The sequence below is a fragment of the Meriones unguiculatus genome, chromosome 2, assembly GCF_030254825.1.
Source record: "Meriones unguiculatus strain TT.TT164.6M chromosome 2, Bangor_MerUng_6.1, whole genome shotgun sequence".
Lineage (NCBI taxonomy): Eukaryota > Metazoa > Chordata > Mammalia > Rodentia > Muridae > Meriones > Meriones unguiculatus.
In genome coordinates, this window is record NC_083350.1 from 90,817,571 (window position 1) to 90,889,659 (window position 72,089).

The window sequence follows — 72,089 nt, forward strand, 5'->3', positions numbered from 1 at the left end:
TTCATATCACCTCTACCAGGAAAGGATCCATTGCTATGTCGTGAGAAAAATCTCATGTGTACAGACCTCAGCTAAGACAGGTAGCATTTTCTCAAGGGCTTATTGGGAGATAGGCTCAATAGCCTTATATCAACAGTGAGTTGTGTACTATTATTCTCATTTAATAAGTAAAATAAATGTGCTTTAGAAAATGTAAAGAATTTTAAATCTGTTTAATGTCACGAAAAAGACTATAACCATAGTTTTACCCTGAAATGTAAATAAAATGGATTTGATCTCTTAGGCTCTTAAATATACTTTGTAAACTGAAGATACCTGATTTAGTAGCTGTGAAGATGCAAGAGCAAGATGCTCTCATGATCACATAGTTACATATGTAAAAAAGATGCCAGCATCAAGTACTTAATTTAGATCAACATTTTAAGAATAACATGTCTGAGCAGCGGCTCTAGGTTGTATCCATACATGGTCCTTGTTTGGAGAAATAGTCTCATAAGAGACCTCTGTGCCCAGATATATTTGGTCCTTCTGGAACTCCTGTCCTCTCCAGGTCGTATTAACTCCCCCATCCCACCCCACCTTTTTTTTTTATTCCATGCATTCTGCCAGAGGTTTGGTTATGAGTCTTAATATCTGATTTGATACACTGCTAGGTAGAGGCTTTCAGAGGCCCTCTGTGGTAGGCTCCTGTCCTGTTACTTGTTTGCTTCTACATCCAATGTCCATCCCATTTGTCTTTCTAAATGAGGATTGATCATTGTACCCTGGGTCCTCTTTCTTGTTTATCTTCTTTACGTGGATAGATTTCAGTATATTTATCCTATAGAGCCCCTGCTCAGATGTAGCCCTTGGTAGCTCAGTATCCAAGTGCATACCCTAATAAGGGGAACAGGGACTGTTTCTGACATGAACTCGATGGTGGGCTCTTTGATGCCTAACCCACCCCCATCCTTGCCCCAGGGAGGAGCAGCATTGCTGAGCCACAGAGGAGGACTTTGCAGCCAGTCCTGAAGACACCTGATAAACCAGTATCAGATGGAAGGGGAGGAGGTTTTCCCTTACTAGTGGACTTGGAAAGGGGCAGGGAGATGAGGGTGGGAAGGTGGGATTGGGAGGGAAAGAGGGAGTGGGATACAGCAGGGATACAAAGTTAACAAACTGTAACTAATATTAAAAAAATAAAAATTAAAAAAAGAATAACATGTCATCACTTACGAAAATGATGACATTGTCACACATAATTACATTTTTAACACAATTTCAAATACAAATTCCTAGCAGAAATAATGTGTATTTATAAGAGTTTTTACTCTGCTACTCTTCTCTTTAAAATTATATTTGTTCTACTTTATTGCTCAGCATACTTTCAACTCCAAATCCACAGAGAAAATCTCTACTTGTTTGTTCCATCCTTCCTCATCTAACCCCTCCAGGTTGTTTTTACATTAGAGACAGTCTGAGTAGGAAATAGTATTGTAACTGCCCAGTCTTGAAGGATTTACCTTAAGTTTTCCATTGTGTTGAAATATGAATCACTTACTAAGGTATTGGCTTTTGTCAAGAAAGAAAGTCGAATTTGGCTCCTCTCACACATAATTCTGAAAGCTGCAGCTTTGACCAATCATCATGTTTTCACTCACCTCTCACACAGCTACATGCATAGAACCACCTGAGCACTTTTCTAACAGACAGCCCTCCCTCTAAGAAATGAATTCTATATATGTCAAAAAGGGATGGAGACCAAATAAACACCTAATAGTACAAACACCAAGTCATCAAACCCACTTTTGAGAAGTCATCCTTTTCTGCCTTCAGGAATTAAAAATCAAAATCTTTTAGTTTACAGACATAAGCTAAATGCTATGTTATTAAACATTTGAAGAAAATTTTAATTATGCAGATTTTACATAGAAAATTTGTGAAAATGAATATATTGAAGAAACATGGCTAAGTTATCACCCCTCTTTAATATTTTTAATATATTAGCCCCACTGAAGAAAGACATTTTTGAAGAAATCACAATGCCTTTCTGAATGCCCCATTATAACTTTCTCATCTCTTGTGTTCTTTTGTGTGGTTACAAAAATGCATATTCTTGGAAATTTAAGAGCTAAAGAAATTTAGCACACTTCCTTTATAACCAATGCCAATAATTTTGTAAATTATAAAATCAGGCTTGAAACTTAGGCAAGTAAACTTAAGTTAATGTTTCCTTTTTACCAATAAGAAAAATCCATCCTGGAGTCATTCAGCCTTGCCCTCCAGCACAAACATTTACTGAAGAGCAGATCTCAAGACATAAATTCAATTCTCTTTAGTCTACATCTTGTTCTTAAATTGACTCCACAGAACCTTCTAAATATCAACTTACCTAAACAGTGTTAACCTTTCTTAGCACCATCTTTCAAATAAACCCTTAAGGACAATATTTCTTAATCTGAATCATGGAGTTGGAAGAAACAGAAAATTATTTCAGGAGCACTTGGGAATTTGAAATATGTTACATTCTCAGACTCCTCTGAGAACATTTCACTACTATTATCAAGAGAATTAAGCACAAGCTTATTTATTTTGTTAAATTAATTAACAACATACTATTGGTCCTCTTCTATGTCTCATGTGCCCTAAATATACTATTTAAGAAAAATGTACACTGATTCATGATTTAAGCTACTTTCACATTAATTATACAATGAGCCATATTATAAATGTAGTATTTACAGCTTTATCAAGGTTTATTTCACTTACTCAGGATTGTGTAAAGTAAGTTAGAGTTGTAATCCAATTTATTCTCTTTTATCGGTGTTATGCAATCTGTATATTTTTGTTTCTTTTAAATTAATTAATATATTTATTTACTGTACATCCCAACTACAGCCTTTCCTTTTTTCTCTCCTTCCAGTTTCTCCCTCTCACCACTCCTTCCTTTCTCCTCAGAAAAGGGGAGGGCTCCCATTAATATCAACTTGCCTTGGTATATCAAGTTGCAGTAAGACTAGGGCATCTCCTCCTACGGAGGCTAGAAAAGGCAGCTTAGCTAGGTGAAAGGGATCCAAAGGCAGACAACAGAGTCAAAGGCAGGCCCTGGTCCTGATGTTAGGAGTCCCACATGAAGACCAGGCTGTACAACTGCTACATATGTGCAGAGAGCTTAGGTCCACTCCATCCATTCTCTCTGGTTGGCGATTTAGACTTTGTCAGTCCCTATGGGCCCAGGCTAGTTGATTCTTTAGGATTTTTTGTGGTGTCTTTGACCTCTCTGCTTCCTTCAATCCTTCCTCCCCCTCTTCCATGTTATAAATAATGTCAGGACTGATCTTTCTCTCATGATGGGTCTCAAACTGAGCCACACATTGGTTGACCAGTCCCTCAGTTTATGTGCCATCTTTACCCATGCATAAATATTGTATGCAGGACAATTTGTGGGTCAAAGGTTTTGTGGCTTAGTTAATGTCCCAGTCCTTCCATTGGAAGCTTGTCCTGGTTGCAGAAGATGGCTGTGTTAGGTTCCCTAAACCCCTTTGCTGGATTCTTAGCCTGGGTCACCCTCAGATTCTTGGGAGTTTCCATTGCCCTAGGTTGCTAGCTCTCCCCAGAGATGTTCCCCTCCTGTGATTCTAGTTGTCTCAGTACTCTTCTTCCATCTTCACCCCACTTGAACACTCCTGTTCCCATCCCACCCCTTCCTTACCCAGTCTCATTGCTCCATCCATCTCACTATGAATATTCTATTTTTCCTTCTCGGTGATATTCAAGTGTCCCTCCTTATATCTTCCTTGTTACTTAGCTTCTTTGGGTCTGTGGATTGTAGTATGGTTATCCTGTACTTCATGGTTAATATCCACTTACAAGTGAGTACATACCATGCATGGTATTTATTAAGGGGGTTGGGTTACCTCACTCAGGATTGTTTTTTCTAGTTTCATCCATTTGACTACAAATTTCATAATGTCATTGTTTTTAATATTCCATTTTGTAAACGTGGCACATTTTCTTTATCTATTCTTTGGTTTAGGGACATCTAGGTTGTTTCCAGTTTCTGTGGCATGGTGGCGCATCCTTTTTAGTGGGGGAGAAGAGTGGTTAGATTTTGTTTACTTTTTCTGTCTTAATTTTTATTTATTCATATTACACCCCATTCATAGCCTCCTTCTTTCTTTCCTTCCAGTCCCACCCTCCCTCTCTGTGTGCCCTGTACCTTCTCCCTTACTCCTCAGAAGTGAGCCCCCCTACCCACCCACACCAGTATGCCAAGTTGCATCAGAGCTGAGCACACCTTCCCCTGAAGCCTGGCAAGGCAGCCCTGCCAGGGGAAAGTGATCAATAAGCAGGCAACAGAGTCAACCCCCATTCCCCATATGAGGACTGAGTTGCCCATTGGCTGCATCTGTGTAGGATGCCTTGGTGCAGTTCATTCATGGCCCTTGGTTGGAGCTTCAGTCTCCACAAATCCTCCTGGACCGTGGTTAACTGGCTCTGTTGGTCTTCTTGTAGAGCTCCTATCCTCTCTGGATCCTGCTATATTTCCTCTCTCTCTCTCTTCCACAAGGCTCACAGGGCTGCACCCAATGATTGGTTGTTGTGTTATACATCTGTTTCCATCATCCCCTGGGTGGAGCAACTTAGAGGAAAGCTATGCTAGGCTCATATATGTAAACATAGCACAGTATCATTAATGATGTCAGGAATTCGATGTCACCCATGGGATGAGAAAGCCTCAGGTTGGGCCCATCATTTATTGGACATTTCTTCAATCTTTTCTCTTTTTTTTTGTCCCTGAACATCTTGTAGGAAATGTTGGTTTAAAGTTTTTGTGGGTGGGTTGGTACTCTCCTCCCTTCACTAGCAGTCATGAGTAGTTAGAGAGTGACCTCTTCAGTCTCCATGACTCCTGTTACTAGTACTCTCAGCAAGAGTCATAGGAGCTTAACCTGTCGTAGGTCTTCATCTTGTCATGGAGAAGTCTCCACCCAAGGTTTCTCTTCTCTCTGCAAGCTGTCTGTCTTCCCACCCCTCTCTCCCCAGGTCTGATATTGACCCTCATTTCTCTCCACGCTCCCTCTTTTATCTTGTTCCCTCTCTTCAACCACTTCCACTCTCTATTCTTTTTCTCCTTCTAAGTGGGAGTTAAGCACCCTACCTTGAGCCCTTGTTACTTATCTTCTTTGAATATGTAAGTTGAAATTCGATTGTCCTGTATGTATGGCTAAAATCCACTTTTAAATGAGTATATGCCATGTGTTTCTTTCTGGGTCTGGGTTACCTCACTTGGGATGATATTTTCTGGTGACATCCATTTGTCTGCAAATTTCATGATTTTCTTGGGTTTTTTTTGTTTTGTTTTTTTGTTTTGTTTTGTTTTGTTTTATTGTTGTTGTTTTTTTCACCAAACCTATTTAGGGTTCTTTTTAAATTTTTATTAATTACACTTTAGTCACTTTGTATCCCCCCTGTAGTTCCCTCCGTCCCTCCCTCCCAGTTCCTCCCACTTCTCCACAAATGCCCCTCTCCAAGTCCATTGATAGAGGAGGTCCTCCACTCCTTCCTTCTGATCCTAGTCTATCAGATCTCGTCAAGACTGTCTGCATTGTCTTCCTCTGTGGCCTGGTAAGGCTGCTCCCTGCTCAGGGGGAAGTGGTAAAAGATCAGGCCAATCAGTTCATGTCAGAGACAGTTCCTGTTCCCATTACTATGGAACCCACTTGGACATAGAACTGTCATGTGCTACATCTGTATAGGTTATCTAGGTTATCTCAATGCATGGTTCTTGGTTGGAGTATCAGTCTCAGAAAAGACCTCTGTGCCCAGATTTTTTAGTTCTGTTGCTCTCCTTGTGGAACTCCTGTCCTCTTGAGGTCTTACTATTTCCCACTTCTTTCATAAGATTCCCTGCACTCTACCCAAGGGTTAGCCATAAGTTTCAGCATATGCTTTGATACCCTTCAGGACAGAGCCTTTCAGAGGCCTTCTGTGGCAGGCCCCTGACTTGTTTCCTTTTTTTTTCCTTTTTCTGATGTCCATCCTTTTTGCCTTTCTGAGTGGGGATTGGGCATTTTAGCCAGAGCCTTCCTTCTTGATTAGTTTCTTTAGGTGTACAGATTTTAGTAGTTTTATCCTATATTATATGTCTAATATCCTCTTATAAGTGAGTATATACCATGTGTGTCTTTCTGATTCTGGGATAGCTCACTCAGGATGATCTTTTCCAGTTCCCACCATTTACCAGCAAATTTCATGATTTTCTTGTTTTTTTATTGCTGAGTAATTAATATTCATTTGCTCAGCTATGTTCATAACTCCTTTATTAGTAATAGTCATAAAAAACCTAGATATCCCTCAACTGAAGAATAAATACAAAAATTGTGCTATATTTATGCAATGGAATACTACTCAGCTCTTAAAAAGAAGGAAATCAAGAAATTTGCAGACAAGTGGATAGAACTAGAAAAGATTATCTTGAATGAGGTATTACAGAAACAGAGATGCATGCCTTATATATACTTACTTGTAAGTGAATATTAGCCATATTATATATAATTAACATACTAAAATGTACAGACCTAAAGAAGCCAAACAACAAGAAAGACCCTAGGGAAGATGCTTAATTCGTATTCATAAGGGAAAGCAGGAGAGACACTGGAAGCTGAGAGGGAGTAGGACTGGAGCTTACCACAGGTGTCCTCTAAAAGACTCCAACCATCAGGGGATTGAAGCAGATTCAGAGACTCACCCAAACTTTGGACAGAACTCAGGGAGTCCTATTGAAGAAGGAGGATATAAAAAGAGCAGGAGGAGACAGGTGCCACACAAGGATACCAACAAAGCCAAAAAAAAAAAAAAAAAAAAAAAAAAGAGCGCTTGAGGGAGGAGAGTGAATAGACTGATGCATCAATCAAAGACCATAGACAGTTCAGTCTCCATGTGGGCTCCCTAGTAGAGGAGAAGAGAGAGTTTCTGACATGAACTATGTTGCTTGCTCCTTGATCACTTCTCTCTGGTGGGGCAACCTAACCAGTCTACAGAGGAAGAGAGCACAGGCAGTCCTGATTGGACCTGATAGGCTAGGTTCAGACAGTAGATGAGGAGAACCTCCCCTATAGTGGAGGGATTGGAGAAGAAGAGGAAGAGATGGTGGGACCAGGAGAAGATGAGGGAAGGGGCTACAACTGGGATACAAAATGAAAAATTGTAAATAATAATAATCCTAAATATTTATCAGTGGTATGATGTACAAATTTTAGTTTCCCAAATTCTGCAAAATTCCTGCCAAATTCCATTGTCTTGGTTTTCCTTAGGGTTATTCCCTGCAGACAATTGAATTTGATTATACAAAGAACAAATATAACTTTAAAAAAAATAATTTCTTTGGCTTGTTGCCAAGTAATGGAAAAATTCTCTTTAAAGCTTTACTGTTAACATGATGGTTAGTATAAAATTCCAAAATTTCCAGCACATTTACTATTAATAATTGTTCAGTCTCTTCATTTTTTTATTCCAATGGACCAGCCAATCTTGTATGAGACTGAATATGAGTGATGTATAATAGATAATTTCTATTTCAAATTGTCTGTTTCAGTTGTACAAATAATGATATTAATACTTAATAATCAGAAATAAACTCAGCAGTTTCTATATGTAATACAGTGCTCTCTGCATATTCTGATTCATTAATTATATTGTAGGTTCAGAAAAATCTAATAAAACCATAAAAATTGCAGATACCTCTGATTTTTTTAACTGAAGCATATGGGCTTGGAATCACTTTATTCATATTTTCTGATTTATAACCTGCCATTTCTGATTTATTTGCAGTGGTATAAAATGTAGACATTTCAGAAATTGGTGTCCTTTTTACTATATTGAGAGATAATCCAATTAGTTCTCTTTATGAACTAATTGGACTTATTTGCTTTCGGGATATTTGTTATTAAGTCTCCCAAATAATTGCTACAGTCTATTTGACATTCTTCATTAATTACGCATAAAGAGGTAATTTCAGGTAATATGAGGTACTATGATTTGTGCTGAGTCTGTCCCTGATAATTACCGTATTTTATTTTTCTTTTTCCAATTAGACCAGAAAACCTTTGAGGATAAGCTTTTCTAAAACTCTGTTCATGTGCTAAGAAGATCCATTCTAACATATTGTTTTCTTTCTGCATGAGTCCAGTAGGAGAATGAATAGAAGTCATTCTAGAATGTAGTTGTTTGGGATCTAGGTGTGCATCTTGCAATTTTTGCTCTCCCTGAGTCAATTCTTTCTCTGTTTTAGCGGGTAATTGTCTGGGGATGTTTAAGTTTGAATCACCTTGTAAAATTTGAAGCAAAAAACTCTTGAATAATTAAGCCAAGAGTAGGCCCATACCTAGTTAATATTTTCCAATAGTTTTGAAAGTCATTAAGGGTTTGTCAGTTAACCATTTTAAAGGAAAAGCTGTTGGTTTCCCTATACCTCCAGAATTTCCTGTTTTATCTATTACAGCTGCTGTGCCTTGATTGATGAGCTACATGTGTCTAAATCCAGGGAAGTGTTGCCTTCTGTAATATACGTTAGATCTACAATACCTAATTAAAAAATAACAGCAACAATAATAAAGGAATATTTTTTATTTTTTATTTATTTTTATTTTTATTAATTACAGTTTATTCACTTTGTATCCCGAATCTACCTCCCACCCTCCTCCCTTCCCAATCTCATCTTCCCTCTTTCCCACCCGTGTCCCTCTCCCAATCCACTGAAAAGGGAGGCCCTCCTCTCCTTCCCTCTAATCCTCGTCTATTAGGTCTCATCAGGAGTGGCAGCATTGTCTTCCTCTGTGGCCTGGTAAGGCTGTTCCCTGCCTGGGGGGGGGGGGAGTTGATCAAAGAGCAAGCCAATCAGTTCATGTCAGAGATAGTCCCTGTCCCCATTACTATGGAGGCCACTTGGATACTGAACTGCCATAGGCTACCTCTGTGCAGGGGTTCCAGGCCATCTCTATGAGCAGTCCTTGGCTAGAGTATCAGTTTCAGAAAAGACCCCTGTGCCCGTATTTTTAGGATCTGTCGCTGTCCTTGTGGAGCTCCTGTCCTCTCCCCAGGTCTTACTATCTCACACTTCTTTCATAAGATTCCCTGTACTCTGCCCAAAGTTGGCTATGAGTCTCAGTGTTCAACGTCCTTAGTCATCAGGAGAATGTAAATCAAAATGACCCTGAGATTTCACTTTACATCCATCAGAATGGCTAAGATGAATAACTCAAGTGACAACACATGCTGGAGAGGATGTGGAGAAAGGGGAACCTTCCTCCACTGCTGGTGGGAATGTAAACTTATACAACCACTTTGGACATCAATATGGCACTTTCTCAGACAAGTAGGAATAGCGCTTCCTCAAGATCCAGCTATACCACTCCTAGGCATATATCCAAAAGAGGCTCAAGTATACAACAAGAACATCTGCTCAACCATGTTTGTAGCAGCTTTATTTGTAATAGTCAGAAGCTGGAAACAACCCAGATGCCCCTCAGTTGAGGAATGGATACAGAAATTGTGGTATATCTACAGAATGGAATATTACTCAGCAATAAAAAAATAAGGAAATCATGAATTTTGTAGGTAAATGGTGGGAACTGGAAAAGATCACCCTGAGTGAGGTATCCCAGGAGCAGAAGGACACACAGGGTATATACTGACTCATAAGTGGATACTAGACATATAATATAGGATAAACATACTAAAATATGTACTCCTAAGGAAGCTAATCAGGACTCTGGCTAAGATGCTCAATCCCCATTCAGAAAGAAAGAGAATGGACATTGGAGGAAGGAGAAAACAGGGAACAGGACAGGAGCCCAACAGAGGATCTCTGAAAGGAGCTACCCTGCAGAGTATTGAGGCAGATGTTGAGACTCAAAGAAATATGTTTCACTATGATATTTAATGTTTTCATTTCCCAAGAGATAGGTGTCACATGGAAAACACTTGAGCTAATTCAAGCAATAGTATAGGGAAAGGAGGGAAACAAACCGTATCTTTTGGCTTCATTTGTTTATAGAGGAGACACAGAATATAGAACCGTTGGTGATTAGGAATAAAAACAATGAGTAAGATAGAAAAAGTAAATTCATATTTCCTGTACAACTGTAGAATGGCTATAATCCACAGAAATATTTCTATATTTTAAACTATTCAAAAGAATTTTAATGATCTAAACCAAAAGAAATTATAAATATTTATGATGATAGATGTGTCAATTTTGCTTTTGTTTCCAAAGGTAATATTGTGCCAGTTAAAATCATTTTAAAGTAACCCATAACATGATCTTAAATAAAGAATAAATGTTAGGGACAACTTAAGAACATGAACTGAGGTTTTCTGGGTCTGGTATTTATATCTATTTCCCATATGGAATAGCTGATATGCTCAGTAGAGTAAGTCAAATAAATGATACAGGATTTGGTTGCCTAAAAGAACTATATTGTTGCCTCAATTAGCTCCATTGTTTTCCAGGTGAAATCTTCCCTTTGGGAAATAAAAATGTTGAGTAAACTCAATGAAGGAAATCCTTCAACTCTTACGATTTTCTCCACAAAGACATACCCAAATAATAATGCCTCTGCTTGGGCAGCTATACTTTTCTGTATTTCTTTGAGAGCTTTGTTTATTTCTTCTTTATTAGCCTCCACTTGTGGGATTATTATTCTGAGAGATTTGCTCATTTCTTCTTTTTGTTCCTCTAATAACTGCATAAGCATAGCTTTAAAGTCATTTTCCTGCGTTTCCACTGAATTAAAATATCCATTGATTTTTGGGGTTGCTGGTGGAGCCATGATGTCCTGATTTTTGTTGGGTGTGTTTTTACGCTGACCTCTGGCCATTTGCTTATCTATAGCCTATACAGTTTGTTCCTGGAGTCAGTACTTCCAACTGGAACTTTTTTTCTCTGGTGTGTGGAGTATTCTTCAGGAAGATGAGAGAGGTCCACTGGTTTGAGAGTGTGAGTTGGTGCTTAAGCTATACCTGAGGGAGGAAAAGCTGCTGGCCTAGAATCCTTATTGTAGGGGAGCAAGCATGTGTTTGTGTTTGTGTGTGTGTGTGTGTGTGTGTGTGTGTGTGTGTGTGTGTGTGTGTGTATGTGGAAGTGTGTCTTGAAGGAGAGAGTGCTAGAGAGTGTAGGTGCTTGGGATATGGAGGATGGGAGCAAGCGCAGGGCGGGGATGTGGATGCTCACACTGTTTACAAGCACAGATTTTGGGCTCAATGTGCCTGTGAAGATTTCTTGAATACCCAGTGGTCTACAGTCTGAGGGGGGCTCTATGGGCTGGACTCTGAGCTTTGTGGCTGATGCTGCTGGCAGGACCTGTACACTGTTGTGGGTTCTGTGAGTCTGGCACTTCTCTGTGCTAGAAGTTGTGGGCACAGCAGGCTAGGCTCTGCTCTTTGAGTTGGAAAGTGTTGTGGGTTTCCTCTGCTGCCTCCGCCTCTGCCTCTGCCTCCCCCTCTGCCAAGGAGGGATGATGGAGGCCTGCTGTGGGGAAAATGTCGGGGGGTTGAGTGTTCTCCCTCTCAAATCTCAAGCAGGGAGATCTGTGCTTGGAGCAGCCAGAACTGTACTCTTTGCACAGAGCTGCATGCAATGTGGCCCACCCCCTCTCCCTCCTCTGCCTCCTCTGCCTCCTCTGCCTTCCCTACCTCCCCTGCCTCCTCTTCTGGCTGCAGTACCTCCGCTGCTGCCTCTGCTCATTATAGAAAAGTGCCTGGGAATTGAGTACCCAGGAGGAATCCACAGAGATGTCAACTGTTGACCTGTATCTTGGTCTCAGTTCAGGGTTTGTCGCCCTACTCCCTGGAAGCCTCAGTGCCATTACTTCAGGTTCTACTGCCCCTCCACTCACCAATTTCTGAGTTTCAGCTCCTCTTCCCCTCATATATGATGCATGCTGTTCACTGCCATCTTGGATCCCCCAGTGAGTTGTTTTCATTACTATGAAGATACAGAAGCAAAGATAGTAGCTCCCAGATGAATTCATATGATTTTCCAATTGTGAAAATCAGATTTGATTATTTTTTTATATATCTACATTGTTCATTTGGATTTTTTGTACAAGCCTTTGTATATGCTTATTTATCATTAATACTAAAACTTCAATATTATTTCTAATATTTTAATAAAAAATATTTTATTTTTTATTTTATACTTTATTCACTTTGTATCTCAGCTGTAGTCCCCACCCTCTTCCCCTTCCAATCCAGCCCTCCCTTCTTCTTCTCCTCTCATGCCCCTCCCCAATTCCTGATAGCAAAGGTTCTCCTCCCCTTCTGTCTGACCCTAATCTATCTGGTACTGGCTGCATTGTCTTGCTCTGTGGCCTGGTAAGGCTGCACCTCCCTTAGGGAGAGGAGTCTTTTCTGAGGCTGATACTCCAAACAAGGACCATTTATGGATATAACCTAGAACCCTGGCACAGATGTAGCCCATGGCAGCTCAGTGCCAAGTGGGTTCCTTAGTAATGGGAACAAGGACAGTCTCTGACATGAAATCAGTGGCCTGCTCTATTTAATATTAATATGCTAAGAAATTTTAACATAATTATATAAAAAGATCTCTTTCAAATACAAAATAAAATGTATATTTTAAATATTAGCATCTTATTAATAATGTGTAAGGGAAAGAGTCAAATCACTACATAGTATTTCTTTATTCTTGATAATAAGCTTTCTTAGCTCTCAAAAGCAATTAAATTTATTTTAATGACAAAAAATGTCATTAAGTAAAATAAATTTGCAATACTAAGTATAGCACATAAATCTTTAGTCTGTATAAAAAGAATTGTCACCCAGATTTAATGCATATTTTTCTACAAATTCTGAAAATCTTAAAAATACATCTTGTTCATTGGAAGAATTCACATACTAATTGTTTTCATTGTGTTTAGTTATTAACATTGAGAAACGTAGTGTGATAAATAATATTCTGTCAGGGTGACACTCCGTACAGAAGATTAACTTCCTTTCCAAACAGCCATCATTTTCTGGCCTATTTCTCTTTCACTTCATTTCCTTTTACTTGTCCAAAGTTTCCTCATGGCATTTTTCATCTTTGCATTTCTCAGAGTATATATGAGGGCATTTAACACTGGGGTGATAACAATGTAAAATACAGTCAATGACTTCTAAATAGGTAAATAGAAGGAAGTCTCACATACGTGTGTGTGTGTGTGTGTGTGTGTTTATACATTTTTTTAATGGCAGCTCAGTGTCCAAGACGCTTCCCCAGTAATAGGAACAGGGGCTGTCTCTGACATGAACTCATGGGCTGGCTCTTTGATCAACTCCACCTGATGAGGGAGCAGCCTTACCAATCCACAGAGGAAGGCAATGAAGCCAGTCCTGATGAGACCTGATAAACTAGGGTGAGATGAAAGGGGACGAGGACTTCCTCTATCATTGGACTGGGGAAGGGTCATAGGAGAAGAAGAGGGAGGGAGGGTAGGATTGGGAGAGGCTGGAGGAAGGGGCTACAGCTGAGATGCAAAGTGAATAAACTGTAATTAATAAAAATAAAGTTAAAATACAGGGAACAAAAAGAGGACTACCACAATGATGTGGAAGCTGCAGGTGGATAAGGCTTTGCACCTCCCTTCCTGACTGAGATTCTTCAGAGAGTGAAAAATGTCCCTATAAGAAGTTAGCAACAGCATAAAGATGACCACAGAGATTGACCCATCATTGGGAACAACTGTGAGACCAGTAACATAGGTATCTGTGCAGGCCAACTTTAATAAGTGGTACATGATGAAGTGGCCAGTGATGTTAGGACCACAGAAAAGAAGGTTATAAACAAACAAAAGTTGAACTACCACATACATGAAACCCCCCAACCCAGGCCAACTACAGTAGCAGATATACACACACATTGGTTCATGATGGTCAGATAATGCAAGGGTTTGCAAATGGCCACTGGTCATAGACCATAACAACTAAAAGTTAGATATAGCACCATCATACAAATGCCTTATGAAAAGCTGGGTCATTCATAACCAAACCTTCAGCAGAGTACAGGGAATCATGGGAAAGAAGGGGAGTTAGTATGATGTGGAAAGGATAGGAGCTCCACAAGGAGTCTCTTTTCTGAGACTGACACTCCACCAAAGACCATGAATGGATACAATCTAGAACCTCTGCTCAGATGTGGCCCGTGGTAGCTCAGTAACCAATTGGTTTCCCATAGTAAGGGGAACAAGGACTATTTCTAACAGGAACTCAATGGCAGGCTCTTTGACCTCCCCAACCACCACTCCCCAAAGGAGGAGCAGTACTGTTAGGCCACAGAGGAGGACTTTGCAGCCAGTCCTGAAGATACCTGATAAAACAGGGTCAGATGAAAGAGGAGGAGGTTCTCCCCAATCAGTGGACTTGGAAAGGGGCAGGGAGGAAATGAGAGAGGGAGGGTGGGATTGGGGAGGGAATCAGGGAGGGAGAGTGGGATTGGGGAGTGAATGAGGGAGCGGGATACAGCTGGGATACAGAGTTAACAAAATGTAACTAATAAGAAAAAAAAAGAAAGAAAAACTGGGTCATGCAAGTTTGAAAGGAAAAATTTTCTTCTCCTACCATAAGTATATAATCACATTTGGTGTAACTGTGGTTGTATAAGCAGTATCCACAAATGATAAGTAGCCAACAAAGAAGTAAATGGGGGCATCTAAACTTGAGATAACCACAACAGTCACAACAATGAGTAGATTTCCAACCAATGTCACAACACAGATGACCATGAACACAACAAATAATATTTGGACTGTGAATGAAGCCCAAGAGAACAAATTCAGTCAGTTATTTTTTTAGGTTATTCCATGTATCCTGTATATTTTTATGTCAATAGTAAAACAAAGTATTTGAAATGAGAATGGTGACTTCATGAAATTTTAAAATAGTGTTTATTCATTCTAGAAATAAAAAAATAAAGATCATGGCTGATTTTATTCCAGAACTTATAGATGACACAAATACGAGTCTCCAGATTCAGTGATATTACAGGTGAATTGAAAGGGAAGTAAATTAAAGAACTATAGGAAAAAGGCAGATTGTGAAATAAATTAACTGTCACAACTAGCTTTTACAATTACCTGGTAGGTAATGAAAATCAGACATAAGACTAGTACAATAAGCAAAAACAAAATAAAGAGATTAAATACATTAAATATATAATGTAAAATTAAAGTAAGTTGATTATAAAAGGAACAAAAACACAAAAATAATTAATAAAGAAATGGCATAGAGTAAATAAATATATCTGAAGGTTAAATTTAATAATTTTTAAATAAATAAAATGTAAGTTTAATATGAAAAGTAATTAAAAAATACAAACAACATGGATCAGTAAGATTAACATAGTGAAATGGCTATCCTAACAAAAGCAAGCTACAGATTCAAAGCAATTCCCATCAAAATACCAACACAATGTTTTACATACAGTGAAAGAACAATTCTCAATTTCATATGAAAAAAAAAAAAACAGAATAGCTAAAACAATCTTGTACAACACCAGATCTTCTGGAGGTATTCTCATCACAGATCTCAAGCTGTACTATAGGGCATCAATAATAAAAACCTCATGGTACTGACATAGAAACAGACTGGGAGATCAAAAGAATCAAACTGAAGATTCAGAAATAAACCTACACACGTATGGATACCTCAAGATCCAACTATTCATGATTTCCTTTTTTCTAATTGCTGAGTAGTATTCCATTATGTAAATGTACCACAACTTCTGCATTCATTCCTCCTTTGAGGGACGCCTGGGTTATTTCCAGATTCTGGCTATTAGGAATAAAGCTGCTAAGAACTTGGTTGAGCAAAAGTCCTTGTTGTATACTTGAGCATATTTTGGATATATGCATAGGAATGGTATATCTGGATCTTGAGGTAACACTATTCCTAATTTTCTGAGAAAGCACCAGATTGATTTCCAAAGTGGTTGAACAAGTTCACATTCCCACCAGCAATGGAGGAGGGTTCTATTTCTCCATATCCTCTCCAGCAACCAAATGATGGGAACTAGAAAAGATCAATCTGAGTGAGGTATCCTAGAAGCAGAAAGACACACACGGTATAGACTCACTTATAAGTGGATATTAGACATACTAAAATCTGAATACCTAAAGAAGTTAAGCAAAAAGGAGGATCCCGGTTAAGATGATCAATTCTCATTCAGAAAGACAAATGAGATGGACATTGGAAGAGGGAGAAAAGAGGGAACAGGACAGGAGCCTACCACAGAAGGCCTCTGAAAGACTCTACCCAGCAGTATATTAAAGCAGATGCTGAAACTTATAGCCAAACTTTGGGCAGAATGAAGGAAATCTTATAAAAGAAGAGAGAGATAGAAAGACCTGGGAGGACCAGGAACTCCACAAGGAGAGCAAGAGAACCAAAATATCTGGGTACAGGGGTCTTTTCTGAGACTGATACTCCAACCAAGAACCATGTCTGGAGATAACCTAGAACCCTTGCACAGATGTAGTTCATAGAAGCTCAGTGTCCAAGAGGATTCCCTAGTAAGGGGAACAGGGACTGATTCTGACATGAACTCAGTGACTGACTCTTTGATCACCTCCCCCTGAGGAGAGGAGCAGCCTTACCAGGCCACAGAGCAAGTCAATGCAGCCAGTCCTGATGAAACCTGATAGGCTAGGGACAGATGCGGGGGAAGACCACTATCAGTGAACTGGGGGAGGGGCATGGGAGGAGATGAGGAAGGAGGGTGGAATTGGGAGGGAATGAGAGAAGGGGCTACAGCTGGGATACAAAATGAATAAACTGTAATTAATAAAGAAAATAAAAATTTTTAAAAAGATTCAGCTATTCCACTCCTAGGCATATACCCAAAAGATGTCTCATATTCAGTAACAACATTTGCTCAGCCATGTTCATAGCAGCGCTATTCATAATAGACAGAATCTGGAAACAACCTAGATGTCCCTCAATGGAGGAATGGATACAGAAAGTGTCGTACCTTTACACAATGGAATACTACTCGGCAAGTAAAAACACGGAAATCATGAATTTTCAAACAAATGGTGGGAACTAGAAAATATCATCCTTAGTGAGGTAACCCAGGACGATATATACTCACTTATAAGTGGATATTATCTATATAATATAGGATAAACATACAAAACTCAAAAGCCTTAAAGAAGAGAACAATGCAGCCAGTCCTGATGAGACCTAATGGGCTAGGATTAGTTGGAAGAGGAGGAGGACCTTTGATATCAGTGGACTGGGGGAAGGACATGGAGGAGAAGTGAGAGGAAGGGTGAGATTGGGAGGGGAGGGGGATGTAGCTACAGCTAGGATAGAAAGTGAATAAATTGTAATAAATAAAATTTTAAAATAAAAAATAAGAAAATGAAGAAATAAAAAAATAAGCTAAAAAACAAGGAGGACTCTAGAAAAGATGCTTGATCCTAATTCAGAAGGGCAAACAGGATAGACATCAGAAGTAGAAGACAAGAAATAGGACAGTAACCTTCACAGAGAACCTCCAAATGACTCTACACACCAAGGATATCAAAGGAAGTACTGAGACTCATAGCCAAACTTTGGACAGAGTCCCAGAATCCTTATGGAAGAAGAGGGAGATAGAAATACATGGAAGGGACAAGAACGCCACAAGAAGAAAAACAGAGCCTTGTCTCAGGGATACCAGTAGAGACAGATACTCCAATGAAGGATCACACGTGGAGAGTATCTAGACCCTCTGTTCCAAGGAAGCTCATTGGCTACTCAGTTTCCAAGTGGGTTTCCTAGTAAGGGATACAAGGGCTGTCTCTGACATGAATTCAGTGGCCAGCTCTTTGATCATCTCCCCGTGGGGGTGCATCCATGCCAAACCATAGAGGAAAATGATGCTATGAGCCTTGATGAGGCCTGATAAGCTAAGATCAGATAGAAGGGGAGGAGGACCTCCCATATCAAGGGACTACGGACAGGGCATGCGGGGAGAAGAGGGATGGTCAATGGGACTAGAAGGAAACAAGGGAGGGGAAATACAAAGTGAATAAATTCTAATAAATCAATACATAAAAAATAGATAAAATTTTTAATTTTAATTTTAATTATTTTTATATTAATTATACTTTATTAACTTTGTATCCTCCCATAAGCCCCTCCTTCCTCCCCTCCCAGTCCCACCTTCCCTCCTCCTTCTCCACACATACCCCTCCCTGAGTCCACTGATAGGGGAGGACTTCCTCTCCTTCCTTCTGATCCTAGTCTATCAGATCTCATCAGGAGTGGCTGCACTGTCTTCCTCTGTGGCCTGATAAGGCTGCTCCCCCATCAAGGTAAGGTGATCAAAGAGCAGGCCAGTCAGTTCATGTCAGAGGCAGTCCCTGTTCCCATTACTATGGAACTCACTTGGACGTTGAACTGCCATGGGCTACATCTGTGCAGGGGTTCTAGGTTATCTCCATGCATGGTCCTTGGTTGGAGTATCAGTCTCAGGAAAGACCCCTGTGCTCAGATTTTTTGGTTCTATTACTCTCCTTGTGGAGCTCCTGTCCTCTCAAGGTCTTACTATTTCCCACTTCTTTCATAAGATTCCATGTACTCTGCCCAACAGTTGGCTATAAGTCTCAACATCTGCTTTGATAGTCTGCAGTGCAGAAACTTTCAGAGGCCCTCTGTGGCAGGCTCCTAACTTGTTTCCTGTTTTCTCCTTCTTCTGGTATCCATCCTCTTTGTCTTTTGGGATGGGGATGAGCGTTTTAGCCAGAGTCCTCCCTATTGATTAGTTTCTTTAGGTGTACATATTTTAGTAGGTTTATCCTATGTTATATGTCTATATGAGTGAGTATATACCGTGTGTGTCTTTCTGCTTCTGGGATAGCTCACTCAGGATGATCTTTTCCAGTTTCCACCATTTACCTGCAAATTTCATGATTTCCTTGTTTTTGTTTTTGTTTTTTATTGCTGAGTAATATTCCATTGTGTAGATGTACCAAAATTACTGTATCCATTCTTCCGTTGAGTGACATCTGGGTTGTTTCCAGCTTCTGGCTATTACAAATAAAGCTGCTACAAACACGGTTGAGCAAATGTTCTTATTGTGTACTTGAGCCTCTTTTGGATATATGCCTAGGAGTAGTATAGCTGGATCTTGAGGAAGCGCTATTCCTATTTGTCTGAGAAAGTGCCAGATTGATTTCCAGAGTGGTCGTACAAGATTACATTCTCACCAGCAATGGAGAAGTGTTCCCCTTTCTCCACAACCTCTCCAGTGTGTGTTGCCACTTGAGTTTTTTATCTTGGCCATTCTGACGGGTGTCAGGTGAAATTTCAGGCTCATTTTGATTTGCATTTCCCTAATGGCTAATGAGGTTGAGCATTTCTTTAAGTGTTTCTCTGCCATTCGATATTCCTCTATGGAGAATTTTCTGTTTTGCTCTGTTCCCCATTTTTTTTAATTGGATTACTCGATTTGTTGCTTTTCAACTTTTTTAGTTCTTTATATATACTGGATATTAGCCCTCTCTCAGATAGAGGGTTGGTGAAGATCCTTTCCCAGTTTGTAGGCATTCATTTTGTTATGATTACAGTGTCCTTTGTTTTACTGAAGCTTTTCAGTTTCATGAGGTCCCATTTATTTATTATTGCACTTAGATCCTGTGATGTTGGTGTTCTGTTCAGGAAGTTGTCTCCTTTGCCAATGAGTTAGAGGCTCTTCCCCACTTTTTCTTCTAACCAATTTAATGTGTCTAGTTTTATGTTGAGGTCTTTGATCCACTTGGACTTCAGTTTTGTGGTAAATATGGATATATTTTCATTTTTCTACATGTAGACATCCAGTTAGACCAGAACAATTTGTTGAAGAATCTATTTTTTTCCATTGTATGGTTTTGGCATCTTTGTCAAAAATCAGGTGTCCATAAATGTGTGGGTTTATTTCTGGGTCTTCTATTCAATTTGATTAATCCACCATTCTGTTTCTATGCCAGTACCATGCATGTTTTTTTTATTTATTTTAGTTTTTAAATTTTATTTTGAGAGAAGTACTCAAGTTAGTATCTGAAAATGTTTATCACAGAACTAATGATATCAATCAACAAAACTGGAATAGCGTAGAAATCCAGCACGAGAGACATCTATTGAAAAAATTAGTTACCATAACATTGTGGCATCTGGATTATGTGGAACATAGGATTTCACCAATTAAAAAGTCCGGTGATTTTTTTTTTTTAGATTCCATGTTTGAATTATTTATACACAGTCTGAAGTGTCCTGAATTTAAAAATCAGCACTGACTTTGTTAGATCTAGATCTCCCTCATCCCCAAAACTCGAAGACATCTCAGAAACTTTGAAAATCAGTAGTGAATAATTTGTGTTCAAAATCCATAAACAATATGACATTAACCATTGTACTTAGCATACAGTTAAATAAAGGGCATCTATTGTCACTGAGGGACTTAGAAATGTGGTTATTTTGAATATAATTCTATGTGTATATTATATATATTTTGCATTACATAATACGCATAACACATATGACATATGTTAAGTAAAATAAAGACTATATAGAATGGTACCATTTTGCAAAATATTATGTAGGCATGACAAATAGTCATGATATTCTGGAATGATATTCAAAGTTTAATGTGGTAGAGAAATTGCAAGTGATATAGCTTGCATTAATTACTTTTTAAATATTTCACACAAGTAAAATTCTATTTTATAGCAGTACAAAATACTTTCATTTAGAAGAAAGTCTGGGGAATAAATTTCTTCAGGGGCTGCAAATTTCCATATAAAAATTTATAACTACTTTGAATGGTAGTAAAAATTTTAGAATAATAAAGATATAGCACTGTAGAGCAAGCTATATTTTAGATATATTGAACACATTTATACACACCATACTGATTTACTTTTAAAAAGTCTAAACAAATATAACATTGATTTTTTTTTTGCTTCATGCATACCTTAATTATTGATCTCACATTAAAAGCTAGTGATGAAAAATGGTTTTATAAAAATAATCTATTAAATTTACCTTGGCTTTGAACGATCAGAGATCAGAAAACATATACCTTCACACTTAATTCAGCTAAATAGTGCCATTGGGACAATCACTACCTCTGTGAAAACTCATCTTTACCTGCTTCATCACTCAATCAGCAAGTCTGGATGAATTTGTTTCTCTTCAAAGTGCACAGCTGACCTTAGAGAGCAGGTGTAATCAGCAGGATTCTTCACAGCGCTGTGCTTTGATCCCGTCCTTCTGTTCTCTCAGCCAGAGCCCTCACTTCCTCACATATACCACCACACTTATTTCATATAGGTGTCCTTTGAAGTCCAAGGCAAAACAAGAGTTTGGAAAAATGACTTTCCAGCATCTGAATTTTGTTATAGAGACGTTTCCTCCAGTCTATGCTGTAGGGACTGAATATCTATCAGAGGGCAGGTTAGCCTTGTATCCCAGCAAACGTCTACCTAATAACAACCTCAAAAGTGATTCTTAAGATATTCCATGATGGAAAGATGGGGGTGGGTTGTTCCATCTGTCATCTATCTATCTATCTATCTATCTATCTATCTATCTATCTATCTATCTATCTATCTTTCATCTATTTATATGTATCTATCCATCCATCTACTGATCCATCCATCTATCCAACCATCTGTCTATCTATCATCTATCTACCTTTCTAGAAAAAAATTGCACATTTATCTTGGTGCTAATATTAAAAATGTGATGATGTAAATGCATGCACATTTTCTTTGTTTTCATGAGTTTTATTTTTGAGTTGTTTCTGAAAACACAATGGTCAAAGCAGAATGAAAATTGAAGTTACAAGTTATCTAATGAAAGCAAAGCTTTATGGCTGTATTTGCCCCCAAATTAACTGAAGTGACATTTCTTTGTAGAGGATAAAGAGCAGCCAGCATCTGCATACTCATTCTCTCTCCTCTGCCCATGTCCTAGCACATTTATTGTCTTCTAAGTTATGCTGGAACAACAGCCCAGCTTAGTCTTTGTTCAGAGCTCACATTTGTACTCTCAGAAGCCCTTAACTAAAAGGAAGCTTGATGGTGTTCAATCAGAGGATTGACCTCTTGCAGGAGCAAATTGATACCCTATGGCAAATCGCTCATGAAAGTATGCTGGACTTTGTGTCACTAGCATACAACATGAGAATTTTTCCTGTGCTGCAAATCTGTCTAAACAATTGTCGAGCTATATTTTAGGTAATTGGACTGGAGAATTCGATACTACGATGGAGCAGCTGAGAGTGGCCATTGTCACAGTAAATTCTACCAGAGTGGACGCAGGACTAGCCACAGGATTATCAACATGGATTGCTGCAGCCATGAATCATCTGAAGGAATGGGCGGGCATGGGAGTGTTAGCAGGCCTTCTGGTGTTGGTCTCCTTGGTTTGCCTGTGGTATATATGCAAGATTAGAGTCTCACAACAGTGTGATGCAGCCATGATCATTCAGGCCTTTACAGCCATTGAAGCAGGACATTCTCCCCAAGCATGGTTGGATACCATAAAAAGCTAAAATGATACGCTCAGGATGCGAGGCTAAGCACTGCACTCAGGGTCAGCCGCTTTGGACCCAGAGAAGAGCATGTCTGATTGCATGCGGGTTGATGCCCCAGGTCCCGCCTCTGAGAAAAAGGTATCGGACGGGTCTGATGCTCTTTGGGTGGATGACACCTAAATGAACATCTGTACAAAGTCCCAATTTATTTCTAATATCAGAGATCAGACCTCTACTCTTGCCTGATGTGTCTAAAACAAAAAGGGGGAACTGTAGAGAGCTGCGGAATGCTATGCCTTAAAGATGGAGCTGGTTTCTGCCTTCCACCTTCCGGATGGTGAGTGCTCTCTGTCACGAACAACTCCACATTTGGCTAAGGCCGAGGATCTGGCTTGCTTCCATGTATGTGGACCTATCTGCATTGCCCCCGTGGCACGCCTGGGTTGGCTACCCAGAGGCTATTTAAGCTGTGGGCTGGCTTTCCCCGGGGTCCGAGGATTGTTCAATGTTCCTGAATAAACTGCATTGAAAAAAAAAAGAAAAAAAAAAAAAAAAGAGGTTGGCCTGTGGGGATCTTTCACTAGAGACATTACTTGCATTTAAATTTCATCTGGAGGATATTTCCACCTGGAACAACAAACTGAATAGATTTTTCTGTCTCAGGCCGTTGACATTAAAAAGTAATTTATTTGACATTAAGAGCTTTTTTTTTTTCCTCAGAAAAAAATAAAAGCCCAAGAATTAAAACCACAGCAATTTTGTTCTTTCTTAAGCAAACAAAAGTTACTCACTGTGTTCTATATCTCAACTTGTTTTAAAAATATTTAACTATCCTGGCAAAGAATTTCTTATGAATTTTTTTCATTGTTGTTTGTTTCCAAAATGAAGTATGGTTTTACTTATTTTGTTTATTTTTTTATTACTTGTTTTACTTTTTTATTATTATTATTAATTTTTTATTAATTACACTTTATTCATTTTGTATCCCCCCCAAGAGCCCCTCCTTCCTCCCCTCCCGATCCCAACCTCCCTCCCCCTTCTTCACGCATGCCCCTCCTCAAGTCCATTGATAGGGGAGGTCCCCGTCTCCTTCCTTCTGATCTTAGTCTATCAGATCCCATCAGGAGTGGCTGCATTGTCATCTTCTGTGGCCTGGTAAGGCTGCTCCCCCATCAGGGGGAGGTTATCAAAGAGCAGGCCAATCAGATTATGGCAGAGGCAGTTTCTCTTCCCATTACTACGTAAGCCACTTGGACACTGAACTGTCATGTGCTACATCTGTGCAGGGGTTCTAGGTTATCTCCATGAATAGTCCTTGGTTGGAGTATAAGTGTCTGGGATGCTCCCTGTGTTCAAATTTTTTGGTTCTGTTGCTCTCCTTGTGTGGTTCCCGTCATCTCCAGCTCTTACTATTTCCCACTTCTTACATAAGATTCCATCCACTCTGCCCAACTGTTGGCAATAAGTCAAGTGTCTGCTTTGATAATCTGCAGAGCAGAGCTTTTCAGAGGCCCTCTGTCACAGGTTCCTAGGTTGTTTCCTGTTTTCTTCTTCTGATGTCCATCCTCTTTGCCTTTCAGGATGGGGATTGAGTGTTTTAGTCAGGGTCTCCTCTCCTGATTTGTTTCTTTAGATGTACATATTTTAGTAGGTTTATCTATGTTATATGTCTATATGAGTGAGTATATACCATGTGTGTCTTTCTGCTTCTGGGACATGTCCAGAAGATCTTTTATTGTAGAGGACTGTTTTAGCAATTTATTATTCCCTATGTAGTTGAGAATTTTTCTTTCAAGATCTGAAAAGAATTGTATTGGTAACTTGAAGGGAATTGCATTGAATCTGTAGATTGCTTTTGGTAAGATAGCCATTTTTACTATGTTAATCCTGCCAAGCCATAAGCATGGGAGATCTTTCCATCTTCTTATATCTTCTTCTAATTCTTTCTTCAGAGACTGGAAATTTCTTTCATACAAGTCTTTGATTTGCTTGGTTAGGTTCACCCCAAGGTACTTTATGTCCTTTGTGGCTATTGTGAAGGGTGTTGTTTCCCTAACTTCTTTCTCAGCCATTTTGTCTTTTGTATACAGGAAGAATACTGATTTTTTTGAGTTAATTTTGTATCCAGCCACATTACTGAAGGTGTTTATCAGCTGTAGGAGTTCCTGGTAGAATTTTTGGGGTCACTCAGATATACTATCATATCATCTGCAAATAGTGATACTTTGACACCCTCCTTTCCAATTTGTATCCCCTTGATCTCCTTAAATTGTCATATTGCACTATCAAGGACTTCAAGGACTTATGTTGAAGAGATATGGAGACAATGGACAGCCTTGCCTTGTCCCTGATTTCAGTGGGATTGCTTTAAATTTCACTCCATTTAGTCTGATGTTGGCTATAGGCTTGCTGAATATTGCTTTTACTATGTTTAGGTATGTGCCTTGTATAGCTGATCTCTCCAATACTCTAAACATGAATGGATGTTGGATTTTGTCAAATGCCTTTTCAGCATCTAAGGAGATTATCATGTGTTTTTTCTTTCTTTCAGTTTGTTAATATGGTGGATCGCATTGATGGATTTCCGTATATTGAACCAACCTGAATACCTGGGATGAATCCTACTTGGTCATATTGGATGATATCTTTGATGTGTTCTTGTATTTGGTTTGCAAGTATTTTGTTGAGTATTTTTGCATCAATGTTCATAAGAGACATTGGCCTGAAGTTCTCTTTTTTTGTTGGGACTTTGTGAGGTTTAGGTACCAAGGTGACTGCCTTCATAGAATGACTTTGGTAGTGTTTCTTCTGGTTCCATTTTGTGGAATAGTTTGAAGAGAATTGGCATTAGCTCTTCTTTGAAGGTCTGGTAGAATTCTGCACTGAAACCATCTGGTCCTGGGCTCTTTTTGGATGGGAGACTTTCGATGACCACTTCTATTTCCTTGGGGGATATAGGACTATTTAATTGATTTACCTGGTCCTAATTCAGCTTTGGTAAGTAGAATCGATCAAGAAAATTGTCCATTTCATTTAGATTTTCAAACTTTGTGGCATATAGACTTTTGAAGTAAGTCCTAATGATTGTTTGGATTTCCTCAGTGTCTGTAGTTATGTCCCCCTTTTCATTTCAGTTTTTGTTGATTTGGATGGTGTCTCTCTGCCTTTTAGTTAGTTTGGCTAAGGGTTTGTCTATCTTGTTGATTTTCTCAAAGAACCAGCTCTTGGTTTCATTGATTCTTTGAATAGTTTTATTTGTTTCTAATTTATTGATTTCAGCCCTGAGTTTATTTCCAGCTGTCTACTCCGTTTTGGTGTGTTTGCTTCTTTTTTTTTCCCCTAGGGCTTTTAGGTGAGCCATTAAGTTGCTTGAATGAGATGTCTCAAATTTCTTCTTGAAGGCACTTAGTGCTATGAACTTTCCTCTTAGCACTGCTTTCATTGTGTCCCATAAGTTTGGGTATGTTGTGTCTTCATTTTCATTGAATTCTAGGAAGACTTTAATTTCTTTCTTTTTTTCTTCCCTGGACCCAGCTATCATTTAGTAGTGAGTTGTTCAGTTTCCATATGTGTGTAGGCTTTTTCTATTTCTGTTGTTGTTGAGTTCCAGCTTTAGTCCATGGTAATCAGATAGGATACAAGGGATTATTTCAATCTTCTTTTATCTGTTGAGTCTCGCTTTGTGACCAAGTGTATGTTCTATTTTGGAGAAGGTTCCATGAAGTGCCGAGAAGGTAAATTCTTTTGTGTTTGGGTGTAAGGTTCTGTAAATGTCTGTTAGGTCCATTCAATTCATGGCATCTGTTAGAGAATTTTTTTTTAATTTTGTTTAATCTTTGTTTAATTTCTGTTTTGTTGACCTGTCCTTTGTTGAGAGTGGGGTGTTTAAGTTTCCCACTATTAATGTGTGGGGATCTATGCGTAGTTTAAGTTTCATCAATGTTTCTTTTACAAATGTGGGTGCCCTTGTATTTGGGGCATAGATGTTCAGAATTATGATGTCTTCCTGGTGGAATTTTCCCTTGGTGGTTATGAAGTGTCCTTCCCCATCTCTTTTTATTAATTTTGGTTGAAAGTCTATTTTATCAGATATTAGAATGGCTACTCCTGCTTCCTTCTTGGGTCCATATGCTTGGAAAACCGTCTTCGAGCCCTTTGCCCTCCGGTAATGTTTATGTTTGTGACTTAGGTGTGTTTCTTGTATGCAGAAGATTGATGGGTCTTGTTTATGCATCCATTCTGTTAGTCTGTGTCTTTTTATTGGAGAATTGAGTCCATTGTTGTTGAGAGAGATTAATGACCAGTGGCTGTTAGATCCTTTGATTTTGATGTTGGCTGTGGTCATAAGGTTGTGTGCTTGGTTGCTTTTTGTTTTACTGTAGTGAGGTTAATTATTTCCTGTGTTTTCTTGAAAGTAGCTAGTTTTCTTGGGTTGTACTTTACCTTCTAGTGTCTTCTGTAATGCTGGATTTGTGTGTAGATATTGTTGAAATTTCTTTTTGTTGTTGAATATCTGTTTTCTCAGTCTATGAGGACTGAGAGTTTTGCAGGGTATAGTAGCCTGGGCTGACATCTGTGTTCTCTAAGGGTCTGCATGATATCTGTCCAGGCCCTTCTGGCTTTCATAGTCTCTGTTGAAAAGTCAGGTGTGATTCTGATGGGTTTGCCATTATATGTTACTTGGCCTTTTTCCCTTGTAGCTTTAGTATTTTTTTCTTTGTTCTGTATACTTATTGTTTTGATTATTATGTGGTGCGGGGATTTTCTTTTCTGGTCTAATATATTGGGTGTTCTGTAGGCCTCTTTTATTTTTATTGGCCTCTCCTTTAAATTGGAGAAATTTTCTTCAATGATTCTGTTGAAAATATTTTCTGGGCCTTGGAGGAGAGAATCTTCTTTTTCCTCTATTCCTATTATTCTTAGGTTTTGTTGTTGTTGTTGCTGCTGTTGTTCATTTTTAGATTTTTGTCTTTTCATATTGTCTGTAATTTCTTGGACAGTCTGTGTCAGGAATTTTTTAGATTTAACATTTTCTTTGATGAATATATCGATTTCTTCCATTGTATCTTCCACACCTGAGATTCTTTCTTCCATCTCCATTCTTTCTTCCATTGGTTGTGCTTACCTCTGTAGTTCCTGTTTTCTTCCCTAAGTTCTTTCTCTCCACAATTTCCTCCATCTGTGTTTTCTTTAATTTTTCCAAATCTATCTTCAGATCTTGAGCTGTTTTGTTGATTTCCTTCATTTGACTGTATTTTCCTTTTTTTTTCATCAATTCCTTCAGCTGTTTGTTTGAACAATCTTCTGTTTCTTTTATTTCATTCAGTGATTTAAGCATTTCTTCTCCAAAGGCCACAAACTGTTTGGCTGCAACAGATGGCCATAATTTGTTTGAGTTTATCTTCCTCTAGGTCTTTATGCATTTTATTTGTTTTCTCTGTTATCCTCTTCATGAGCATAGATGTTAGGTCATCTTCTTGAATTTCAATTATGCTGGGGTGTCCAGGGCTACTTGCCCCTGGATAACTGGGTTCTGGAGATGCCATATTGCTCTGTCTTTTGTTGGATGAGCTTTTATGCTGGCCTCTACCCATTGGGCTATCTTAGTTGTTGGGTGTTAGTTTCTGGTGGTTTCTAGAATCCTGTGGTGGAGAGAATCTCCTTGGCAGGAAGATGGTTTTTCCTGAAGGAAGCCTTCTCAGCTTTTTGGGTATAGTCACTGGATTGCTGGTGTTTTTCAGGAGTTGCCACTGCTCGCCTCAGGCATAGAGACCTGAGTGGTAACTGTGGTCCTACTTAGTCAAGAGGGCTCTCCTCTTACCAGGAGAAGTCTTGAAGACAGCTGCCCTGCTTCTGGGTTTCTTGCTGTAAATTTAGTGATCTGCTACTGTAACCTGTGTGTCCCGTGGTTTTGTCAGTTTTGTTAGGGATAACTGGTCACCTCTTGAAGTAGTATCTGGGGGTTGATCTCGAGGATTCCAGGCTTTTGTAGATCTGAGGTTGGGGCTCTGTGCCCCAATACCCAAGCGGCAATCTGTGGTGGGTGGATACCGCTTTTCTGGTAACAGCAGGCTGTCTGTTACATAGCAGGTCCCTGGGTTGGGCTGGTCTTCTGGGCCTTTTCCAGGGATATACTGGGTGGCCCTTTGTTTCATTCCCTGTGAGGATTTCTCCCAACGTGAATCCCAGTCTCTGGTGCCCTGGGGTGCATAGCTCTGTGCCAGAGAGCTGGGTTCTCAGCAACTGTTTATGCTTGCAGCTGGAGCCTAGTTCAGTGATGGCGGCTCGCACCTGCTGGTCTGCGAGACTTTTTCCAGGGAAAGACTGGGTGATCCAAGTCAGTACTGTTTCCTTCCTTCCCTGTGGGGTTTTCTCGCCACTGGGACTCCCAGTCTCTTGTGTTTTTTTTGTGCCCAACGATCAGCCTGGGAAGGTGATGAGGACACACAGGCATGTGGCTCTGGTCTGGTGACCTAGTGCTTTCGTGACCTGAGATCTCTTCTGGGTTCTGGCTGGGTGACCTGAGAGTGGACCCAACTAATTTCCACACCATGGGAGTTTCCTCTCACCTGGGAAAAAAACGATCGCTGTTGTTTTAGGGCCCAGAGTTCAGTCTCTTGGTTGTTGTTGGAAAATGTTGTCCTGTTCCTCAGACGCAGTGTTCTCTTGGCGCCGCCATCTTGTCCCCTCCCCCCAAAAAAATTTTCTTTTAAGTTCTATAAAAAATTGTTTTGGTATTTTGATGGGAATTGCATTGAATCTTTAGATTGCTTTTGGCAGAATGGCCATTTTCACTATGTTAACCCTTCTGATCCATGAGCTCGGGAGATCTTTCCATCTTCTAATATTTTGACCATCAGTCTGTTTCTATGCCACCATGCCACTTTTATTACTGTTGCTCTACAATTCAGCTTGAGATCAGTGATGGAGATAACCTCCAGAAGATCTGTTATTATACAGGGTTGTTTTAACTATTTTTTTTTTTGGTGTTGTTGTTGTTGTTGAATCTGTAGATCTGAAGATTACTTTTGGTAGGATGGCCATTTTTACTATGTTAATTCTACTGACCTATGAGCATGGGAGATCTTTCTATCATCTGAAATATTTTTCAGTTTCTTTCTTCAGAGACTTGAAGTTATTATTTTTTTCATACAAGTCTTTCACTTGCTTGGTTTGAATTACACCAAGGTACTTTATGTTGTTTGTGGCTATTGTGAAGGGTGTTGTTTTCCTAATTTCATTCTCAGCACATTTGTCTTTTATATACAGTAATGCTACTGATTTTTTGAGTTAATTTTGTATCCACTTTGCTCAAGGTGTTTATCAGCTGCAGGAGTTTTGGAGGTCACTCATGTAAACTATCATTTCATCTGTGAACAGTAATACATTGATTTTTTCCTTTCTGATTTGTATCCCCTTGATCTCCTTTAGTTGTCCTATTGTTCTAGCTAGGACTTCAAATACTATGTTGAAGAGATATGTAGAGAGTGGACAGCCTTGCCTTGTTCCTGATTTCAGTGGAATTTATTTAAGTTTCTCTCTGTTTTGTTTGATGCTGGCTATACACTTGCTGTATATTGTCTTTACTATGTTTAGCTATGTGCCTTGTATCCCTGCTCTCTCTAAGAATTTAAAGAATTTAAACATGAATGGGTGTTGGATTTTCAAATGCTTTTTCAGCATCTAAGGAGGTGATCATGTGGTTTTTCTCCTTCAGCTTTTTTTTTACATGGTGGATTATACTGATGGATTTCTGTATATTGAACCACCCCTGCATACCTGGGATGGACCCTTCTTGGTCATGGTGGACCATATCATTGATGTGTTCTCGGACTTGGTTTGTGAATTTTTTACAGAGTACTTTTGCTTCAATGTTCATAAGAGAAATTGTTCCAAAATTCTCTTTTTTGGTTGGGTCTTTGTGTGATTTAGGTATCAAGGTGACTATAGCCTCATAGAATGAGTTTGGTAATGTTCCTTCTGTTTCTAGTTTGGGGAATAGTTTGAAGAGTATTGGTATTAGCTCTTTTTTTTTTTTTTTTTTTTTTGAAGGTCTGGTACAATTCTGTGATGAAACCATCTGGCCCTGGGCCTTTTTTGAATGGGAGACTTTTGGTGACTGCTTCTATTTCCTTAGAGGATATAGGACTATTTAATTTATTCACCTAATCTTGATTCAACTTTGGCAAGTAGACCCTATCTAGAAAATTGTCTTTCATTTACATTTTCAAATTTAGTGGCATATAGACTGACACTGTGCTTCTGGAACTCAGTTTTGTCTGGGCTCTGCCATCTTAGATCCATGTGATTCTGTTTTTCACAGGGTGACCAGCAGAACCATGACTTGGAGGCTGGCATGCTGTTTATGGAATGCTGATGCTGCCCTCAGGGGAGTGGGAGGGATCCAATATCTGCTATTAGAGAGGAGTGTGCCTGGATCTTCACTCAACAGAGCATGCTGAACGGGCAGTGGGCCCACAGCTACTGAACCTGGGAGATGGCCCCTTGCTCCTGGGTCAGATTGATTCTGGCATGTCCCTTCCAGTTTGGGAAGAATCAAAGTCAATGCTCTGGATCCACCTGCCTGTCTGCTCTCCCATCTTGAAGTCTCCAATCCCTTACTCCTCAGATACAGTGCAGAGTGGTCGCTGCCAGCTTGGACTTCTTTGAATATTATAATGTTAATGTCTTAAAGGTCATTCAGTCTCATAGGAAATATATAAATTTGGGATATTAAACAAAATCATATAAAATTACACATAGAAATCAGAATATGCATAGTATTTTTATTTGCCTTCTGTGGTCCAGAATCCAGAAAATTCACCATTGTGCTACTCTCTTTTAAAAAATATATCTGAGGTTATTTCATGATGTATTATGAATAATATAATCAGAGTCATTATTAGAGTAGTTCTCATATACCATTTATTAATGATTATTAACATTTTTAAAGAAGTACATATAACCTTAGAGACTGGTTATTTCAATGTAAAAAAAGCATCATGAAAACAGGTAGTTTTGAATTAATCATGCTACAGATTATGAAGCTAGAAAAACTTGTAAATTATGTTGTCTCATCTCTTTACCTTACAATGTGTAGTTGTGTTCATAATATGTTTAGTAAATGACCCATATCCATGCCTTCCCACACTAGTTATAAAGTTTTCTTTGAGTATTCTGTGTTTGGAGATTGGGACACTGAATTTCTATTTTAGCACCTTAGACCTAAGAAGCATCAAAATCACTGTTTCAGTTTCCATTTCTCCAGTCCCATCATCATCAACAAGAGTTCTGAAAAACAAAAGCCTCACTACTGGAGCAGTAGTCAGTAATAGCTGTGGTTGGCTCAGTTCAATTCAGGTAAAAGGACATGGGACAATTGTGGTACTTTCAAATGTGTTTAAAAACACTGAGAGACAGTGATAGATGGAATGGACATAATTGTAGCTCCTGAGAACCATGACAAGCAGAATCACATAAAATAATTGCTATAGATGGTACTGTGCAAAATAATGTTGGAGTTGAAAGCCAGTCTTTTTCTGATGTTTTTAAAAATTATTTTAATATTAATTACAGTTTATACACATTGTATCCCAGCTGTAGCCCCCTTCCACATTCCCTCCCAATCGCACCCTCCCTCCCTCATCTCCTCCCACACCCCTTTCCAAGTCCACTGATAGGGGAGGTCCTCCTCCCTTTCCATCTGACCCTAGCCTAGCAGGTCTCATCAGAACTGGCTGCATTGTCTTCCTCTGTGGCCTGGTAAGGATGCTCCCCCCTCAAGGGAATGTGATCAAAGAGCTAGCCTTTGAGTTCATGTCAGAGAGAGTGCCTTTTCCCCTTACTAGGGAAACTTGGACTGAGCTGCCATGGGCTACATCTGTGCAGAGGTTCTACATTATCTGCATTCATGGTCCTTGGTTAGAGTATCAGTCTCAGAAAAGACCCCTAAGCCCAGATGTTTTGATTCTGTTGCTCTCCTTGTGGAGCTCCTGTCCCCTTCAGGTATTTTTATCTCCCCCTTCTTTCATAAGATTCCATGCACTCTGCCCAAAGTTTGGTTATGAGTCTCAGCATCTCCGTTAATACCCTACTGGGTAGAGTCTTTTAGAGGCCCTCTGTGGTTGGCTTCTGTCCTGTTCCCTGTTTTCTCCCTCTTCTGATGTCTATCCCATTTGCCTTTCTGAATGAGGATTGATCATCTTATCCAGGGTCCTCCTTCTTGCTTAGCTTCTTTAGATGTACAGATTTTAGTATGTTTATCCTATATTATAGGTCTAGTATCTTCTTAAAAGTGAGTATATAGCATCTTTATCTTTCTGTCTCTGGGATACCTCACTCAGAATGCTCTTTTCTAGTTTCCACCATTTGCCTGAAAATTTCATGATTTCCTTGTTTTTAATTGTATAAATGTACCACAATTCCTGTATCCATTCCTCAGTTGAGGGATATTAGGGTTGTTTCCAGATTCTGGCTATTATAAATAAAGCTGCTGTGGACATGGTTAAAAAAAATGTCCTCATTGTATACTTGAGCACATTTTTTATATTTACCTGGGAGCGGTATAGCGGAATCTTGAGGTAACACTATTCTTAATTTTCTGAGAAAGCGCCAGATTGATTTCCAAAGTGGTCGTACAAGTTTAAATTCCCACCAGCAATGGAGGAGGGTTTCCCTTTCTCCACATCCTCTCCAGCATATATTGTCAACTGAATTTTTAATCTTGGCCATTCTGATGGGTGTAAGGTGAAAAATCTCAGGGTTGTTTTGACTTGCATCTCCCTGATGACTAAGGACCTTGAGCATTTCTTTAAGTGTTTCTCTGCCATTTGATATTCCTCTACAAGGAATTCTTTGTTTAGCTCTGTACCCCATTTTTTAAATTGGATTACTTAATTTGTTGCATTTTAACTTCTCGAGTTCTTTATATATTCTGGATATTAGCCCTCTGTCAGATATAGGGTTGGTGGAGATCCTTTCTCAGTCTGAGGCTATCATTTTGTTCTTTTCCACAGTATGGTTTGGGTTTCATTAATTCTTGGAATTGTTTTTGTTTTTTTCTTTTTCATTGTTTCTAGCTCTGAGTTTGATTATTTCCAATCTACTCCTTTTGGGTGTGTCTGTTTCTTTTTTTCCCCCCTAGGGCTTTTAGGTCTGCCATAACGTTGCTTTTAAGTTATATTTCAAACTTCTTTTTTTTTCCCTGAAGGGCGTGATATATTATTTAAAAAACAAAAACAACAAAACAAAACAACAGGAAAATGAAACAGTACCACACCAATCATCATGACCAGCATACACATAATGGCTTTTCTCTTGGGTAGGAACATTGCAGTATTTTCAGATACTGAAATGTTTCAATAGGACCAAGAACGTTAGAGAATAAGGATCTTGGATGAAAATGGACGCTAGTAAGTCTGGTGCTTTATCCCACAGGATTCATTTAAAGTCCCATGAATCAGTGGCATTATGCTCCGTGGTTAGATGAACAAAAGTTCTCTTAGAAGGAGTCAGCATGAAGTTTTACTTCTTTGTATTTTAATCTTTAGTTTTTATAATTTAAGCTGTGTCCACACTGGCTAGAGCCTACTCATATAAGACACCTCAGGTAATTTCTTTGATGCTATTGCACAAGTTTACTAATTTTACTTAAAAAAGAAAAAAAAAATCAAACCACCATCACAACAAAGAGGCAAATAAATGTGACTTTCAAATCATTTGAAAAGCAGTGACCTTGTTTGTTCAATACCAATTCAAACTTAAATTAAAAGCTATAATTATAACCTCCAAACTTCTGCAATAAAATTAATTTTTAAATATATATGGGCTTTCTTTATCTAACTGTACTTCACAATCAACAAGAGGAAGTTGCTTTTTCAGAGAACACGGTTTCTGGCGACAGTCCCACATGCCTGTGGAGACAGCGCCGTATGAGGCCAGCTCTGCCTCTAAGTTCTAAGGTACAAGGATTTGACCAGAGGTTGACATTATCATAATCTGTTCTTGGAAATTCAACCCATATGTGATTACTTCATATTACTTCATTATACATTGTTGAGTAATTGTCCCACTAGCCTTCCTGACTCTGATCTTCCTGCAAGCTGACCCTTTTGGGTAACTGTGGCTCACCCCCTTTGAATTTGGCCTCTGTACTCCCGTGTTACCGTGCCAGTACCAAAATTTCTGGGGTGGTGTAAATGTAGTTCACAGGGACAGCAGATACAGGTCCTTCAGCCTTCAGTGACAGCTTTTACATCTGTAAACTCAAGAATCACATTATTTAGCTCAGCAACTACAAAACACATTGAGGTTTGGGCATTTCACACAAGAACCTTTTTGTGCTTTATAAATGAAGCTGCTTGTGAATCTTTTTGGTATTTATCAGTCATCTGTAGTTCCCTTCTAATAATAAAAGGCTATATTTAAAATATTTTTTAAGGTTAAACGTTCTGAAGGGGGCTTTATCAATACCTAGTTTTTCTAAAATACAGTATAAATCAGTATTTCTTTTTTCCTTCAGTACTGGAATAGGAGAAATTATTTCTGGTCCCTCTTTAAATCAACCGACACCACTTCTCATCGCATGTAACACTGAAATTTACAGACATCCCTGAAATGTTTTGATTAAGTAAACGAACGAATCACAGTGGAGTCTCATTCAATTAACAGTGTAGATCCATTTAAGATCAAAACAAAACGCTGAACATTAAAAGAAAATTTCAGGCTAAAAAAAAAAAAAAAAGAAGAAGAAGAAGACAGGAGACCCTCCCCAAAACTAAGACAGAGTGTGTTGCCACTCGCTGTTTCTATAGCTTCTCCACACTCGGATTCCTCCCACGTGCGAAGGGCGTTGCTTGAAATCCTCAGGCCTGCTTGGGAGGCCGTGTACTCTGGGTATGTGGAACTATGGTGCACTGCCTTTTCCCCCATGAGACTCTGCCTCCGAAGATGACATCCCGTCTCACTCCTCTGTAACTGCAAGTATCTCAGCGGACAAGGATGCTTCCTGTGCAAAGTGATGACCACCATTTCTCCCACCTGCCCCCAGAGGTGTGAGGCTTTCACCAGTCTGCCACCAATGCACCGGCCTGTCACTCTTTCCATCAGAAAAGTTGGGGCTTAAACAGAGGTGGGACAGAAACGAAAACAACCAGTTTAAAGGCATAAAGTCGCATAACTGCTCTAGTTGGAGTCTGTAAACAGAGAACAGGTTGAATTTAGGTGATCTCGATCTATGAGACTAAAAAGGCATCCACAGCAGGCTTTTATCCAGCCAGCTTCTTTGAGACTCTTCGTGGGTTTTGAGGTCTACCAAATAGACACTAATATACCCATACTTCAAAAAGCAATAAGGCAAATAGTATAATCATTATCCAAAAGTTACAATGGTAGTGTAGGCATACATAGTATAATTTAGTTACAAAGTGTGGTACCATTTCTGCTACATAACCGTATTAACTGCTTCTTTCCTACATAATTATACATCCAGCCGGGTTTCAGCTGAACACAGGACCATCCTTGTACCACACCTACAGTTGGCAATAGCTCTTTGAAAGCAGTTTTTATCCTGCTGTAGAAATTATCCTTGAACTGAAAAAAAGTGCTCATTTCCAAGGCAGTCATTAAACACTGTCGTTTTTGTGAAGAGCTTCTTCCAACTTCTGGGTCACTTTTTGGAAAAATATTATTTGTTGTTGTAAAAAATGTTTAATCTGGGATTTAAAATCTCTCACTCTGATTTGATGGAAGTGATGAATCTCGGCCAGCGTGGCAAAAGAAATCGTGTTACAGCGGTCTTGAATGCCGTCTGCTTTTTGGATCTCCATCTTCCCTTCTTCCACATGCCGCCTACTCTCCTTTACTTTGGTAAGAGCTCCTTTCTGAATATGGATTATGTCCGGGAAGTTGGCCAGGTGCCCCTGATACAGTGCTAACAGGTCCATGACTGGGTCCAGGTCCTGCCTGCTGTTCAGCGAAGAGTTCACTTATGGCGTCGTAGGCATCTGCGGTGAAAACGATGGCCTGGTTCAGACCCACTGAGAAGGCCTGCTGGTCGAGCTCAAAGGCCTGGCTGTGGCCCCCCGAAGGACTGGCCCACCTTCTGATACTCCTTCTTGAAGCCAGTCACCTGCTTGCGGGCAAACTCGTTGGCAGTGTGGTTGAGCTACAGCGTGCTGTCATCCATTTTCTTGGTGAAGCACTTGAAGCCATCGATCTTGCTCCCCACCTCCTGCAGGTCCAGGGCGGGCAGCAGGGGCTGTGCTCAGAGAGAGGAAGAAGTTGGCATCCACCATCTCATCCTTCTCAGCCTTTCCAGGCCTTCTCATCCGTGCTGCTGGGGCAGGTCAGGAAATGCTGGAAGACATCGCGCTGTGCCATCACACGGTGGCTGGCCATGTGGTTCATCCACCAGATCAGGCCTTTCCTGCGCTTGGAGATGAAGTCCTCCTCGAAGCGCCCCGTGGCCTGCTTCTCGGGCAGGTGGGGCACCGAGATGACAGGGAACTTCTCGGCCAGGCACGCATACAGCCAGTCGAAGTGCTTGTAGCGCCTGTGCACGGGCACCTGGGTATGAGTGGGCACCAGCTTGTAAGAGATGTAGCTCTTGATACCCTTGAACTTGGTCTGCTTGATGCGGTCGTCGATGGTGCACTGGAAGGGTTAGGGGTTCTCCTGCCACTCGGGGCTGTAGGGACCCAGCCCCACTCACAGCTTGTCCCCATCCTTCACGACTTAATGAAGGTGGCGCCTCCCCGCCCGACTTAACGAAGGTGGAGACGGGATTGAGGTTGCGGCTCACCATGGCCGAGGTCTTGGCTCCAGAAGCCTGATGTGGAGGGGGCGCCGAGCCGCCACGTGAACCCATCTCCAGGTCCGAGCGTGTGGACAGGCGGTAGCGGCCAGCCGCGACGCCGCCCGCCGCCGGCGAGCCATAGAGGTCGGGGTCCACGCAGCTGCCCAGCACGCTCGGCTCCTCGGCCACCGCGGAGCTGTCGTCCCAGTCATCGTCGCTGCCCTGGCTGGCCTGGTAGCCGCCGTACAGGGCTGCGGCAACAGCTGCAGGCCGCCCACGCCGTACGGGAAGCCGGAGCCCGGCGGCGCCTGCGGCTGCAGCAGCGGCTGGAAGCCGCCGGGCGGCACGTTGGCGTAGCGGGCCGGGGCTCCCGGGCCGCTGTCGGCCGGAGGGCCGGGCTCCGCAAAAGGATCATCTGCACGTAAGAGGCCAGGAAGAGGCCGCGGTCGTCGTGGCCGTTGACCCCTTCGAGCCAGCCTTCGAGGTCCTGCTCGCTGCACAAGCTCAACACCTTGTGCTCCCGCAGAGAGATCTCGCCGGGGTTCTCAGACCTGACGTCGTAGAGCGCCCGCCCCGAGCCCGGCGCCCCGAGCCCGGCGCCCTGAACCCGGCGCCCCGAGCCCGGGCCAGCCCGAGGGCCCCACGGCCAGCGCCCGCGTCCCCGTGCGCTGAAGAGGAACTCGGAGGGCAGCTCACGGTCGACCTACCACTCCGCTAGGGCCCTCTGTGCACACCGGCTCTACTCGCAGCCGGGATTGCAGGTCCCGTGGCCGCCGGCCGGGGGTGGGGCCCGGGCCTCCCATGTCTATTTCAAACTTCTTTCTGGAGGCACTTCTATGAACTTTCCTCTTAGCCCTGCTTTTATTGTGTCTCGTAAGTTCGGGTAAGTTGTGCCTTCAGTTTCATTGAATTTTATAAAGTCTTTAATTTATTTTTTTAATTTCTTCCCTAACCAAGATATCATTGAGTAGAGAGTTGTTTCATTTCCATGTGTATGTAGGCTTTTTGTTATTTCTGTTTTTGTTGAGGCCTAGTTTTACGCCATGGTAGTCTGATGGGGTACGACGGATTATTTCAATCTTCCTGTATCTGTTGAGCTTGCTTTGTGCCCAACTATATGTTCAATTTTTGAGAAGGTTCTGTGAGGTGCTGAAAAGAAAGTATATTCTTTTGAGTTTGGGTGAAAAGTTCTGTAGACATCTATTAAGTCCATTTGATTTAGGACCTCTGTAAGCGCCATTATTTCCTTATTTAGTGTTTGTCTAAATGATCTGTTCCTTGGTAAGAGTGGAGTGTTGAAGTCTCCTACTATTAAGATGTGTTTATCGATATATGAGTTCAGCTATAATAATGTTTCATTTACAAAATGCAGGTACTCTTGTATTTGGCGCATATATGTTCAGAATTGTGATGTCCTCCTGGCAGATTTTTCTTTTGATGAGGAGAATCAAATGTTTCTCCTCATCTTTTTTGATTAATTTTTATTGAAAGTCTATTTTATTAAATACTAGGATAACTACCACAGCAGCTTGTTTTCTGGCTCCGTTTGTTTGAAAACCCTTTTTCCAGCTCTTTACTCTGAGGCAGTGTTTATCTTTGTTGCAGAGATGTATTTCTTGGATGCAGCAGAATGTTGTATCCTTTTTCTGCAACCATTCTGTTAGTCTGTATCTTTTTATTGGAGAGTTGATTCCATTGATATTGATACATAAGAGTGAGCAATGAATGTTAGTTTGTTTTATTGTGGAGTTGGTGGTGTTACTGTATTTCTATACTTGTTTTCTTTCAATATTTTTGCTGTCACATTATTTATATCCTGTGTTTTCTTGGGTGTAGCTGATTTCATTAGATTGGAGTTTTCCTTCTAGTATCTTCTGTAAGACTGGGTTGCTATGTAGATATTGTTTAAGTTTAGTTTTGTCGTGGAATATTTTGTTTTCTCCATTTATGTTGATTGAAAGCTTTGCTGAGTATAGTTGTCTGGGTTGGCATCTGTGGTTTCTTAGTATCTGTATGATATGCCCAGGCTCTTCTGGCTTTCATATTTTCTGTTGAGAAGCCTGGTGTGATTCTTATAGGTCTACCTTTATATGTTACTTGGCCTTTTCCCCTTGCTGTTTTTAGTATTTTTTTTTTCCTTTGGGCTGTTGTTTTAGCTATTATGTGGTGTGTAGAGTTTCTTTTCTGGTCAAGCCTGTTTGGTATTCTGTAGGCCTCTTGTTTATGGACATCTCTTTCTTAAAGTTGGGAAAGTTTTCTTCTAAGATTTTCTTGAAAATATTTCCTGGAGCTTGGAACCTTGGACCTTCTTTTTCATCTATTCTAATTATTCTTAGATTTCATCTTTTCATGGCATCCTTGATTTCTTGGATGTTTTGTGATTTTGAGCTTTTCTGATTTTATTTTTTATTTGAGAGATGTATCAATTTCTGCAATTTTATCTTCTGTGCCTAAGATTCTCTCTTCCATCTCTTGTATTCTGTTGGTTATGCTTACCTTTATGGTTCCTGATCTTTTCTCTAAGTTCTGCAGTTCAAGGATTTTCTCTGTGTTTTCTTTATTGATTCTAATTCTGTTTTCATATCTTGCACTATTTCCTTCATAAGTTTGAATGTGGATTCCTGTCTTTCCATAATGGCCCCTATTATTTTGTTCATTTCCTCTCTATATGCTTATACTTGTGTCTCTACCCATACCTGTAGATTTTTTTTTTGGCTATGTTTGCCTATATTTCTTTGAGAACTTTGTTGGTTTTTTCTTTATGTGCCTCTAATAACTGGATAAGCATAGATTTGAGATCATTTTCCTGTGTTTCCAATGAATCAAAATATCTTTTGATTTTGGGGGTTGTTGGTGAAGCCATGATATCCTGATTTTTGTTGGGTGTGTTCTTACAATGACCTCTAGCCATCTGCTTTAATGTAACCTTCACTGTTTGTTCCTGGAGTCTGTACTTCAGACTGGGTCTGTCTGTCTGGAGTATTCTTCAAGAAGATGAGAGAGATCCACTGGTTTGAGAGTGTATTTTGGTATTTCAGCTGTAACTATGGGAGGAAGGTCACAGGCATATGTGCACAGGGTGGGAATGTGCTTGGAAGTATGCCTGGAAGGACAGGGTGCTAGAGCAGTGTATATGCCTGGAGGGGTGGAGCGTAAGCACAGGAGGGGCTGCTGGCACTTTTTGCAGGCATAATATGCATGTGCAGGTGCCCTGAATGCCTCAGTGGCCCATAGGCCTGCCATTCTATCCTCTAGGTATTCAAATTTGTCTGGGTTGCACCATCTTGGCTCTAGAAATTTTTTGCTTGGACTTCACTGGGAGAACCTTAGAATAGGATCTTCAATGTTGAGAATTCTCTCATAATTTTCCCTATGTTGCCCACAGTGGGGGTGAGGGTGGGAGGGATCCTATGCCTGGCTGCTAGAGTAGAGGAAACCTGGATCTGCACTCACTTGAAGGTGCACTCAAGCACTAGCTAGCAGGCCTATTTGGAAAGCACAGGGATTACCCTTGTTCTCTGTTCTCAGATTTGGGCAAATGAAAGTGCAGGAGATCTGTCAGCTCAGCATTGTTGTCTATTTGGCCACTGGGTTGGGAGACCTGTATTTTGGGGCAGCTGCCTCTGCTGCCTTAGTCAAGGAGCATGGAGGCTCCTTCTTGGGGCAGCCACCACTGCATTTATTGCTTAATTCTCTATGTTTATATTTATGCCCTTTTGTAAACAACAAGAGTGTTATATAAGATAGGATAAACATACTAAAATCTGTACACCTAAAGAAGCTAAACAATAAGGAGGACCCTGGGTAAGATGATCAATCCTCACTTAGAAAGACAAATAGGATGGACATTGGAAGTATGAGAAAACAAGTAACAGGACAGGAGCCTACCTGTTAGAGGGCCTCTGAAAGACTACCTAGCAGTGTATCAAAGCAGATGCTGAGACTCATGACCAAACATTGGACAGAGTATAGGGAATCATATGAAAGAAGGAGGAGTTAGTAAGACCTGGAAAGGACAGGAGCTCCACAAGGACCAAATATATCTGGGCACAGGGGTCTTTTCTGAGATGGTTTCTCCAACCAAGGACCATACATGGATACAACGTAGAACCCCTGCTTGGATGTAGCCCATAGCAGCTCAGTAACCTAGTAAGGGGAACAGGGACTGTCTCTGACAGGAACTCAATGGCTGGCTCTTTGACCCCTCTCCCCCCGAGGGAGGAGCAGCCTTGCTAGGCCACAGAGGAGGACATTGCAGCCATTCCTGAAGAGACCTGATAAGCTAGGGTCAGGTGGAAGGGGAGGAGGACCTCCCCTATCAGTGGACTTAGAGAGGGGCAAGGAGGAGATAAGGGAGAGAAGGTGAGATTTGGAGGGAATGAAGGAGGGGGCTACAGCTGGGATACAAAGTAAATAAACTGTAATTAATATAAAAAATAAAAATTTAATTAAAAAGAATATTTTATAAATGACTGACATGTTGCAATCAGTTATTGGGTACAAATAAAGTACAATATGTAATTTTTGTCAAAAAATAACTTAGAATTATTCAATTTAAATCATATAGTAATTAACAAATTGAACAAACATAATGAAGGTCATTGTAGTCCTATCTCATTTTAATTAAGGCCCCATCAAAACTGTCTATACCTACTAAATGGCAGAATCATTGTCTCCTCCACAGGTAGACTATAAGTCTGAACCTTCACAGACTTCACAGACTTCAGTTCAAACCCTGTAGCTCAAAGCAGCTGTGCAGATTCTCTCAGTGCAGTGCTATGTTTTGCTGGGCTGATGTTGGGAATTGGGTGTTTTCAATATTACCCACCTTACTTAAATATTTCATACTTTGTCGGGAGCCGTGACTCAGCGGCCTGCTTTGATATTTAAATCTCGGCGGAGAGATGGCTTTTAGGAGGCCTTTACTAATGGCAGAGGAGAACTTGCAAGTCCATCTCCTTTTGTTTGTGACAACAGGTGGGATAGCTTGTGAGGGTTACACCTCTTCCTCAGGCTCCTTGTGCAAATTAACCAATTGTTCTGAGATGTTTTACTGGCAAAAAGTAACTACTCAAAAAATAAAGTGGTCAGAAGGCTGGAGGCAGAGGAGGCAGGCAGAGACTTGAGACTGGCTGCTGGCACTGCTTGCTGCAGCAGTCTGCGTTTTGCTATGGCTGTCCAGTCTGGACCTTTAAAAAGTTTCCTGTGAGCTGTGTGTTTATTTTATTAATTTTAATCCTCACTCCCAACTCAAGAACCATTCGACTCTCCCGGCTGGCCCCGGCAATACTTCAACTTTATCTCTTAGTTTCTTGATTAATATACTTGGAAATTTATTTTCTTATGATACATATTTCAAATAAACAATTGTTAGATTCTCATTCTTGGCAACATTCAAGGTGTTTACCTCTAGGGATTATTGAAAAGAAGTCCATTCAAAAGAGATGATCTTATTTGAATTTGTTCCAAATATTTTAACAAGCTTATCTATTTAAATGTTGATAGTGCCAAAAAAAGTCATAGGCAGAATTGTGAATATAAATGGAAGAAATATTGTCATGATCAAATGGCCCAAGAAGTCTCTGGTATTTAACCCTTGATGTATCTTGTCTTTATTCTTTAAGATTTATGACACACTTTGGAAGGTTTCAGATTTCTTCAGTGTTTTACAGGGACATGGTTTTAAAAATAAAGAAAAGGATTTTAAAGAGACTCCAACTGAGTGATAGAGCCTGAAGGCTTCTGGAATTCTTCAGTAATTTAAACCACTGAGTACCTGACTTATTTGTGAGTCACATGGATGCTGCTATACTTTATTAAAATCAAGGCTTTTTGATGCCTTTAATATAATTGACTCAAAAGAGAAAAATTATATAATTAATTTTAGTGTTGTGAATTTTTATTTAAATCTGACCATGTCAAGAGGGCTGACAATTTCTAATTATTAGGTGGATTTTATACATATACAAATAACAAGCTTTTGTATTTTTATGAAAAAAAATTTAGGTGACAAAATCCACGTACTTTTTCCAGTACACTTTAAAAGTAAATTTAAATATTTTAATTTTAAGTTTTAACTTGGATGCTCTTACATTTCTTTGAAAGATTGAGATACTTTGAAGTTTTATGGAAAGGTATTTTATGCAATATTTTGATGGCCTTTCCTCATCTATTGAACAGTTATAGGCTGTCATCTGCTCTGTGAAGGCAAATAGATACATAAAATAATTTAAAGTATATCAGCAAAGGAACCCTCAGTTTTTCTCAAACAAAATTGTGAGTTTATGTTGTGAGTTTATTGGACTACAAACAAGAATGCTACCTAAAGATTCCTGTGGTACACTTAAATGCAGATGATCATTTAAGTCATATGTTTTCACAGGAACCATTTAAATTCGGAAAATTAAAAGGTAACAAAAATAAATTAATCATAAACTACAAGTACATTTTATATTAGTGTAACAGACTTTTTTTTTTTTTGCGAGGGGCAGGGAGAGGACTATGTTCCATTTGGCCAAGAAGCAAGTGAAACATTTGACACATTACAAATGACAATGATTTATGATTATTTTTTTATTTTTATTTTTATTTATTTTTTTTACACTTTATTCACTTTGTATCCCCACATAAGCCCCTCCCTCCTTCCCTCCAGATCCCACCTTCCCTACCCTTCTTCATGCATGCCCCTCCCCAAGTCCACTGATAGGGGAGGTCCTCCTCTCATACCTTCTGATCTTAGTCTGTCAGATCACATCCGGAGTGGCTTCATTGTCATCTTCTGTGGCCTGGTAAGACTGCTCTCTCCTCAGGGGGAGGTGATCAAAGAGCAGGCCTATCAGACTGTGTCTGAGGCAGTCCCTCTTCCCATTATTATGTAACCCACTTAAACACTAAACTGCCATGGATTACATCTGCACAGGGGTTCTAGGTTATCTCCATGCCTGGTACTTGGTTGGAGTATGGGTCTCTGGGAAGACCCCTGTGTTCAAATCTTCTGGTTCTGTTGCTCTCCTTGTGGGGTTCCTGTCTTCTCCATAACCTAATATTTCCCACTTCTTACATAAGATTCCATGCACTCTGCCCAACAGTTGGCCATAAAGTTTCAGCATCTGCTTTAATAGTCTGCAGGACAAAACCTTTCAGAGGCCCTCTGTGACAGGTTGTCCTAGGTTGTTTCCTGCTTTCTTCTTCTTCTGATATCCATCCTCTTTGCCTTTCTGGATGGGGATTGAGCGTTTTAGTCAGAGTCCTCCCTCTTGATTAGTTTCTTTAGATGTACAGATTTTAAATTTATCCTATAAGTCTATATGAGTGAGTATATACCGTGTGTGTCTTTCTGCTTCTGGGACAGCTCACTCAGGATGATCCTTTCCAGGTCCCACCATTTATCTGCAAATTTCATGATGTCTTTATTTTTCATTGCAGAGTAATACTCCATTGTGTAGATGTACCACAATTTTTGCATCCATTCTTCAGTTTTTGAGGGGCATCTGGGCTGTTTCCAGCTTCTGGATATTACAAATAAGGCTGATACAAACATGGTTGAGCAAATGTCCTTATTGTGTCCTTATTGAGCCTCTTTTGGATATATGCCTAGGAGTGGAATGGCTGGATCTTGAGGAAGGGCTATTCCTAGTTGTCTGAGAAAGCGCCAGATTGATTTCCAGAGTGGTTGTACAAGTTTACATCCCCCTTCCAATCCCATTTGCTTCCCTGGACAGTTTTCTTTCCACTCTCATTTATTCTGTGAATATATGATTTTATGTATCTACTGAAAGTCTAAAACTCACAAATGAGAGAAAATGTAATATTGTCCCTCTACTAGTGAGTTAAATTGACTAATATGTTTATTTCCAGTTGCATCTGTGTTTTGGAAAGTGATTAACTTCACTGCTCTTTAAAACTGATAGAAGTTCATTGCGAGGCAAAGCACTTTTTAAAATTAAAGAATGTTTTACAAAAGGAATGTTAATTAATAACAGGATAATAATAATAAAATAATAACAGGCATAATAATTAATAACAGGGTTAAACTATTATTTTTCTAGAAGTGTGTTAGCAGTAGTTTAAGATGAAGTAGGCATGTTAGTCTTCAGTATTTATAAAGTCAAACCTTTGATAATGTACATTATACATAAGCCTAGTATAGTACAGCTTATGTACTCTGGTGTTTCTCTATTATATAAATAACTACACTTGACATGAGAAAGTTTGGCTTCTTAAAAATCAATGCTGATCAATACTGACAGACACTAAACTGTGTAGAAGGTAAAATGTAGAAGACATAATTGGCATGTTCTGTGACAGGCATGCATATGCCAGTTAAGAACTTTAAAATGATAATGATGATGTTCTGATTAAGATCAAAGCAGAGATCTAAATGAGACATATGTAAGTTGCATCCCAACTCTTTCATGTGCAGCTTTGCCTCAGTACATATTCTTCTCTGATACCAAGTTCATACAAATGGACTACTTACTTCACAGGTGAGTACTGAATATATATGCAAATTATTATGTATAATAAAAATACAATTTCTAATGTATCATTTCAATCTAAATTCAGAAATAAAGTGGTTCATGAGATGCACATATGCATTACATCTTCATTCTTGCTAAATGGACAGAAATTTTCTTGACATATTCTCAGCTGATGCTCACAGTACAACATCCAAAAATAGTAAGCACAGCCACCACCAAAATGTCTGAAGTTATAAGCAGTGTTTTAGACACTCTATATGAAAGTAAGAACACCAACAGACCATTCAGGAGATGATATCATGGAAGTTCCTGTGGTACAAATGGTGAAACACAGAGAGGGGCAATTTACTAAGATGGCTAATATCCGAATGATATTTACTGAATGAACCTTAGATTGTAAGCAGGTGTGTGGCTTCAGGGTCCACAGCGTTCATTACTGCCATTTTTTTCTGTCCAAGTATTTCTCAGAATTTTTCTTACTACAAATGTGAGAACGAATGAAATGCCATCAGAAGAGAAAGGGAAGAGGTCAGAAGTAATGGTGCTAGAGACCATTAGAGACTATGAGACTGGGAAATATTCTGAAATATTGTTTAATTGTTTTCCAGGATAAAAATAGAGATATATTTGTAATTATGTTTAGAAAATGAACCTAACCCATATCTTTGTATACTGGTTATATACTTTCTTTGCATGTTCTGCATTTGGGGATGTATACAAAATTCTTTTGTGAGGATTCTCGGCATCCTTATCCTAGATGCTTAAATTTATTAATATTATATTTAATCTTAATTTTCATATTAAAAAGCATATGCCTTCACTATTAACTTTCTCTTTTATTTTTCCTCTGTCTCTTTGCCTAACCATTCATAAGATTTCTGGAAAAAAAATACTGTCTGCTAATGCAAGACTTGATAAGAGCCATGGGTTAATTCATGTAAAGTATCAAGGATATCATCCACTATGACCAAGTAGGCTTCATCCCAGGTATTCAGGGGTGGTTCAATATATGGAAATCCATCAATGTAATCCACCATATTAACAAACTGAAAGAAAAAAGACACATGATAATCTCCCTAGATGCTGAAAAAGCATTTCACAAAATCCAACATCAATTCATGTTTAAAGTATTGGAGAGATCAGGGATACAAGGCACATATTTAAATATAGTAAGGGTGATATACAGCAAGCCTATAGCCAACATCAAACTGAATGGAGAGAAACTTAAAGCAATCCTACTGAAATCAGGGACAAGACAAGGCTGCCCACTCTCTCCATGTCTCTTCAAAATAGTCCTGGAAGTCCTGGCTAGAGCAATGAGACAGTTGAAGGAGATCAAGGGGATACAGATGGGAAAGGAAGAAATCAAATTATCACTATTTGCAAATGATATTATAGTATACGTGACTGACCCCAAAAACTCTACCAGGGAACTCCTACAGCTGATAAACACCTTCAGCAAAGTGGCCGGATACAAAATTAATTCAAAAAAATCAGTAGCCCTCCTATATACAGAGGACAAAAGGGCTGAGAGAGAAATTAGAGAAACAACACCCTTCACAATAGCCACAAATGACATAAAGTACCTTGGAGTAACCCTACCCAAGCAAATTAAAGACTTGTATGAAAAAAAAATTTCAAGTCTCTGAAGAAAGAATTAGAAGAAGATATGAGAAGATGGAAACATCTCCCATGCTCATGGCTTGGCAGGATTAACATAGTAAAAATGGCCATCTTACCTAAAGCAATCTACAGATTCAATGCAATTCCCATCAAATTACCAAAACAATTCTTTACAGACCTAAAAAGAAAATTTCTCAACTTCATATGGAATAATACGAAACCCAGAATTGCTAAAACAATCCTCTACAATAACAGATCTTCTAGGGGTATCTCCATCCCTGATCTTAAGCTGTACTATAGAGCAACAGTAATAAAAACTGTGTGGTACTGGCATAGAAACAGAATGGTGGATCAATGGAACCAAACAGAGGACTCAGAGATAAACCCACACACTTATGGACACCTGAACTTTGACAAAGACTCCAAAACCATACAATGGAGAAAAGACAACATCTACAACAAATGGTGCTGGTTCAACTGGATGTCTACATGTAGAAAAATGAAAATAGAACCGTACTTATCACCCTGCACAAAACTAAAGTCCAAGTGGATCAAAGACCTCAACATAAAACCAGACACATTAAATCGTTTAGAAAAAAAAAGTGGGGAAGAGCCTCTAACTCATTGGCACAGGAGACAATTTCCTGAACAGAACACCAACAGCACAGGCTCTAAGAGCAATAGTCAATAAATGGGACCTCATGAAGCTGAAAAGCTTCTGTAAATCAAAGGATACTGTCATCAAAACAAAACAACTGCCTACAGATTGGGAAAGAATCTTCACCAATGCTCTATCTGATAGAGGGCTAATATACAGTATATATAAAGAACTAAAGAAGCTGAAAAGCAGCAAACCAAGTAATCCAATTTAAAAAAATGGGGAACAGAGCTAAACAGAGAATTCTCTGTAGAGGAATATCAAATGGCAGAGAAACACTTAAGGAAATGCTCAACGTCATTAGCCATTAGGAAAATGCAAATCAAAACGACCCTGAGATTTCACCTTATACCCATCAGAATGGTGAAGATTAAAAACTCAAGTGACAGAACATGCTGGAGAGGTTGTGGAGAAAGGGGAACTCTCCTTCACTGCTGATGGGAATGTAAACTTGTACAACCACTCTGGAAAGCAGTCTGGTACTTTCTCAGACAACTAGGAGTAGTGCTTCCTCAAGACCCAGCCTTACCACTCCTAGGCATATATCCAAAAGAGGCTCAAGTACAGAATAAGGACATTTGCTCAACCATGTTTGTAGCAGCTTTATTTGTAACAGCCAAAAGCTGGAAACAGCTCAGATGCCCCTCAACTGAAGAATGGATGCAGAAATTGTGATACGTCTACACAATGAAGTATTACTCAGCAATGAAAAATAAGGAAATCATAGAATTTGTAGGTAAATGGTGGGACCTGGAAAGGATCATGCTGAGTAAGCTGTCCCAGAAGCAGAAAGACACACACGGTATATTCTCACTCATATAGACATACAACATAGGGCAAACCCACTAAAACCTGTACATCTAAAGAAACTAAGCAAGAGAGAGGACCCTAACTAAAACGCTCAATCCCCATCCTGAAAGGCAAAGAGGATGGACATCAGAAGAAGAAGAAAACAGGAAACAAATTAGGAACCTACCACAGAGGGCCTCTGAAAGCCTCTGCCCTACAGACTATCAAAGCAGATGCTGAGCCCGATGGGCAAGTGTTGGGCAGAGTGAATGGAATTTTATGTAAGAACTGGGAAATAGTAAGAGCTGGAGAGGACAGGGTCTCCACAAGGAGAGCAACAGAACAAGAAAATTTGAACACAGGGAACTTCCCAGAGACTCATACTCCAACCAAGGTCTATTCTTGGAGATAACCCAGAACCCCTGCACAGATGTAGCCCAGGGCAGTCAGAGTCCAATTGGGTTACATAGTAATGTGAAGAGGGACTGCCTCTGCCATAATCTGATTGGCCTGCTCTTTGATCACCTCCTCCTGAGGGGGGAGCAGCCTTACCAGGCCACAGAAGATGACAATGCAGCCACTCTTTAGGTGATCTGATAGACTAAGATCAGAAGGAAGGAGAAGAGGTCCTCCCCTATCAGTGGACTTGCGGAGGGGCATGCATGAGGAAGGGGTAGGGAGGGTGGCATTGGGTGGGGGGAGGAGGAAGGGGCTTATGAGGGAATACAAAATGAATGAAGTGTAATTAATAGTAAAAAAAAGAAAAGAATACACTAAAAAGAAATTTAAAAAAATCTTGCTGGTGGATGTTTCTGTGTTGGTAATGTATGAAGCAAAATATGGCAGACTCAGATGAAGAAACTACTATTAGCAATGCTGCCTTAATAATATTGTAATATTGGAGCTATTTTATGCAGTTCAAAATTTTCTTCAGTTTTTTTTGTTTTAATTTTTTTATTTAACTTTTATTACACTTTATTCATTTTGTATCCCCCCCATAAGCCCCTCCCTCCTCCCCTCCCGGTCCCCCCTCCCCCCCTTTCTGCATGCAAGCCCCTCCACATGTCCACTGATTTGGGAGGCCCTCCTCTCTTTCTTTCTGATCTTAGTCTATCAGTTCTCATCAGAAGTGGCTGCATTGTCAGGGTTCTAGGTTATCTCCATGAATAGTCCTTGGTTGGAGTATGAGTCTCTGGGAAGTTCCCTGTGTTCAAATTTTCTTGTTCTGTTGCTCTCCTTGTATGGTTCCTGTCCTCTCCAGCTCTTACTATTTCCCACTTCTTATATAAAATTCCATTCACTCTGCCTGTCAGTTGGCCATCAGGCTCAGCATCTGCTTTCACAGTCTGCATGGCAGAGGCTTTCAGAGGCCCTTTGTGGCAGGTTCCGAGGTTGTTTCCTGTTTTCTGTTTCTTCTGATATCCATCCTCTTTGCCTTTCAGGATGGGGATTGAACATTTTAGTTAGGGTCCTCTCTTTTGCTTAGTATGTTTAGATGTACAGATTTTAGTGGGTTTATTCTATGTTGTATGTTTATATGAGTGAGTATATACCTTGTGTGTCTTTTTGCTTCTGGGACAACTCACTCAGGATGATCCTTTCCAGGTCCCACCATTTACCTGCAAATTTCATAATTTTCTTCCTTCAGTTTTTACATTAAGTGAGATATATCTGACTATAATTATCTCATGAAGTGCAGTGTCTATGTCAAATAGTGCAATATAATAGCACTGACAAGAATCCTTGAGGATCAGTGCTTTTGGAGACACCACTCAAGTTTATATTTTAAAATATTTTGCACAGATATTACTAGCTCAGAATCTTGCTGTTTTTTAAATGATATACTTAGGATCTAATGCCTCAACCATTTTTCAAGTTTCTTCAAAGAGAAATCTTTGCTGTTATCATTTACTGCTAAGATGTAATATGCTTTATATAACTATTTTTGTGGGTGACAGACACCTCTGTAAATACATGCTTTTATATGTTTGAGTGACATATATTTCTGTTTGAATTTCTGTCTAGAGATCCACTGTTATTTTGATAAACCTTGTAGTTAAAAGAAAGTGAATGGAGCTTGTCACAAGGTGAAGATCAGTAGATATTCACTAAATGCCTAATATTGGTTTCCTACTGTAGAAGACAGTATATGCATCATGACAGAATGCATTCATGGTCTTGTTCACAGTTCATGGCAGGTCCCATTCTCCTGAGCTCTTTCTCTGAAAAAAGCCTGATAGAAGAATAAATCGGCCAGAGCAACAATGTCACAGAATTTGTTCTGCTGGGCTTCACTCAGGATCTTGCAGGGCAAAAAGCATTATTTGTTACGTTTTTGCTCATGTACATTGTGACGATGGTGGTCAACCTGCTCATTGTGGGGACAGTGATTGCTAGCCCTTCTTTGGGCTCCCCAATGTACTTCTTCCTTGCCTTTCTGTCACTTATGGATGCTGTTTATTCCACTGCAATCTCACCCAAGTTGATTGTAGACTTGCTCTGTGATAAAAAGACCATCTCCTTCACAGCTTGCATAAGCCAGCTCTTTATAGAACACTTGTTTGGTGGTGTTGATATTGTCATTCTGGTGGCAATGGCCTATGATCGCTATGTGGCTATCTGTAAGCCACTGCATTATTTAACTATCATGAATCGACGGGTATGTATCCTCTTCTTGGTGATGGCCTGGGTGGGAGGTTTCGCACATGCTTTATTTCAAGTTCTCGCTGTGTATTAACTTCCTTTCTGCGGTCCCAATGTCATTGACCACTTTGGCTGTGACATATACCCACTATTGCTACTTGCATGCACAGATACTTACTTCATTGGCCTCTCTGTCATTGGCAATAATGGAGCCATGTGTATAGTGATATTCCTCCTCCTACTACTCTCCTATGAAATAATCATATGGTCTCTCAAGAATCACAGTCAGGAAGGGAGGCGCAAAGCTCTGTCTACCTGCAGCTCCCATATTACTGTCATTTTCCTTTTTTTTTTTTGTTCCTTGTATTTTCATGTATGTTAGACCTGTTTCTAGTTTTCCTGTTGATAAATCCATCACTGTATTTTATACTGTTGTCACTCCAATGTTGAATCCTTTAATATATACATTGAAAAATTCAGAGATGAAAATTTCTATGGAAAAGCTTCTGCAAAAAGTGTTAAGTCCCAATAAAAGAAGATTTTCTTCTTGCTGCTCATATTACTAAGCTGTAGAAAACAATCATAAATAAATTCTTTTTAATTAAATTTTTATTATTTTTATATTAATTACAGTTTATTTATTTACAAATAAATTTTTATACTGTAAGTTTCACCTTGAACATTAACACTAGCAGTTGATATTGTGAAATTACTTGTATTGTGAATGTAATTGATAAATATTAGTATCTGTCGTGAATTTTTTATAATTAGTGTAGTTATATATAATCTTTCATTTATTAACTAATTCTTTTAAGCATTTTTTATGATTGCATATTATATATTGCTTCACGTTTTCAATAAATAAATTAATTTTTTTCACGTAATATATTTTGATCAGAGTTTTCTTCCCATCTTTTCCAAGCTCCTATTCTTCCCTTACCCTCTCATCCAACTTCATGTTCTCTTTCCCTCTTTCTCTCTCTCTCCTTTCCCTCTTAACCCTCTTGAAACCAACCAAAAAAAAAAAAACCCAAACATGAAAACAAAGAAATGAACAAACAAAAAACTCAAGAAGACAAAAAATACCAAACTGAACAAAATGAAATGAAAAGCTCCCCTGTCCTCCAGCAAACCAAACCAAACCAAACCCATAGATTTAATTTTCTGTTGGTCAAACCAGTCTTGGGCATGAGACCCACGCTGGAGCTTGGTTGATAAACCCAATGACATTCCATTGTAAAATACTGTTTTCCCCTCTCCCAGCTGGTATCAATTACAGATAGGTTCTGATTAGGCATGTTTTCTTCCAAATAATTATTTTCAAAAAGCTGTATATGATCTCTCTCTAAATATATGTATATACATATATATTTTTTTGAGACTTTAAAAAATTATATGGAAAAGCTGTGGAGTAAAATGTTCACTACAAAATAAGAATTTCTCCTCACTGAACATACACTCTTGGTTAAGCAATATTTAGTAATAAATTTCGACAGTACGACTTCAGTATTCTACATTTGTATCAACACTTGACATTGTGAGAAGTTTGGTATTTTTGTGAATGCAGCAGATACAAGACTGGTGTTCACTACTATGCTAGTTTTTCTATTGCTACTGAAATTGATCGTATCTTCATGTTTATTAGGCATCCCACTTTTAAAAAATCCTCTATGATATTTCTGTTGTTTTGTCCAATTTCCAAGTAAATTGTACTTCTAATATAATTTTATTGATGTAGTGTTTTGGCTATATTTTAAACTATTTATATTTTATATATCACAACATTTTTTGTTTGTGACTCGTGTCATTTTGCCTTTTATTTTGATTAGCACAAACTTGTAATATAATTAAACTTTGTTTAATAAGAAGTATTGTTTATCAAGAAAATAATTTATTTACAATATTCATATCTTTTTTTTCAGAAATGTGTATTGTTGGACAGCCCAGGCTACCATGAGCATGACCATGTCTGGGCAGGTGGTTTATTAAAAAAGCCAAATGAAATAGGGAGAAGCCACATGAAGCCTAAGCTGCCCTTCTACCACATCTTTGTAGGGGCCTACATCAGTTTATGTATGGTCCTTGGTTGATACTTCAGACTCAGCAATGGGAAAGGGAGCTCCCCTTTTCTGAGGAAAAAGGGAGTGTTGAGAAGTGAGGGGAGTGGGAGGGTAGGACTCAGAGGGGAAGAGGGATGGGGTTACAACAAAGATGTAAAGTGAATTGGTTACATTTTATTAACTCTGTATCCCAGCTGTATCTCGTTCCCTCATTCCCTTCCAATTCCTCCCTCTCTCCCTCATCTCCTCCCTGCCCCTTGCCAAGTCCACTGATTGGAGAGGACCTCCTTCCCTTTCATCTGACCCTGTTAAAGTAATTTTTAATTGGAATGTTTGCTTTCTTACTATTGTGATAATAAAACTATTTTCAGTCATGAAAATATTATTATGAAAATATTATTATGAAAATAATCTTTTCCTCTAGTTGATGTCCATTATAATTTATGTGCAAGTCTCAGTCTATCTGTCTCAACTGTGTTTATTTAGTTGACTATAATTCAGAATGTTATTATGTGTCAGTGAAGTAGATTTTAACATACAGTAAAAGGCTTCTCATTTATTACTTTTATTAAAACATATTCCAGTATTACAGTAATTTCAAAGTCTGCATGAATGTAATAAGTTTATAAACTAAGAATAAATTATATGTAAAGAATTTAAAAGTAATGACTTCTTTAGAACACCCAAATATTCTTTTGTGGAAAATTCCTTTTCTCATTAATTCTTTGCATTTTTATTAGTTAGTGCCATAATCTTAATAAATTCTCTATGTCCACTGGTGGTTAGGTTTATCTTGCTCTTGTTTTGCTAATGCCCTTATATTTGAAATTAAGTTATTTACTTGAGTTCTTTCTGATATTTTGATGTTGGTATTTGATTGCTTTCATTGCAATACACAAGTTTTTGTGTCTTGTATTTTCATTTCCTTCTAAGACTCATTTGATTTCCCTCTTGATTGCTATAGTGACCCATTTATCACTCTGTTATGTGTTATATGCTCTACGTAAGTTTGTGAGCTTTATTTTATTGTGATTATATAGAATATAATAAAATAGTTCAGATTTTCTAAATTTTTAAAATATTTGCTTTGTTGCCTAATATATGCTACATTTTAAAGAATGTTTCATGAGCTGTTAGAAAATATTTCTTCTGCAGTATTTAGACTGAATGGAAGTTGATTTTGTTTATATATTAACAAATTACTTATTATGGATATAAATGGAGAAAAAAAGCAAAGAAAATGCAGTAAAGCTAATTATTAATAATATAATGATAGAGAGAAATTAGGTGGTGGGAAACAGAAGAAGTAATTGTGGAGGCTCAAATAGCTCAGAGGAAGAGACTTTCGCCTAAGCAGACTGAAGAAGGAGAGGTAAAAATACGCTAGTAGGTAACATAGAATACCTCAGCTTTCAGGTGGTGGTGAAAAGGAGCCTGGAATATAAGCCCAGGCATAATTTTGGAAAAAGGAACAATAAAAGTGAAGGATTTTTTTTTCATCATTGTTATTATTTATTCACTTTGTATCTTGGCTGTAGCACCCTCCCAAATCTCCTCCCGGTCCCACCCTCTATTCCTCTTACTCTCCCTATTTTCCTCTCCTAGTCCATTGATAGGGGAGGTCCTCCTCTCCTATCTAACACTAGATTACCAGGTCTCATCAAGACTGTCAGGATCCTCTTTCTCTGTGGCCAAGTAAGGCCACTTCACCAAGGGGAGGTGATTAAGAACAGGCATCCAAGTTCATACCAGTGACTGCCCCTGCTCCCCTTACTAAGGTACCCCCATGGAGACTGAGCTGCCCATGGACTACATCTGAGCAGGAGCAAGTCCTCTCCATGCATTGTCCTTGGTTGATTCATCAGTCTCTGCAGGCCTCCCTGGCCCCAGATTATTTTGGCTCTGTTTGTCTCCTTGTGGAGCTCCTGTGCCCTCCAGATCTTTCTATCTCCCACTTCTTCCATAAGATTCCCTGCTCTCTGCCCAAAGTCTGGCCATGAGTCTCAGCATCTGCTTCAATACCCTGGTGGGTAGAGTCTTTCAGAGGTCCTCTGTGAAAGGCTCTTGTCCTGTTACCTGTCTCCTCCTACTTCTGATGTCTATCCTGTTTACCCTTCTGAATGAGGGTTAAGCATCTTCCCTAGTGTGCTCCTTGTTGTTTAGCTTCTTTAGGACTATATTATACTTTGGAAATTTTCTTTTCAAATTTCAAGATTTTAAAATTAACTTGGCAGTTACTCACTATTGGCAAAACCTAATCTTTTACCTCTAGAGATTATTTAAAGGAAGACAATGTTTAAGAGAGATTTTGTTTTGAATTTGTTCCAAATATTCTAACAAGCAGCATATGAGTTAAAAATAGCAATGATGTAAAATAAGGTAATAGGTTGTGTCACAAATATAAACACAAGAAACATTTTCCTTATAATGACCCAAGAGGTTTCTGAAAACTCAACTCTACCAAAGGTTTTTTTTTTTTTTTTTTTTTTTTTTTTTTGGATTTAGTCCTTGAGGTATCATGTTTTTGCTGAATTTATTGTTTTGGGAAGTCTGTGGAGGGTCTCAATCTCCTAGCCTTTTCCACTTTCAGGAACATGTTTTATTTTTTTTTTTTTTGTTTACATTCGTTTTTTATTTTCTTTTTTTTTTAAATTTTTCATCGATTACACTTTATTCATTCTGCATCCCCCCATAAGCCCCTCCCTCTTCCCCTCCCAATCCCACCCTCCCTCCTCCCTCTGCTTGCATGCCACTCCCCAAGTCCACTAATAGGGGAGGTTCTCCTCTCCTTTCTGATCTTAGTCTGTCAGTTCACATCAAAAGTGGCTGCATTGTCCTCTACTATGGCCTGGTAAGGCTGCTCCCCCCCAGAGGGAGGTGATCAAAGAGCAGGCCAATCAGATTATGTCAGAGGCAGTCCCTCTTCACATTACTATGTAACCCAATTGGACTCTGAACTGCCCTGGGCTACATCTGTGCAGGGGTTCTGGGTTATCTCCAAGAATAGTCCTTGGTTGGAGTATGAGTCTCTGGGAAGTTCCCTGTGTTCAAATTTTCTTGTTCTGTTGCTCTCCTTGTGGAGACCCTGTCCTCTCCAGCCCTTACTATTTCCCAGTTCTTACTTAAAATTCCATTCACTCTGCCCAACAGTTGCCCATCAGGCTCAGCATCTGCTTTGATAGTCTGAAGGGCAGAGGCTTTCAGAGGCCCTCTGTGGTAGGTTCCTAGGTTGTTCAGGAACATGTTTTAAATGAGGAAGAAACCAGGCTCAGGCAGAGACTGCTTAAAGGACTCAAAGACTGAAGACTTAAGTTTGTACACATAGGAAATGTCCATCACAGTGTTTCTGACAACTGAAATCACTGTTTTGGTGTGTTAGGAACCTGGTTTCTTTGTGAAGTAGACGGGTGCTAATTTATCCCCTTTAAATCAAAGCCTTTTGATCACTTCAGTCTAATTGACTAAAAAGAGAACATTTATCATAATTTCAGTGTTGTTTATTTTTGTATTTATTTATATCAGTGAGTAAAAGTGCTGAGGTTAATTTCTACTTATTAGACTGACTTTTTGCATATTTGTACAAGCATCAAGTTTTTATTTTCTGTGAAGATATTTTTCAGGTGTGAACATTTCCAACTATCTTTTTCAGTAAGTTTTGATATGATTTAGTGTTCTTTATATTTCAGTATTCATTTGTATAGTTAGATATACTTAGATATTTCTTTTAAAATGCTGAGAATAGTAGTAATGTTAAATGTGTTTGTTACAGTACGTTGGTACTTTTCCTACTTCTAAGCAACATAAGTTATCATATCTTCTTAAAAAGCACATAGATATATGATGTATTTGCTGAAAACACAACAAAAAAAGCCTTTTGTTATGGCAATAATAAGACCCATAATGTCAGGCTAAAAACTGAAACATAGCTTATCATGGTTGTTAAACTCTCATATGAAGCTTCTAAATATAAAATATTAAGGTAACAACATATGAAAGTAATCAGAATTAATAAGATATATTTGTTACAAACAGCTTCATTTTATTTTTCATTTCTTTAATTTTTTTATTATTTATTACAATTTATTCATTTTGTATCTTGGTTGTGACCCCATCCCTTGTTCTACTCCCTCTTCTCCCCATATACCCCTCCCCTAGTCCACTGATAGGGAGCTCCTCCTCCCATTTTATCTGACCCTAGCCTATTAGGTCTCATCAGGACTGGCTGCAGAGTCTTCCTCTGTGGTCTGGCAAGGCTGCACCTCCCCCCCCCAAGGGCATGGGATCAGAGAGCCAGCCCCTGAGCTTATGTCAGAGACAGCCCCTGCTCTCCTTACTAGGACACCCACTTGGAGACTGAGTTTATGGGCTACATCTGAGCAGTGGTTTTAGGTCCTTTCATGCATGGTCCTTGTTTGGGGTATCAGTATCTGCAACACCCCCAGAGCCCATTTGTTGTTGTTGTTGTTGTTGTTGTTGGCTCTGTTGGGCTCCTTTTGGAGCTCCTGTCCCCTCCAGGTCTTTCTATCTCCCTATTCTTCCATAAGATTCCCTGCATTCTGCCCAAAGTTTGGCTATGAGTCTCAGCCCTTCCTTCCATACGTAGTAGAGTCTTTCAGAGGCCTATTTTTCACTTTTCCGAGTAACAACGGAACATTTTTCATGTAGTAAAAAGCCACTGATTTGGTTATTTTTATTTTATTTTATGAGACATTACTATTCATATGATATTATTAAAGATATATGATGACATTTGTCTATATTTCAATTTAAATGTTCACAATTACTCAGTATCTCAAGTATTAATATACATGATAGCAAAATTCAATCAAGTTCCAGTATCTATATGTAAGCTTTTGTGTGTTTCTTAAAATCTTCCCTGAAAAATGTTAGTGTGTCTACATAGAAAAACTAATAGAGGATTACATACTCTATATAGATACTAATTTTGTTATTGTATAGTCTTCTATAGAATATTTTATAACTCACTTTAATTTTGATTATACTAGATTATATATGAAAACTTTCATATGAATATGTATGCATTTTTGAGGATTAACACTTACCACATTTCTTTCTGTTCTCCCTGTTTTCTTTCTCTTCTCCTTTCAAAGTCCCTCAGTTTCACTAGAAAGTTCCACTGTTTATTTTAGATCTTCTGTACTTATATGGTTTTTGTATCTATATCACACCTAAAACACAAAATGAAATAAAAATGTGATATTTGTCATTAAGCTAATTTACTTATTTAATATGATTATTTCAGGTTATTTTCTACATTACTGAAAAATTTAATATTATTCTTCTCTATGACTGTAAATAACTTCATTGTCACACAGGATCTTTTTGGAATTATAAAAATATTTTTAAACATATGTTTTTAATAACTATATAAATCATTAGTTTTTAGAATAATATTAAGGAATGCTTAAGCTGAAGGTAGTCGTATTATTCTTCAGTTTAATGGAATGAAATCTTTGCTAATTAATAATGCAGTTTACACTATCATAAAATAATCTATTTTCACTCTATTATAGAAATAATTTTACACTGGCATTTTGTCCTAGTTTCGTCCTAGTGAAACTCAATATTATTGAAAACATATCAATATTATTAATAAATATTGAAAGGTATTAAAACCCAGAGAAAACAAGAAATGAATGAGGCAAAACTGACATAAATTTTTTATGTTATATCCTTGTGTTTACAACAGGCCAGCCCTTTTCAACCTGTGGCCTGAAGGACTTCTATAGATCTGACCCAAAGGAAGCATGCAGAAGAAACATCACAACTACTTCTAAGAAAGCTCGAACTCTGCACATGTCCTCCATGTGAGTCCATGTGAGTGGAATTTACTTGCTTAAATCAAGGGAAAATAAATCTATTTACAGCTAAATGTTGGTAGTACTTATACAGAATGAGACAATCTCAAGATATAATTTTAGCCTACATCTAAGAAGTCACAGGTTAGTTCCAGTCCAGTTTTAAAAAAAAAGTATTGTGAAAATTACAACAGTATGTGTAATTGTGAAAACAACTGATACTGGCAATGATGAAATGACAGAATTATAATTCTAGGAAAACAGATAGACTGAGAAAATTGTTATAGGCAGCAATGTGTTAAATAACATTGGGGATACTTGATACAGTTTAAATTCTTTCTTGAGATAAATAGGATATATTTGAAGAGTAAAAGTGTTTTGAGATTAGTAGAGCCTATTTCTATTATTGTGTATTATTTATTATTATTATTACTATTTATAATTTATTCATTTTGTATCCCAGTTGTGGCCCCCTTCCTCATCTCCTCCCAATCTCACTCTTCCTCCTTCTTCTCCCCTTATGCCTTTCCCCTATTCCACTGATAGGAAAGGTACTTCTCCCTTCTGTCCTTCCCTAGTCTATCAGGTCTCATCAGAACTGGCTGCATTGTCTTCCTCTGTGGCCTGGCAAGGCTGCCTCCCAGGGAGAAGTGGTCAAAAAACTGGCCAGTGAGTCCATGTCAGAGACAATCCTTGCTCCCTTTACTAGGGAACCCACTTGGAGACTGACTTGTCTATGAACTACATCTGAGCAGGGTGTATAGGTCCTCTCCATGCATAGTCCTTGATTGGAGCATCAATCTCTGCAGGCCACCCTGGGCTCAGGTATTTTTGGCTCCATTGGTCTCCTTGTAGAGCTCTTGTCCACTCCAGGTCTTTCCATCTCCCCCTTCCTCCATAAAATTCCCTGCACTCTTCCTAAAGTTTGGCTATGAGTCTCTCAGCATCTGCTTCGATATCCTGCTGGGTAGATTCTTTCAGAGGTCCTCTGTAGTAGGCTCCTGTCCTGTTCTCTGTCTTCTCCTGCTTCCAATGTACCTATTTCTAATAGTGCACCATCACAGTACTACACAAGTTGCACAGGGATGTTAGGAAATACACAGAATATATTGTAAAATATCTTCTCATAACACCAGCTCAAAATTGGCTCTAAGTAAGTTGTCACAATTCGCTGTAGTGCTACCACTTTCTTTTTTGCAGATTAAAAACATAACATTTTATTATTTGTTTGAAAATTTTATACACTACGATTTGATGATATCTTTCTCCAAACCCTTCTCACCTCCCTACCCACTTAACATTGTATTTCATTTTCTCTCAAAATGTTTTGTTAACCCATTGATTATAATTTGTGTTACTCAGATACTTTTGGAGTGGGGCCTATGCTATTGTGTAGCAGACCTACTAGGGGTCATAGAATCAAAGAACACTGATTCTCTTCTGGAAGATATCAAATGCCAGTAGCTTCTCAACAAGTGGTAGGATTTCTTGGCCACCTTCTCTTCTTCATGCTGGATTTTGTCTAGACTGATCTTGAGCAGGCCTTGTGTATATTGTGACAATTGCTGTGAGATCCTACATACAATTCCAGTTTTGTCTGGAAAATACTGTTCCCTTGAAGTTAGCCATCACTCCTGATTCTTACAATCTTTCCATCCCCTCTTCTGAAACTATCCCATAGTCTTGTCAGGGAAAGGTATAATATAAACATATAAAGATAGAAATGTACACTTAGAGATTTAGTAACAGAAATTATGGAGCTCTTTGCAAGAAGAACTGAATAGATGCTTGTTCCATGCTTTTGGCAGGTTCATCATTGTGTACAGTAATATTGAAAATGTACTTCCTGACTGAATGGATTCATGGCCCTCTTCAGGATTAATAGCAGGTTCTGTGCTGAAGTGTTTTTGAAACAAGACAGACAGATTAATAAATGGGACAGAGTAACAATGTCACAGAATTTGTCCTCCTGGGACTCACTCAGGATCCTACTGGGCAAAAAGCATTGTTTGTTATGTTTTTGCTCATGTACATTGTGACAATCATGGGCAACCTGCTCATTGTGGTTACAGTTATTGCCAGCCCCTCCTTGGGTTCCCTGATGTACTTCTTTCTTGCCTTTCTGTCACTCATGGATGCTGTTTATTCCACTGCCATCTTGCCCAAATTGCTTAAAGACTTAGTTTGTGATAAATAGAGCATCTCCTTCACAGCGTGTCTTGTTCAGCTCTTTGTAGAGAACTTACTTGGTGGTGCTGAAGTCTTCCTTCTGGTGGTGATGGCCTATGATTGATATGTGGCCATCTGTAAACCACTTCATTATTTAACCATCATGAATCAACAGGTTTGTATCTCACTTTTGGTGGTTTGTAGCTCACCTTGGGCTGGAGGGTTTGTACATGCTCTGGTTCAAATTCTGTCTGTATATAAACTTCCTTTCTGTGGACCTAATGTCATTGACCACTTTGGCTGTGACATGTACCCTTTATTGGCACTTGCATGCACTGACACTTACTTTATTGGTCTCACTGTAGTTGCCAACAATGGAGCCATGTGTATGGTAGTCTTTGTTCTTCTTCTACTCTCCTATGAAATTATCTTAAGCTCACTTAAGACTCAGAGTCAGGAAGGACGGCGAAAAGCCCTGTCTACTTGCAGCTCTCATATCATGGTGGTTGTCCTCTTCTTTGTTCCCTGCATTTTCCTGTATGTTAGACCTGTTTCTAACTTCCCTATTGATAAATCTATTTCTGTTTTTTATACAGCTATCACTCCCAAGTTGAAACCTTTAATATATACTTTGAGAAATTCAGAGATTAAAAATTCCATGGGAAATATCTGGTGTAAAATGTTAAATATAGATAGAGTATGATTTTTTTTCTTGCTGATTGTACTACTAATCAGAAAGAAAGAATAATAAATAAAAATTTTTAGTGTGTGTTCCAAATTCTAAATTGGCAAAACACTTGAAATTGTGAGATGCTTTATACTGTTGTAAAGATATTGCTAAAATACTGATATTGGTAAAAAAAAAATTTCTTTTTCTCCTTATGGCACTGAAGTTGAGCATATTGTCATATGTGCAAAGTTGGCATCCCATTTTACCATTTTCTATGAACCACATATTTATGTTTTTTTTTCATTTTTCCAATATATTATTTTCCTATATAATCAGATTTGTGGAGTTCTTTATTAGTCCAGTTACTAGTTATTTATGTTCATGTGTACCACAGTCTTTTCTAGTTGTGTTTTATTCTGCTATTATCATTAACCTTAAAAATATTAATTAATCTTCTAACTTATTTATTGTAAACAAATTTTCATTAAATATCTTTACAAATTTATCAAGAAAATCATATGGTTTTGACATAATCATGTGTTATTTTTTTAATTAAATTTTATTTTTTCATTATTACTTACATTTTATTAACTCTGTATCCCAGCTGTATCCTGCTCCCTTATTCCCTCCCAATCCCACCCTCTCTCCCTCATCTCCTCCCTGTCCCTTTCCAAGTCCACTTATTGGGGAGGACCTCCTCCCCTTTCATCTAACCCTGTTTTATCAGGTATCTTCAGGACTGGCTGCAAAGTCCTCCTCTGTGGCCTAGCAAGACTGCTCCTCCCTTGGAGGGTGGGGAAGTCAAAGAGCCTGCCACTGAGTTTCTGTCAGAAATAGTCCCTGCTCCCCTTACTATGGGAAACCAATTGGTTACTGAGCTACCAAGGGCTTCATCCGAGCAAAGGTTCTAGGTTATATCCATACATGGTCCTTGGTGGAGTGTCAGTCTCAGAAAAGACCCCTGTGCCCAGATATATTTGGTCCTTGTGGAGTTCCTATCCTTTCCATGTCATACTAACTCCCTTTCTGCTGAAGGTTTAGTTATGAGTCTTAGTATCTGTTTTGAAACACTGCTAGGTAGAGTCTTTCAGATGCCTTCTATGGTAGACTCCTGTCATATGTCCAATGCACATCCCATTTGTTATTAATTAATCTTCTAACTTATTTATTATAAACAAATTTTCATTAAATATCTTTACAAATTTATCAAGAAAATCATATGGTTTTGACATAACCATGTGTTATTTTTTATTATTATCATTTATTACAATTTATAAAATTTTGTATCCTGGCTATGGCCCCCTCCCTAATCTCCTTCCAATACCATCCTCCTTCCCTCTTCTCTTCCCATGCCCCTCCTCTAGTCCATGGATGAGAGAGGTTTTCTTCTCCTTCTATTTGACCCTACCCTACCAGGTCTCATCAGGACTGGTTGCTTTGTCTTCCTCTGTAGCTTAAGGCTGCATCTCCCAGGTAGAGGTGATCAGAGAGCTTGTCACTGAGTTCATGACAGAGAAAGACTGTACCCCTTACTAGGGAACCCACTAGGATACTGAGTCTATGGGCTACCTTTGAGCCAGGGGTTTTAGGTCCTCTCCTTGCATTGTCCTTTGTTTGGGGTATCAGTCTCTGCAGGACTCCCAGGGCACAGTTTTTATTTTTCTTTTTTCTTTTGGCTTTGTTGGTCTCCTTTTGGAGCTCCTGTCCCCTCCAGGTCTTTCTATATCCGCCTTCTTTCATAAAAGTCCATGCCCTCTGCCCAAAGTTTGGCTATGAGGCTTAGCCTCTGCTTTGATGCCTTGACCAGTGGAGTCTTTCAGAGGCCCTCTGTGGTTGCGCCTGACCTGTTCTCTGACTTCTTCTGCTTCCAATGTCTGCTGCATTTTTTCCTTCTGAAAGAGGATTGAGCATCTTCCCTAGGGTCTTTCTTGTTGTTTACTTTCCTTAGGACTATAGATTTTGCTATTTTTATCCTACATTATATGGTTAATATCCATTTATTAGTGAGTATATTCCATGTGTCTTCCTGCTTCTGGGTTACCTCATTCAAGATGGTCTTTTCTAGTTCCCACTATTTGCCTGCAATTTCATGATTTCCTTGTCAAAAACTCAAGTGACAACACATGCTGGAGAGGATGTGGAGAAAGGGGAACCCTCCTCCATTGCTGATGGGAAAGTAAACTAAACTTGCACGACCACTTTGAAAATCAACCTCAGAAAGTAAGAATAGTGCTTCCTCAAGATCCAGCTATACCACCCCTATGCATATATCCAAAGTATGCTCAACTATACAACAAGGACATTTGCTCAGCCATGTTTGTAGCATCTCTATTCATAATAGCCAGCATCTGGAAACAAGCTAGATGTCCCTCAATGGAGGAATGGATACAGAAATTGTGGTACATTTCTACTCAGCTATTAAAAGCCATGTGTTATTTTGAAATTTATAAGTCTTATTGAATAGTAAAGTTTATTTAATTCTTTGGTTGCCAAAATAATGTTTAATAATAAACACTAAAACTTAAAAAATGTAGCTATTCTCCTAGTTTGATGATATCACATCTTTATTGTATTTTATATCTAAGTACTTATATATTGCTATCTACGCTAGTTCAATTAGGTTAAATGATGATGTTTAATTAAATCATTTATTATTATTTGTCATCAAATTAGTTTTTGAAATGAAATAATAAAATCAAAATGGTATTAATTAAATTAAAGTCATTCATATTATATTTTCCAAATGCTTGTGTCTAGTCTTTGAGGAAAGTAAAACATGACTTTAGATACTTTACTGATGTCACTTATTCAACATGTTAGATTTTCATTAACTTTTGAATCATTGTAAATAATATTATCTGAAATAAGTCTTTTAAACAAATAATTTCTTCATAATATTTAGGCATAAATTATGTTAGCACATTAGTGTACTAATTAAAGTTAGAAACCAAGACTAAAAGAGTTTCCTTAACAATGTTCATAGTATCTCTCTATAAGAAAGTATTTATTAAAAATCATGACAACCTGTATGCCAGTGATGTGACAACAGTATACACATTTTCTAAAGAGCAATTAAAAACTATATACAAGTTTTCTCCATTAACAAGTCATTAAGTGTGTTTTCTATAGCCATAAACTCTATGTTGAAAGTTTTAATCTACACTATGAAGATATCAGTGAATAGAAAGGTTATGAAAACACACTATTAAAAAAACCTCAGGGCACATAAGTGAGCCAGTCTTTATAAGAAGAGACTTAAGATAGCCACTCTTGATAAGACCTGATAGGCTAGGGTCAGACTATTGGACATATGTCCTTTCAATTAAGAGTCCCATAAATCTATTTGCCTTCCTAAAAGCAGTTATAATTATAATCAAAGCACGATCTATATTTTATTCATATCAATCACAGTTTCCTGCTAATAATGTTTTATGATATATCATACATTAGTGCACCTAGAAAGGTTTAATAAATTGATGATGTTGAGGGAAATTGCATGTGAGATAAGCTATAGTATGGAAAATCTATATTTTTATATCTCTTTTTAAGTTAAGAAGTAAATTATATTTACCCATAGCTGGAATGATTCTGTATTTTAACAATTCTCAAGACTCCATCATAAAACTCTTAGATTTAAACAAGGATTTTATTAATGTAGCAGGATACAAAATAAAGAGAAATTAAAAATCAATAAATACAACACATCAGTCAATTGAAAAAAGGGGAAAATAACTATGCTCTCAATAGATACAGCAAAAGTATTTAACAAATTTGACAATCCATTCATGCTAACGAAGGGAGGGTGGGATTGAGAGGGAATAAGGGAGTGGGATACAGCTGGGATACAGAGTTAATAAAATGTAGCTAATAATAACAAACAATAAAAATAAAAATAAATAAAATGAAAAAAGGGTGAAAATTCAAATGACATCAACATAACTAAGAAAACATGACAAATCACAGCAAACCTGCTTAATGAGAAAAACCTGAAAGAGTTAAACTCTAAGACATAGAGCAACACAAGGTTTCCAAGTTTCATCAGTCTCATTCACTGTACAACTGTGAGATCCAACAAAGAACAGTAAGGCAACAGAGAAATAAAGGACACAGAATTTCTCATGAAAGGAGTCAAACTATCCTTGTCAGCATAAGACATGATGTTATGTGCAGTAAACCTCAAGGATTATAACAAAAAACTTTTAAAAATGATAATGCAGAGCATAATATTACTATATAAAAATCAGTGCCATTGTTGTGCAACAATGCCAAATTATCTGACAAGGAAACTACTTCATAAGAACTACAAACAACAATAGCAACAGAAAACTACTGAATAATAAACGTTATAAAAGTAATACATTATTTCTGCAGTGCAAACAAGAAAACACTGGTAAAGCTTTTAAAGAGAATGGACAAGTGAAAAATTACCTTGTTCACTATGAAAAAGATCTCTTATTAATTATATTGAAGTGCTCATAAATCCAAGCAACAGGTATTGAGTACAGTCCCTAATGAAAGAGCAATTAAATTTTGCACACAATAAAACTAATCAGAAGAGTCATAGAAATCAGAAAAAAAATACCAAATAGCTAATGCAATTTTGAGCAAATAGAACAAAGCAAAAGGCGTTACAATTTCTTTTTTTTTTTTTTTTGAAAAGACCAGGAATATTGACTTTATTTCCACTTTGCTTTAACATAATAGCGTAGTGCCTGCCACATAACCAATGCCATCAACTTTATAAAATGAATAGTAGCACACAGTGTTCCTAACTACATAGTCAATATGATGACAAGTGTCCACCTGTCATCACCTTTAGATTGATTATAGAACTAAGCAGTATTTGCTGTAGTGATTATGACTGCTTAAAATGTTAAAAAATAAAAATTTTGTTCCAACAAGAAATATTAAAGTTTATATTCATTTGATATCAGAAATATTCACATTTTTGTAATAATGTACTGTATGAAATATTTCAATAATTTTTATTGTGTATTGATTTTGATTGTATATTTATAATCTTTATAATGTAATATGTTTGTTTGTTTTTTTTCAATGCAGTTTATTCAGGAACCTTGAACAATCCTCGGGCCCTGGGGAAAGCCAGCCCACAGCTTAAATAGCCTCTGGGTAGCCAACCCAGGCATGCCACGTGGGCAATGCAGATAGGTCCACATACATGGAAGCAAGCCAGATCCTCAGCCTTAGCCAAATGTACAATTTCTAACTTTAAAAAGATAGTATAATAGATTAGCACTGTCATCAAAATATATGTACAGGCTACTGGACCAGAACAGGAACCCAGAGATCAGTTTCCTCTTAAACAACTCACTAATAACAAAGCAACACACAAATATATTACTGGAAGATAGTACTTTCAATAAGTAGTTCAGGGGAAAACTGATATCTCTATATAAAAGAATGAAACCAAGGAACATGCATGGAGATAACCAAGAACCCCTGTACAGATGTAGCTCATGGAAGCTCAGTGTCCAAGTGGGTTCCCTAGTAAGGGAAACAGGGACTGTCTCTGACATGAACTCAGTGGCTGCCTCTTTGATCATCAACCCCTAATCAGGGAGCAGCCTTACCAGGCCACAGAGGAAGACAATGCAGCCAGTCCTGTTGAGACCTGATAAGCTAGGATCAGACAGAAAGGGAAGAGGACCTCCCCTATCAGAGGACTTGGAGTGGGGTATAGGAGGAGATAAAGGAGGTAGGATGGGATTGGGAACGAATGAGGGAGGGGGCTACAGCTGGGATGCAAAGTGAATAAACTGTATTTAATATAAAAAATAAAATTAAAATATTTTATTTTTTAAATTTAATTTTATTTATTTATTATATAATGTATATAATATATATATATATTATTTTGTATCCCAGCTGCAGTCCCCTCCCTTGTCTCCTCCCAGCCCCTCCCACCTTCCCTTTTCTTCTGCTATGCCCTTTCCCTAGTCCCAGAAGACAACAACACAAATCCCCTTTTTCAACACCATTAAACCAAAAATATTTTCTTTATTTTCCTGAAATTTATTTTCTTTATTAGTAATTGAGAAATATGTTATAGAATTATCAAGCACATAGGAAGTTTCTGAAAATACATACCTGTTGATATTTGTAAATGTTATTTTGATTTGCTTGGTTTCTGACTGAATTGCTCTTTCTGGTCTCAAACTAATTCTGGCCATATGTTTAAATCTTCTGGCTCATTTTTTCTTCACCTGTGTCTAGCTTGTTTACCCTATAACTTATCTCTGTAAAACTGTCCTGGTAATCAAGCCTTGGTAAAAAGTCTCTTTTTCTCCATGCATCTTGTTTGTCTCTCACTTAGATGTCAATTTCAAACGTGGATGCTGCCTTCCAGAAACTAACCTGACCTTTATTATTTGGGATTAAAAGTGTGTACTAAAGAGCAAGTCTGTATTCCAGCCAAGACAAACAGACCTAGAAGAATGTGATCCTTTGTTAGAGAAGCCATGTCGCTGGATTAAAATTTCTCTACAGATATTCTCAATGCATTTCTCCATGTTAGTAATGTTTAATAATATGTTGTAGATGGGAGCATACATAGCTGTCTTTTGAGGGGCTCCAACTAAACAGTGGATCAAAACAGAGACTCACAGCCAAACATTGGGTGAAGTGTACGGAGTCTTGTGGAAAAGTGGGGAGAAAGATAGAAAGACATGGACGGGACAGAAGCTCCACAAGAAGACCTACAGAGCCAAATAACCAGGGCCCAGAGGGGCTTGTGGAGACTGAAGCACCAACCAAAGACTATGCATAGACTGGACCAAGGCCCACTATGAATATCTAGTCAAAAGTAGATCACCTAGAAAGAGGATAAGGGTCTGTCTCTGACATGGACTCTTTCACCTGCTTTTTGATCATTTATTCCAAGCAGCGCTGCCTCACAGGGGAAGAGGATGAGCTCAGTCTTGATGTGACTTGATATGTTGGGGTGGGTTAGTGGTAGGGGGCTTCTTTTATCTGAGGAATAGGGTAGGAAAATGAGATAAAAGGGAGAATGGAAAAGGAGGGAGGGGCTACAATTAGGATATAAAATGAATAAATAGATAAATAAATAAGTAAATAAATAAATACTTGAAAAAATATGCTGTGGAGAATTTATTTTCTGCCTTTACCTATTTAGTGCACTTTAATTGGCATCCTTTTTTTAGGTTTCAATACTTTTCTTCTATGATTTTGCTGGAGATGTTCTTTATAAAACTTCATTATGCTCTTTTCCTTCTATAGCAACAGTTCAGAGATCAGGTCTTTAGAAAGTGTCTCCAAACTCTTATATACACTGTTCATAGTTTTTATATTTTCCTATTGACCTTTATTGAGTAATACATTTTCTCTTTCATCCCCTACTTTTCAACATGATCTATTCTGTTATTGAGGTTTTCCATTGACATGTTAAGTTGGCTTACTGAGTTCCTAATTTTATTTCTAGCATTGTTTCATTTTACATTTAATTCAACAGTTTGAACTCATATTTCATCTCTTAGATTGACTGCCTTATTTCATTCAACTATTTGTTTCTGCCTTCTTTGAACTACTTAATCATCTGCATAGCCTTTGGTGGTAACTCAGGCCACAGACATATAGTTCTCAGCTGCAGCAGGATCATGGACCCAGACATGGCTCCTGGTGGTAGCCCAGGCGAGGAACTCACCATGCCTTCCTCATATCTACCTGTTCCTCATCTTTCTTGAATCTCCAGTTCCACCTTTCTCCACAGTGTACAAACCCCTCAGCTTTGCTTTCTCTTCCATCTCTCAACTGTGTACTTTATATTGCCCATCTCTCCGTGACACATTGTTCATTGTAGTGACACCAGTGGCAGATGGTTGGGTGTCTTTCTTTTGGCTGCTTCAGATTGGTATGGCAGGTGTTCTAGTGTCTTTTTCTAGCATGCCCTCTCCTCATTCTTCCTTTTAATGTTCTAAAGACACTGTTTTATTATAGAAGGTTTTTACAGTGTTCAGAAATAGACTAAGTAATAGCAAGGTCGGGACCCCAACTTCAATTTGTATGGTATTTTGGATGACAGCCTTTATCCCAGGTCTTCTGTTTGTCAGTTCTAGTCTTGGTATGCTCAACATCTCATTTTAGGAGCTTGGAACAAGTTTCTTCTGCTAGCATAGCCTGGTCCTGAGTTACAAGGCTGTATAAATTGAATGGAGAATCTCAGAAGGCAGCTAACAAAACTCTGGGGTCTCGTGGTAACCTGAGGTAGGTGAAGATTTCATGGTTCAGATGTAAAAGTCCCAAAGAAAAGAAGAGGGGTCAGTTGGACATGATAGCTTCTGGAAAGCAGCTGGGGATCTTAGGTGTCTTGAATAAAAGGAGGAAGATAGGGGAGAGAAATACATTAAAAACTTCAAGGGAAAAAGTTCAAGTCATCTATAACAACAGTCCCATTCCAAGAATACCCGATTATTTGACAGAAACATTTAAAGGCACAATGGTCTTGAAGGATATATTTGAAGTCATGAAAGTCCATAACCATCAGACCAGATTATTATACCCATCAAAACTATGTGCTACAAAAACAGAATAGAAGACTTTGTGACCACTAAGTCTGGTCTATAGAATATACTAAAAACAATACTTCACTCTTAAAAAGGATAATCAAAGGGAATAGATAAAAAATGCTAGGGTAAAAAAATTAAAAAGTTCTGAGGAACCATCTCGAGGTATTTTTTTTTATTGGAGCAAATACAGATTTTGAGTTCTGTACACATCTTCTGATGTCTGTAACTTCGTTATCATAGGCTAAGACCAAAAGCTCCCTGAATAGGATGGAAAGATAGAGAGAATGGTTCAAAAAATGAATCATTCTTCACCTTTCAGTGATAAATGGACCCTCAGAAATATCACATCAGATGTTAGTTTACAATAAATATACACATCTCTATGTCTTTTTATACTTACTAATAAGAAAGCAGCAATTAGAGATATATGTTGTATTGGAGGAGGCTGTATTTATCCAATTGCAAGCTAAGTTGAAAATGGACAATTTTAGGCCCTAATGACCCAGAAGATCTGCTTTGTAAATAAACATGTGATGAGATTTGTTCACTGGATCTGATGAAAAGTACAGCCACAAGGCTAACACTATACACCTAGAAGTTGTTCTCACTTGAAAAGTAACAATTTATTTCATATAGAAATAGTTATTTGATTAATAATGGCTTTAAATGAAAGATTTTATGAATGAAATAAAATCATAATGGCTTCATCTCATAAATATTCAGAATTCAAACAACTCTACTTCCAAATTACAGACCTGTGATTGGCTATCTTTTCAAAAATTATGATGACAGCTATAACAGCTACTGAAATTCAAATTTCTCTTCTTCAAAGCCTCAGTGCTTCTTGAATAGAGTCTCTTTCACTGTCAGAGTAAGACAGTCCTCTGAAAGTTGCAGCATGGTAAGGAGAGTGGATTAGGTTTCTTCTTTAGAGTGATTTACACTTACTTGCCTTACATAAGTATATCATAATCCAAATTTTTTCTTTCACATTATTAGTTTTTCATGTCTCTTGGCATTTAAATACTTTCTTTCTTTGCAATATCTGAGCCTTTAGGAGAATATTTAGGGAAAGAAATCTATCCAGGAGAGATTTATCCATATTCATTTGTTCTAAGTATTTGCTCAAACCATGTTTGTAGCAGCTTTATTTGTATTAGCCGGATGCTGGAAACAACCCAGATGCTCCTCAACTGAAGAATGGATACAGAAATTGTGGTACATCTATACAATGAAATATTACTCAGCAATAAAAAAAAAAAAAAGGAAATCATGAAGTTTGCAGGTAAATGGTGGGATCTGGAAAA

At 38.6% G+C, this 72,089-nt stretch overlaps 4 pseudogenes; 2 read left to right on the top strand and 2 right to left on the bottom strand.

The window, feature by feature from the left end:
* Positions 1 to 13,034: 13,034 nt before the first annotated feature.
* LOC110540679 (olfactory receptor 4A47-like) lies at positions 13,035 to 14,015 on the bottom strand (annotated as a pseudogene).
* A 22,141-nt stretch (positions 14,016 to 36,156) lies between these two features.
* Positions 36,157 to 38,373, bottom strand: LOC110540680 (sorting nexin-18-like; annotated as a pseudogene).
* A 12,753-nt stretch (positions 38,374 to 51,126) lies between these two features.
* LOC110540682 (olfactory receptor 4A5-like) lies at positions 51,127 to 52,087 on the top strand (annotated as a pseudogene).
* A 9,246-nt stretch (positions 52,088 to 61,333) lies between these two features.
* LOC110544503 (olfactory receptor 4A16-like) lies at positions 61,334 to 62,272 on the top strand (annotated as a pseudogene).
* The last annotated feature ends 9,817 nt before the right edge of the window (positions 62,273 to 72,089 follow it).